This window comes from Humulus lupulus, chromosome 8, assembly GCF_963169125.1.
Source record: "Humulus lupulus chromosome 8, drHumLupu1.1, whole genome shotgun sequence".
Lineage (NCBI taxonomy): Eukaryota > Viridiplantae > Streptophyta > Magnoliopsida > Rosales > Cannabaceae > Humulus > Humulus lupulus.
Genome location: NC_084800.1, coordinates 58817886 through 58889974, shown reverse-complemented (window position 1 = coordinate 58889974; position 72089 = coordinate 58817886). Strand labels below are relative to the sequence as shown.

The following is a 72089-nucleotide window of genomic DNA, read 5'->3' as shown; positions in this document are numbered from 1 at the left end:
ATTTGCTCTTTAGTTTACCATAATAAACATTCATTGTTACCATTGAATTGAAAAAGATTTTCATTTAACTTTTCAAAAAAAATATATAAATATACAATTCATATCATGTGGATACGTACGGACATGATCGATTTACTTTAGTGTGTTATTATTATGTCATTTTTTAATTAGGCAGATAACCCAAAATCTACTCACTTATCATTTGCGCTATTTACGAAAATTAAATATATCACCAAAATTTATTTATTTCACATTATTCTCGGATCATAAATATATATATTTTTTGAATTCATTACATGTAACACTTAAATTAATACATTATAGGTCAATATATGTTAGTGAATGATTCTATTTTTATTTATAAGAACAATCCCCAATCCAACACAGTTTAATAAAGAAATACTTGACGACTGCACAACCTACTTATAAATTTGATTTTTAATCTCCAAAAGTTGACAACACATCCTTGGTATAACATGAGGAAGAAGTGTCGAAACCTCTTCACACAGAAACAACTACAATAACTATCACTAACTCGGGGACCAAAGAATACCACTTGCGAGTACAAATGCAAATATATATACCTAAAACTCACTCAATATTTGTTCATTTTAGCCCTAAAATTTAAAAATAAATCAATTTTAAGTATATTTATATGATTTAAAGCGTTAATATGCAAGAAAATGAAGAAAAAAAACAAAGAAAAATGGTGAAAATGGAACTTACCCGTGGCTAGGAATGAAGGCAGAGTCGTTCTCTTCTTCTCGATTGTGTGCCAAATGGAAAATGAGAGGAAGTTAGAGTCTCGGGTTTGTTTTGCAGGGGAGAAAGACTTTTCTCCGCAGTTTTTGCTAAATAGCCGCGGAGAAAAGTCGTAAACTTTTCAAACTTTACACTGCGTTTTTTTTTAAACCGTAATAAAATAGGGTGTGGGTATTAAATTTGATATTTTAGACTCATTCAAACATTTTCTCAGCGTTTTTTCTTTAAGGTTGAAAAAAAAGTACAGAGAAAACCTATATTTATAGTAGTGTATATATAAATATGTACAAACATAGATGGAGCCACATAGTGGCAAGTGGGGGCTGAAAGCCCCACTTAGTTTCTTATTTTTTTTAATAATTTATATGTATATATTTATTTTTATTATAAAAAAGTTTTAAAATATAAAAAAATCTTAAATTTAAGAAAAATTACATTTAAAACCTCTTAAATTACTAAAAATTTCCTCAAAATTTAAAAATATATTACATTTAAGCTCCAAATTTTTAAAAAATTACATTTAAATCCCTTAAAATTAAAAAAAAAAATCTCTCTAAATTTAAAACAAAAGAACATTTAACCCCTTTAAAATTATTTAAAAAAAAATAGCCCTCACTCACCAAAAAGTTTGGCTCCATCCCTATCAAATAGTTATTTAAGGGGATTTGATCCCATCCTTGGCTTAAGACCCAAAATCCTCACCACCTCACCTAAAGGTGGTAGGCTATTTTGGAATCATATAAAATCTGAGGGTTGTTATTTAATATTTTAAAGTGTCTAATATAACATAAAGTGATACTTTATAATTGGTTAGTGATATGTCATAATACTTGTTAAATTTAAATATGTGGGACTCAATATTAAATTGCATCAATAACAGTATGTCACATCCTTATAGTGTTGGAGATGGGTAATGCCCTTGATATTTCTCTTAAATCAAAAATATCATATTTAAAGTTAGTTAAAAAGAATCATGTCTAAGACATACAACATTATACCATACTAACTATAAATAAAATAGCCATGATGAAGCCACAACGATTGTAACATTACCATTTTTAGAGAACCATGTACATTCATCCCACGAGATGACAATGGCATAATTCTCTAGCTAAGAATATATAATTTGCTACTTTTATTTATATTATTATTTTTGATTGGGTTAAATTTGCTCTTCCAAATATGGAGGAATATATCTATCATCACAAACTTTTTTATGTTTTCATGTCCTTTAACACACTCCAAAGACCTTCAGAAGTTAATCATAAGGGCTAGCTAGGCATGCAGTAACTTTTCTTTTTTCTTATGACGTTGACCCATTTTCATTGTGTGTATACAGATGAGACTTACATATACGACTAAATATCTTTCATCAGTTTATGAAAATTTGAGGATGCATATGTAGAGTTTTAGTCGACTCAGATTTTATTTTTATTTTTATTTTTTCTTACCTTATCTAAAAGAGAAAGGAGGCTTGCCCTAGCTTTGGGGCTGTGGTTAAAGGGATGCCATAGAATTCATGAGAGAAAATAAAGGCCATGCAAAGTTCGGATAAGGTGATTGGTTGCCTTAGTTTTTTCCATCGAAGTTTTGGGTTCTGGTGCTCACAAAATTGGGGTCTAATTATTGGAGTTGAATTTGTCTTCTTTGCAATCTTTTCTTTGGATACATAATCATGAAAATATATCTTTCTGTATCTTCATATGTGAAGCCGTTATCGAACACACACACACAAGCAATATTATATATATGAACAAATAGTTTTTCGGATTAAGAAAAATTGACTGAATATACAGAAGGAATTGCACATGTTAAGTGGCCTATTTTCCCAGAAAACAAAACATGAGCCAGAAAATGGAGAGGAAAGAAAGAAAATCGCCTTATAGGACAGCTTACATGCTTGTAAAGCAGGTGACAGTACTAGTATTCTGATAGTAACCCCATGAAAATGATTACACATTAGCTAGTTTTGGCTCTCTAGAAGGGCTGTCTTTGTTAGTAGAAAACTGGATGTTTTTCTTAATTATTATCATTATTTTCTAAAGTGCCATTATCTTCAGGTTACTTGTTCAAATACATCACTTAAAAATTCCAATAATTAGGCCATCTTCTTCAGATAAGGACACAAAATTCACATTTTATAATAATGCTCTACAAAACTGACTGATCAATCATTATATATAGCAATTTGTGCAAGAAATAACAGGTTTTGTTGTGGAGCTTTTGTATTTTAATTGAATAAAGCCACGAGTGCCTTTTATACTCTTCTTAAACCATCGCAGTATATAAATTCTTATAGTCACAACTCACAAGTATGTAAATTGTTTTTCTTGGGACTGTTTTACAAATATTATAATTTGTATGGACGAAATTTAATTAATAAATATACTTTGTATCTAGGATTCAGTCCCATCATGTACTCTCAGTGAAGACAAAATTTCTTTTCCGACACAATTAATGCAAAACATGCCCACAGCTAGTGGTATAGGCCCAACCAAAATAAAATTAAATTCATTATTTTTTTTTCTCAATAATTTTTAAAAAAATCAACTTTATATGTATAAATCTAGTTAGGTACATCATATACATGTAACTCAAAACTTTAGAGCGTAATTGATTCATAACTACAATATTTTCAATAACCTACATTTCTTTTAAAAATCAATGCTTTATGTAGCCTATTGTGTTTCCAAGTATAAAAATCAAAACTTTACTAAATACAAGGTACTTGATTAAAAATCCTGGCACACCCATGTGCAGTGGAATTCAGAGGATTCTGAACCTAGCAGTAGTAGGAAATTAAATTTAAGATTATGGAAAATAAATTGTTTTTGGGCTGAAGATGTGGGAAATAGAGAAGACCTTTTTATGAGAGGCATATGACACAATCCATAGGAGGACTTTCCAAAGCTTTTTCTTTCTCTTCATTTCTGTACAAGAGAAAGAAAGAGAGAGAGAAAGTCCCCACAACCCTCTGTCTCCACTGAGGGACAAAACTGCCACCGCCAATAATGCTTGGGTCCTTGTAAACCAGACAACTCTAGCTTTCCTTTCTTCTCTCTCTTTCTCACCAAACTCTCTCTTTCTCTTGGTTTTCTCTTCTCAATATTGCATATTGTATCATATCTTTTAAAAAAAAAATCATTTTGAGTATAAAATCACTTATTTTCCATATTCAAGGCATTGCTGTTTAACTCCTCATCTTTGCTGAGAGTGAGACCTCCTGTCCTTTCTATCTCTTTCTTCTTCGTGGTTCTTCAAAGCTTAGCATTTATTACATTCTATTTAAGACCATATCTATCATCAAACACAAAGGAATATATTGCGGTTTAAGATATGGGGTCTCTCGCTCTGCCTCTAGGGGATTACATTTATGACTATTGTTCTGTGAGCATTAAAATAGAATGTTGGTAATCGAGAGGAGTGAGAAAGAAAGATATATTTAGAGAAGAGAGAGAGAGAGAGAGAGAAAGAGAGTGAGAGACTGTGAGAAAGGAGGAGGAATTTAAGTAAGGCACACTTCCACAACTACTTACTCTGCTGTAATGGAGAGGCTCCAAGGACCCGTCAACCCCTGTGTATGTTGCTTTGCTTAATTTGTACCTCTTCTTTTGTTTTCTCTTTCCTTTTCCTTCAATCCCATTTCCTAGTATCAAGAAATGGATTGATTTTACTTCTTTAAATGCTTGCATTCAATGCTATGTGTTGTTTTTACTTGAAACACTCATACCTGCTGCACTGTTTCTCCTCTTTAAACATTCTATTCTCATTCCATTTTTATGTTTCTTTCTGTTCATACTGAACCCACCCTCGTTCCCCACCCAGTCCATGACAGTTTTCTTTATTACTTCCACTTCAATAAAATAAAGAATAATTTAAGTGTACACTTTTGTTTTTTTTTTTCTTCTCTTTCTTTACACCTCTTCTTCATCATCTAATTTTGTTGTTTTTTCTTTCTCAGTTTTTTAGCGAGCACATGGATATGGAGTGCCTAGAACAAGGACTAACCACTAGCTCGGGTAGCTTGAGATTCGAGGAAGAAGAAGCTTGTGTGTTTACACAGGGCTTGGAGGAGAGAATGCCATTTCTTCAAATGTTACAAAGCGTGGACTCCTCATCTTTCTTGCCCTTGAAAGATCCCAGCTTTCAAACCCTTTTGAGACTTCAACACATGAAGAAGCCATGGGAAGCAGATATCGATGTCAGCTACCACCACAGCGTGCCTCAATTGGACACACAACAACTTCAGGGGTTAGAGTTCGAGAGCTGTGTCACGAATGAAATTGTTGAGTTGCATTCACCTATTAAATCCGAAACCAAAGATGTTCAATACCAGCATTCGACTACTTCAGGTCCTGAACAAGCTGGTGCGAGCTCAGAATGCAACCAAGAACGACAACCCAATAACGTAGAACAACAGTGTGTCAACAATCCACAAACGACATTCAAACAGACCCAAAACTCCAAATTCCCTCCAGTGGGCCGGGAAAGGAGAAAGCGCAAGAGAACAAGGCCAGCCAAGAACAAGGAAGAGGTAGAAAGCCAGAGAATGACTCATATTGCAGTTGAACGTAACCGGAGACGCCAAATGAATGACCACCTCAATGTCCTCAGGTCCCTCATGCCAACCTCCTACATTCAAAGGGTAACATTAACCATCATATATATTCGTAGCTTTTAGCACATTTAATTAGCCAATTCTTTTGAGCTTAATTTGTATTATCACAAGTTTAAACAAGTATTTCTTTCTTGAAAAAAAATAATGAAGGGTGACCAAGCGTCCATAGTAGGAGGTGCAATAGACTTTGTCAAAGAACTGGAGCAACTCTTCCAATCCCTTGAAGCCCAAAAGAGGATGAGAAAAGCAGAAGGTCAACGTAGTACTGCTAGTAACGCCGTTGAAAACTCCGTTAGTTCGTCCTCATCTTCCTCCTCCAGTGCCGTGGCAATGCCGTCACATGGGCTGTATATGTCGCTTTCCCAGTTCAGAATTGGGCCTGATCAAGAAGAGAATATCATCAGTCTGGGAGACGAAGTCCGAGCTGAGAACAAGTCCGAGGCTGCGGACATAGTGGTCACCGTCATCCAAACCCATGTCAACTTAAAGATCCAGTGCCCGAGAAGGCCTGGTCAGTTGCTGAAAGCCATTGTCGCTCTTGAGGAACTTAGGCTAGCAATTCTGCATCTCAACATAACCTCCTCACAAGCCACAGTTTTTTACTCCTTCAATCTCAAGGTATATATTATATTCGTTTTTCTTCTCTTTCTTTCTTTATGTATATATATATGTGCGTGTGTAAGTGTACGTGTAAGTACATGTAATATATTTTTGCATTTATATATATACAGATAGAAGACGAATGTAAGTTAGGATCAGCAGATGAGATTGCTGGAGCAGTTCATCAGATTTTCAGATTCATTGATGCCACCTAATCCCAATGAAAGCTAGTTTAGAAGAGTGTTTAGTGAAAGAAAAGAAGAAGAAGAAGAAGAAGAAGAAGAAAATTTGTAATGATTTTGATAACGAGGGGGGACATGAGAAAATATGGGAAAAATGTCTTTACCATCCCCATAAGCTGTGACTAGAAATATGATGCTGTATTTGGCTGCATAACATCAAGAGAAAAAGGCAAAAAAAGAAAGAAAAAAAATCAAAGTGGTTTCTTTCTCTTCTGATTTTCTTAATTAACAAGTTTTTATTTTATCAATATTTTGCTTTTTTTGAGATGGTGTGGTTAGGGGCCCAACGTGTGGCTGCCTGGGTTAGAGTTTAGAGTTAGAGATGGTGAGGTTGAATATATGAGAGATTCTTTCTCATCATTACGTATTGTAAAGGATATTGCTTCTCTTTCTAAATTTGACTTTTTGGCAAAATTCCGTATACCATAAAAGATATTTCATCATTGTAGATGCTTTGTGCATGTCCTGTCCTTCTACACAGCACTTTTTTTTTCTTTTATCTCTTCTTCAAACCAAAACTAAAAAAAGACAAAGATACATAGTGTCTACGCCATTATTAATTTTTCCTGTATAGACTAGCTGTTGGGATTTCGATTCGGTGCACCTCATCAACACCACTAGAGATTGATTGTACGTACTTTGCTGCAGATTTTAAGGGGTTATTTGGAAATATGGGATTATAATTATAGTTTTCAGATATTCAGTAATGTGAACACTTCAAATTTTTTTTAGGTAATCATTTATTTTATTTTTGAAACTTGCAATATAAAAATATAAATTAAACTATAAAATAATAAATAATATTTATTTATTTAGAGTAATTAATATATAAAACTTTTATATCATTACTAATTATAAATATGAAATATTATTAAAAATATTTTTTAAAATTATATTTGATTCTAGTATTTAATAATTGTATTTTTTTAATTTTCTTAAATTATAATCTAAGAAAAAAATTGATATTTTTTTTAAAATATCATTTGTTAAAACTTGACAGATTCTTATATACAACCAAACACATAAAATGATATTATCATAAATCATATATAAGATTTGTGCATAACAAAAAACAATAATATAAGTTTTTAGATTATTAAATTACTCTTTTTAACTTTCTCAATAATATTAAAATTGTGAACTACTTATACCCAACGACCCTTAGACTCCAAAAAAATTTGATTCACACCTTGTATAATCTTAATATTAACATGACATAAATGATGTAAAAAGAGGTATAAAGTTCTAATATATATATTTTTTATTTTAAAAAATGTCAATGGTGGTGAGCAACCCCAATTTTAAACTTTTGAGTGTAATTTGTTTTAACTGCAATTTTTTTTAAAACAAATCTATAATAAATTGCTCTAAAATATCATATTCTTTTTTAGAATAAATTTAATGTGTAAATTCGTATAATTCAAATATTGTAGCACTATAAATAGAATTATATTTAAAAGGAATTTTTTAAAAAGTTATTTAAAACTGGACTAGATATATTAAAAAAAAAGAATATATCATTGTGTTTTCATTAAAGCTAAAGTAAAAAGCATGATTAGAGAAGAAGATCACAAAAAAAATACAGCTAAAGTAAAAGGCATGATTAGATAAATACTCTTGGATATATGCTCTTAGTAACTTTTTAGAACTATTTTTTCAAAGCTAGTTTCAAGTACCACAATTAATGCCCTAGCAACTACTTTATGCTCAAGAATTAAGCTAGACAAATAGACCTATAATTTACTTAAATTTAATCAGGTTTAAATATGTTACGTATTTTTAAAATAAAAAGCGAAGTTACCAAAGAATTTTTTTATTCTTCAAATAATCATATAAGAAGTATTAAATAATACAAAATGTACATTTTTATAAATATAGGAGCATAGGCTCAAACAACAAGACAAATAGATTTGCACAGTAAAAATTAAAATTTACATAGTTTAGCGACCAAGATTCGCTTTTTTTGTTTTTTAAATGAAAATTCTAAGAATTTATTTAAGATAGAAAATGGAGACAACATGCTAAACTTGCTATTACAAATTGAGAGGGAATATTAGAGCAGTGTTTTGGGTGGGACTATTATTCTAATACTAATTGCTTGCTTAATCTTCAAATAATGCAATAAAGAGAATAGTTTTTACTTCAAACCCAGGAAAGTTCTAGTGGTGCTTCTACTTTCTAATTATCTTATTTTCCCCATCTATCGGTTTTGGACAGAAGCTCTATCATGTGTACGTTAAACTTTTGTTAACAGGACATGAAAGAGAGTATGGACTACAGAACTCGAAATGTGAACCTAAGTTGGCAGTATCTCAAGCTCAATCTTGGCTTTTTAACTTGCCACGCATAAACTAATTGGTCTGAATATAAAATAAAACTTTGTACAGTTTTAACACTCAAAATTTTCGGATTTTTTCTATGGCTTTTTTTGTTTTTATTTTATTATTTTTTGGTTATTACTGGATATTTCTAGAAAGGAAATTTGTGTATTTATGCATAATGTAGGTGCATATATAAAAAAATATCATTTTTTAATATTATTATAAAATAATACTACTATTTGTTCGGTTTCCAAAAATACACTTATCATTTTCTTAGCATCCATCTCTCTTCTCTCCCTCCACTCCCTCTCTCTCGGGCGACCTTTATTTTTTGAGTTATGGCAGTCATCATCAAATTTCTTTGAGAAAATGTCTGCAACTTTGACATCTTCCTCTATTTTTTTCTTCTCTCTTTCTTTTTCTTATTTCTTAAAGTATCCATGGAGACTAAAATAAAATGCCTCATGATAGTTTTTGATGATATAAAACTTAAACCTACTAAAAGTTCAATTAAAACACTAATTTATGCATTTCGAATAGATCTATGTATGATTTTTTTTGTTTTTTTTGCAATTTTTTTCACAATTTTTTAGATCTCAAACGTAAAAATTTACAAAAAACTCGATATACCACGATGCCCAACTCAATGGGCCGTTAAAAATCATGATTTTCATAAAAAAAAAAAAAAAAAACCACTTGGCTTGATAGGCCTTGACATGCCTCGATGCAAATCAATGCAATTAATAGAAAGTGCATAATTTTTCACTCGGATGTCCGTTTGATGTGATTTTTTTTAATTTTGGTATTTTCTTGAGATCTACACATCTGGGATGTGTATACACACATTTGGGAAGTTGAAAGTTTGAAAACATACCCAACTTTGAAAATATAAGGGTATTGTTTTGAACTTTGGTGTGTTTTCAAGCTTTAACCTTCCCAAATGTGTGTGTACACATCTTAGATGTAGATCTCATGAAAATACCAAAATTCAAAAAACAAATCATCTCAAACGGACACTTGAATGAAAAATTATGCACTTTTATGAATTGCATTGCATCGAGGTGTGTCGAGACCTATTAAGGTGGCATCAAGGTGTGTCAAGGCATATGTTTTTTTTACATGGAAATCATGATTTTTAAGATATACCTCAATAGATCTCGATGTACCTCGATGCCCAGTTTGATAGACCCCTAAAAATCATGATTTTCATGAAAATAACCACTTGCCTTGATAGGTCTCGATGCAAATCAATGAAATTAATAGAAATTGCATAACTTTTCACTCGGGTGTCTATTTGAGGTGATTTTTTTTTTTTGAATTTGGATATTTTCTTGAGATCTACACATTTGGGAAGTTCAAAGCTTGAAAACACACCAAAGTTCAAACACAATACCCTTATATTTTTAAAGTTGGGCATGTTTTCAAACTTTCAACTTCCCAAATATGTGTGTACACATCCTAGATGTGTAGATCTCAAGAAAATACCCAAATTAAAAAAAAAATCACCTCAAACGGACAACCGAGTGAAAAATTATGCACTTTCTATTGATTTGCATCGAGGCATGTCGAGGCCTATCGAGGCAAGTGGTTTTTTAAATGAAAATCATGATTTTTAAGGGCCCATCGAGCTGGGCATCGAGGTACATCGAGTTTTATGCAAATTTTTACGTTTCAGATCTACAAAATTGTGAAAAAATTGCAAAAAAAAAAATCATGCACAGATTTATTCGAAAATCATGATTTTTAAGGGCCCATCAAGGTATATCGAGTTTTCTTCAAATTTTTATGTTTCAGATCTAAAAAATTGTGAAAAAATTGAAAAAAAAAAACATAAAAAATCATGCACAGATCTATTCGAAATGCATAAATTAGTGTCTTAATTGAACTTTTAGTAGGTTTAAGTTTTATGTCATCAAAAACTATCATGGGACATTTTATTTTAGTCTCCATGGACACTTTAAGAGAAAAGAAGAAAGAGAGAAGAAAAAAATAAAGGAGAATGCCAAAGTTGTAGATATTTTTGTTGGGGTTTTATGCCCTAATTAAAACTCAAATTCTTTGTAATCTCATTTTATTATCAATAAAAGAATATAAATCAGTTTTTGACTTGGTCAATCACTTTGCTCACATGTTTTATTTTCATGATTATTTGTTTAATATAAACTTCTATTAAATCCCGAGCATATAGTTAATCTTATTTATAGTGACGTAATCACAGTGGAATATAAATATGATTATATGTTCAAAATAAGTTAGTCCTAAGTTTAGTCAGTGCACTGGATTTACACTGACTTGTCAATCTACGATATGATCTACTTACACATTACAGTGTTATGTTCTTTCCAGAACATTAGCAAAGTAGATAAGATCGGATGTATTTGTTACATCGGACATGACCGATATTGACAGTTGATAAGATAAGTAAACATACCGTTATTATCTATTCTAGTCATATCATATAGTTGACCATAGGTCAATTCAATCTCAATTCTGAGTGGTTAGTATTCTAACTGATTGTATTATTTGAGTTCTTTGACTTGTTCGTTACCAGCTTACCCTACGGACTAGCCCATACTTACATCTTGGGAACTCGATAGTATAATTGAGTGGGAGTGTTAATCATAGATATGAACATTTATAGCTTCTAATGAAGAAGTGAAACGATGGTTTCCTTTTAGTTTGGTTCAAGGTGATAAATGATAGAGATCTCATTTCAGTAATTAAATTAGTTTACTGAAATATCATTCACAAGGAACTAAGTGTTTTAAGGATAAAATACAATGATGGGTAAAACGGTATTTTAGTCCTATCTCATTGTAGACCGTCTATAGAGGATTGAGTGACAATTATGGTTGTAACAATGGATAATTAATAGCGTATCTATATTTGTTATAGAGCGTTCTATGAATTCAAGAATGCAATTCCAAGTCTATAGTGGAGTCACGAGGAATTAATAAGTTAGTAAATTTATTTGTTAGATTTATGATAACTTATTGGAGCTTGATTTCATAGGCCCATGGTCCCCATTGTACCTTGGATAAAATCATCTAGATAGTCTCAATTAATTGATTTAATCATCAATTAGAATTATCAAAGTTGACCAGGTCAATTTTGGATAGTTTCACAGAGTTGTGTAATTTTGAGAAGAAAAGAGAAATTATGGCAGATTTATTAGTTAAGATAAATTGGTATCTAAATTAATAAATAAGTTTAAATCAATGTCCAAATTATAAATAATTAATTTGATAAATAATTTAAATAATTATTTAATTAATTAAATCAATAGAAAATAATACAGACCTTGATTTTAAGTTCAATTGGCTTATAATCAAATGGGAAATTTCACGGGCCTATAGCCCATGATAATTTCGACCTAGGGCTTCAAAATGACTATTATTTTATTGATTTTTTAATTAAATTAAATGGCCTAATTGAGTCTATAAAAGGAGTGCTTAGAGAGAAGTCAAAATATAAGATTTCTAATAAGAAGTTTGATAAGTCACACGTCAGATTTTCTGATAGTTTTAGATTCTCTCTAAACACAAGTCATTTTCTAACCTCTTTGTTATTTTCTCTTATTCTCTCTATATCTATCTCATGTGTTGAGAATTGCCCACACTAGTCTAGGTGGTACTAAGGATACATTGGAAGATCGTGAAGAAAATAGAAGATCGGTTCAGTTTCTTGATAATACTCTGCGACAGAGAGGATAAAAGAGTTAGAGAAACTGAAGGAAGGACTCTTAATTCCGCTGCGTATACTGTAAGTATGATATTATTTGTTTCTCTTTGAATTCAATTTTAGAAACATGTTTTATGCTATCTCGTATTAATTTGTTTAATATTAGATATACATGAAAATAAATAAAGATCATGTATAAGCTTTTTCTAACAGTTTTTTCAAAGAAATTTGGTGGTGATGATGGTTTGGTGGTGGCTGCCATAACTCCAAAGAATAAAGGTGACCCGAGAGAGAGAAGAGAGATGAATGCTAAAAAATGATAAAGGTGTTTTTGAAAACCAAACAAATAGTAGCATTATTTTAGAATGATGTTAAATAATGATATTTTTTTTATATATATACACCTACATTGTGCATAATTACCCAAATTTTCCTTATGTAATTAAATAATTTATAATTATGCCATGAGATTATGAACTTCAACTAATGATGCTCATTAAGAGGCGGTTTACTAAATATCTCTTCTATATAATAAGTGTGTAGATAACAAATTTTTTTAGTTTTAACGATTTTGTATTTTTTTAATGTCAATTTTAACGGAATATACTTATATTTAACAGAATATTATTATATTTAACGATAGTTTGTAAACACTTAAACTTAAATAAAATAAAATTAAAAATATATATATATGATATTTTTGAGATAATTTACAATGATCATTATTTAAAAATAATAAAATCATATGTTTTGTAACTTAAATTAAATTTAATTAAACTTAAACTCACTTATTAAAATAATATCATATTAAACATATAATATAATCTACTATGAACTAGCAACAAATTGCTTTTTTTTAAAAATTAGCAAGAATCTTAAATTTAAAATCCACGTATAATATTTAATATTACATTTAAAATATAATATATAATCTCTTGTTGTCACTCCCAAATTTAAAAACATGAACAAGCATAAACTTAAACAAAAATAAATAAATTATTTGATTAAAATAAGATATTTATTTAAAATTTATATGACATTAATATAAATTTAATAAATAAAACTAAGCAAATCTATATATTGCACGTTAATTCTATCTAGTATCAATATATAGATATGAATCAACCTTTACACATTATAGGAAGAAAATAAAAGGCAAACGAAATAAATACATAAAATAAAGTGCTCAAATAATTTTTTTTCTTTTTCCTTTTTTCCTCAGTAAAAGAAATACAAAAATTTGCTACTTGAAAAATTATTAAGCCTAAGTTTTTGTGGGTAATCAATTGGCACTACAACAAATTTGATATACAATGACTCCCTACAATGTCTTACACCATTGGTGTAAGACATTAAAACTTATCAGGGGTTTTAAATGTCTAATGGTATAAGACATTGAAAGTGCATATTAATGGCTACAATTGGAAGACATTAAAAATGGTGGAAGACGTTGGAAATAGGTTGGGGTAGTGTTTATGGGTACATCCAACGTCTCCCACTGGGAGACGTGGGACACGTGGCACGTCTCCCAGTGGGAGACGTTGGATGTAGTCCCATGCACATCCAACGTCTCCCACTGAGAGACGTGCCACGTGTCCCACGTCTCCCAATGGGAGACGTTGGATGTCTCCACTTATAAAACAAACATATCATGCCTTCTTCTTCCTCACACGAACCCGAGAGCAAACCAGAGAAGAATTGGGCGATTTGGGGCTGCGTTTTTAGGGTTCTAAGGTAGGTTTTTTTCTTTTCTTGATTTTTTTTAATTATTTTGCAAATAAATCATAGGTTTTGCATTAGGATGAGTAATATACATGATTTTGTGTTAATTTTATATTTTTATGCATTTTTTCATATACATTGTAGTATTTTGTGGTTTTTCCATGGAAGTTTTTAGGGATTTATGATTTTTTAGTTTTTTTTTAATTTAACCTATCACATTGTATAGATTTCATTAGAGTATATATGTTCATGATTTTTTGATATTTTTATCATTTTTTATTTCGAAATTTAGATATATTTTTGTATATATTTGAATTTTTTTTAAAATTGTAATTATTTTGTTATATATATATAGTTATGTTAAAATAAATTTATTAAATAATTTATAAAATATAAATATATGAAAATTTTTATGTTTTTGTTTATTATTAAGTTTTTAGGTTATGAAATTTTATATTGATTTTTTGTTGAGGTTATAATTAGCAGCACATTGGGATTTTTTTTATTTGTTTACCAATATCATTTACTATTATTAGATATTTAGTGATATTTGTTTAGTAATGTTGAACATATTAATTAATTTAATTTCATAGGTTGTGATTTTTGTGGTGAGATTTTAGAGAGTATTTTGCATCAAAATTCCTATATCAATCACACATTTGAGGTAATTAAGTTTCTAAAATAACAATAATACGTTATATATTGCTAGATATTTAGTGATGTTTTATTTATTATTTATTAATTAAATTTTATTGGTTTGTGGATTTAATAGCGAATTTGATTACTAAGTGAAGTAATTTTGCTAGCTTTTGGATTAAAGATTGCAAGAGGTACATATATATTCTCTTACTTCTACTTTTAATATTATTAAACAAATGTTAGAGGAGTTTGAATATCTTAAATATTCATCCATAGTGAAGTAGGTTCTGAGTTTAAAATTGTGTGCTGCGGTGATAACGGAAGGTTGAGAACTTGTGTGTATTAGTGAAGTAGGTTCTGAGAAATTTGACTGTGTGCTGTGGAGCTATAAGGAAGAAACTTATTGTATGTTGTTTGAATTATTTGTTTTGCTATTCACATGCAGATGGTTAGGTCACTATTATATGAGAAATGTTGTCCGATTTTATCTAGGATAATAAACAATTAGTTTTATATAGACATTCTATAAGGAAGAAACTTATTGTATGTTGTTTGAATTGTTTGTTTTGATATTCACATGCAGATGGTTAGCTCACTATTATAGGGGAAATGCTGCCCGATTTTATCTAGGATAATAAAAAATTAGTTTTATATAGACATACAAATTTATCACGTGCTTATTTAGTGTTGTTTCTTTTCTTTTCCATAGACATAGGAGAATATATGGATAAACAGTGGATGTCAGCGAATAGGTTATCTGCGGAATATAGGAACGGGGTCGATTTGTTCTTAAGGTTTTGTTCGGAAAATGTGAAAGACCCAAATTTTACTTATTGTCCATGTCTTAAGTGTGGAAATGTTAAAAAGATGGATCTTAAAAAGATTAAAGAACACTTATATTTCAATGGGATCGACAAGAGTTACAGAATTTGGTATTACCATGGGGAGATAGCTCCGATTGCTCCAACTCTGCCAAGTAGACCAAAAGGAGTGAGGAGGAATATAGTGGAGGAGAACTGGGATCCATTAGATGAAATGATTGACGACGCACATTATGGATCAGGAGTAGACCCAAATAAGTTTGAGACACTCCTTAATGATGCCGAGAAACCAATTTACCCTGGTTGTACAAGATTTACAAAATTATCTGCGCTTCTTAGGTTGTACAATCTAAAATCTAAACATGGCTGGAGTGATAAAATCATTACTGAGTTATTTGGTTTCTTGAAGGAGTTATTGCCTGAAGTTAATTAAATTCCAATTTCATTTTATGAGGCAAAGAAGACGTTATGCTCATTAGGCATGCAGTACGAAAAAATTCATGCATGTCCTAATGATTGCATATTATATCGAAATAGTTTTGCAGACGCAAAATCGTGTCCTACTTGTGGTGAGTCACGATGGCAAAAGAAAAGAAATGGTGACGATGTCAAGGAAGGAGTACCTGCCAAAGTTTTGTGGTACCTTCCGCCAATTCCTCGTTTCATCCGATTGTTTAGAAATGCCGAACATGCTAAAAGTTTGTCGTGGCATGCTAATGAAAGAATAAAGGATGGTAAATTAAGACATCCAGCTGACACCCTTGCTTGGAAGAGAGTTGATTTGAAGTGGCCTTCTTTTGGAAATGAATCTCGTAATATTCGTCTAGGTCTTTCGACTGACGGGTTTAATCCACACGCATCCCTTAGCAGTAAGTATAGTTGTTGGCCTGTTATGCTTGTTATTTACAATCTACCCCCATGGTTGTGTATGAAGAGAAAGTTTACGATTTTGACCTTGTTGATATCAGGACCTAAACAACCTGGTAATGATATTGACGTCTATCTAGCTCCTCTTATAGATGACTTGAAAACTTTGTGGGATGAAGGGGTTAAGGTTTATGATGCGTATAGGCAGGAAGAATTTAATCTTAGAGCGGTCTTATTGTGGACAATTAATGACCTTCCTGCTTATGGAAATTTATCTGGGTTTAGTGTGAAATGATATAAAGCTTGCCCCGTTTGTCAAGAAAAAACATGTTCTGAATACTTGAAACACTCTCGGAAAATATGTTATATGGGACATAGGAAGTTCTTGCCTAATACGCATAAACTTCGAACTTGGAAGAAGGCATTCAATGGTAAACAAGAGTTTGAAGAGGCTCCTAAGCCATTGAATGGGATCCAAGCACTTGAGAAGATGTCTAAAATTGTGTTCAAGTTAGGGAAGCCCAAAGTTTGTACACCTACAAAGATGAAACGTAGTCGCAAGGCTAAGGTTGTGGAGGAGCCAAAAGGGTGTTATAAAAAGAAATCTGTTTTCTTCGAACTTGAATATTGGCCTTTCTTACTTATACGTCATAATTTAGATGTTATGCACATAGAGAAAAATGTATGTGATAGTTTGATTGGCACTTTGTTGAATATTCCTGGGAAAACTAAGGATGGAATTAAGGCTAGACAAGACTTGGTTGCAATGGGTATAAGGGATGAATTGACTCCAAAACCAGATAAGAGACGAACATATTTACCTCCTGCAGCTTACACTCTTACAAAAGAGGAAAGAATGGAAATTTACAGATGTTTGTTTAATATAAAAGTTCCAGACGGATATTCCTCAAATATAAGGTAATTGGTGGACATGAAAAGTTGTATTCTGACTGGCATGAAATCTCACGATTGTCATATTCTAATGCAACATTTGCTACCAGTGGCCATTCGATCTGTGTTGCCTAGGAGAGTTCGAGATGTAATCACAAGGTTATGCTTGTTTTTCAAGTCACTGTGTTGTAAGGTGATTGATCCGCTAAAGTTACCTAAGTTAAGAGATGAAATTGTTGAGGTATTGTGTGAGTTGGAGAAATATTTCCCGCCGACATTTTTTGATATAATGATCAATTTGACAGTTCACTTGGTTAGAGAACTAAGATATTGTGGTCCAGTTTATTTAAGATGGATGTATCCATTTGAGCGATATATGAAGATTCTTAAGGGGTATGTTAGGAATAGAAGTCGGCCGGAAGGATGCATCGTCGAATGCTATATTGCAGAAGAGGCAGTTGAATTTTGTTCTGAATACATGACTGGTGTATAGAAAATTGGGTTAAATGATGTTGAAAATGTTGAGATTCAGAGTCGTCGTGGTAGCGTTGTATGCACAGTAAGTCAAGATCTTCTAGATGAAGCGCATCGTCTTGTGTTGCAGAATATAAATGAAATTCAACCTTATATCGAGTGAGTTATATTCATATAATACATTAAGTTCAAGTTGTATAATTTCGTATCTTCAATTGTTTAACAGCATATTTATAATTGAAGGGAACATTTTAATTGGATAAAGACCAAATTTCCATCCAAGTCAAGGAACTCAAAATGGTTACAAGACGAACATTATCGAACTTTTAGTAGTTGGATTGAACAAAATGTAAATTGTGTTGATTATTGAAAGTTGTCATTAATTAGTACTTAATTACAAGATGACATTTTTGGTTGTTTTTGGTATGTTGATTTGATAGGTTGTGTCAGAATTACAAAACACATCAAATAAGGTTTCAGACATTGTTAAGTGGATTTCTCGAGGACCTTCAGTTAATGTCATCAAGTTTTCATCATACATGATTAACGGTACTCTATTTAACACTAAGGAGCGCGATAACAACAGAAACACACAAAACAGTGGTGTTAGCCTTGTTGCTAAAACTGTGCAAGTCTCTAGTGCAAAAGATAAAAATCCAGTTGAATGTGATATGACTTTTTATGGAGTAGTTAATGAAATTTGGGAGTTAGATTATATCACAACTCGAGTACCTATTTTCTTTTGTGATTGGGTGAAAAGTGACAGCGGCATAATATATGAAGATTTTGGTTTCACATTAGTTAATCTAAATCGAATTGGGCACAAATCTGATTGATTTATATTAGCTTCACAAGCGAAACAAGTATTTTATGTGAATGATCCTTCAGACAACCAATGGTCAATTGTTCTTCCAACACAAACAATAGAATGGAACATTAAAGATGGTGATTTACATGATATACCTCTCGAAGAAGAACTTGTCACATTCACCGTAATAGAAGATAATGACGAAGTTGATGATGATTGTATTTGTTTCCGTGAAAATGGTGAAGGATTGTGGGTTGATGATAATGGGTCTTGAGGTACCATTTAAGAGGTTTCATATGTTTATGATATGTGAAATTCTTAGTTGTTATCACAATGTGTTTCATCTTTTGATTATGAGTGTCTAAAATTGTTATAATAATGATATTTATGTTTCACAGATAGAGGCTGATCCTTTTGGTGGTAGTTCTGATGAGGGAGAGCAACGCCCTCATTCTCAGTCAATGGAGCAAGAAAATAAATCTGTGAGAGGACGTACATGGATGTCTAGAAACACCAAAAAAAGGAGTGAAGGACATCTTACTCCTGTTGAATACAATGAGTATGGTCAACTAGTGGGTGGATCTAGAAGTAATGTTTCATCACAGCTTGGATCAGTTGTTCGAGCAACTGTGTCCATCAACATTAACAGTTGGAAAGATGTTAGTGTGGTGGATAAAAATAAAATATGGGACACAATGAAGGTATATTTTTATTAATTATATTTCATTTAATGTTTTCAAAATATATATTATTTTGATAATATGCTTCTTATTACTTTCAAACTTGCAAAAAACTTATGATTTGGACCCCAAACAAAAGCAACAGATGTTGAAGGATGCGGGAAAGTACTTCCGAAATTGGAAGACTAATCTTACTAGGGTACACGTTTACGACGCTTTGAAAAAATACCCAAATGAGTTCCTGCCAGCTTTGCCATTTGGATTTGAGAATGTCATAACTCCGGATGAATGGTTAACGTTTGTGAACTCAAGATTAACTCACGAGTGGCAAAGAAAGAGAGAGGAGATGCAAAATTATCGAGCACTGAATAAATACAATCACAACCTCTCTAGAGGAGGCTATGTGCGTATTTGAGAGATGTTAATGGAACAAAGTGGGAAAAGTCTGACTGAACTTGATAGGGCAGACTTATGGAGCATGGGTCGTCGGAATGCAAAAGGAGAGCTCATTGGAGAGGCCTCTGAGATTCAAAAAAATATTGTAAGTGCTCATATTTAATAATGTTGATATGTCAAATTATTAGCTTATATATATAACTTTCTGTGAATATTGTTTCACAGGATCATTACCGGCAACTCCAAGTTGAGGGTAAATGGGCACCTGATGGCCCTGATGATGTGCTGACGAGGGCGTTGGGCACTCCTGAGCCTCGAGGACGTGTTAGGGCTGGAGGACACGGTGTGTCCCGCTCAGTATACTGGAATACTCCAACACTTACCCCAACGAAAAATAAATCAAAAGCCTCTTCTTTGAATGACGACATTAGAAAGGAATTTGAAGAAAGATTTCGAAAACAAGAAGAAGAGCATCATCAACAAGCACAACGCCTAGAAGAGCGCCTTGAGCAACAAGATGAGCTCTTGAGAAAATTATTGGCCCAACAGAGCGGGTCAGGATCTAACGTTGGAGTCCCACCAGTGCCATCATCATACTATGTGCCCGACCCACCAATACCACCAGCGCAGGCGTCCTACTATACTCCAGACCCAGTAGTGCCTCAAGCAGAACACCACATTGTTACACTACAACCACTTTTGCAAGAGGTAATTAAACTTTCTTGAATATTCTGAAACCAAATAAATTTCTTTACTGCTTCAACATGATTATTTGTATATAATATGTTTCTTACGCGGGGCCGAGCATGCCAATTAGCAATTGGTTCGGTTTCAAACATTGTTGCATCAGGTACACTCATTGAAAGAGAGGCAGGCAACAACTTCCAAGTTATGATTACGAGTGTTCTTAAGCCAACCTGTCCTCTCCCTTTTGCATATCCTGATTTGGACATGTACATAGTTGCTCAGGCCATTGGGACGCCAATAGCGTGGCCTAAGGATTTTGTCATTATATCTGAAGATGTAACTCATGAGGTGATGCCATGTTTTTACATAATTATCTTTACAATTCTATATTTGTTTGTAATTTTTTTTAATTGTTGATATAATTGTATACAGACTCCCTCTACAAGTAGGACCAAATCACAACGACCAAGAGCTCCATCAACACAACAACCTCGAGAAAGAAGACGACAACAAACTCCTCCAACACAATTGGCCCACACTCCATTGGAACGATTACAGAATATCGTATCTCATTGGGATGATGGCGAGTGTGTCAATCTAGGCATAGAGTCTGAAGTTTTTGATCAGGATATGTCTCACTGTTATATATTTAAGGATGACATACTTCAGTTTGCTCGAAAGGAGAAGATTAGGCAAGCAGTACTCGTCAGCTACATGAGGTATATATCTCACAAATAAGTTTGTTCATTTAATTTTCTAATTTGATTTATTCATTCATATAACAATTTTTCATATTTTTGTATTAGGTTTGTTAACCGAGATTTCGGCAACTATATTAATGAATGATATTTACTAGTAATAATAATGAAAATGGAAGATCGACACGAGGTTTTTACGTGGTTGGGGCGTTAACTAGCCTTAGTCCACGAGTCCATATATTAGAGCTAGAAGAAGCTTTTACAATGGAGTTTTCTAATTATATCTGAACAGAGTTTCTGCCTCCTCTCCCCTCTTTTCTCTCTCTTTTTACGTTGTTCTACAACTTATATTTATAAGCTGAGGGGGACATCGGGTCTGGGCCGAATCCGACCCGGGCCCATAAGAGGAATGTGCACAAGGGGCCTTTCTAGTGGGGGCCCAATATAAAAAGGTATACAATACACAAAATTCAAACCAGCCATGGCCCAATTAGTTGACCTGTGACACAAGCCTTCGCCCGACAAAACAGCGCTTTGGCTCTGGCCACTTCGAGTCACGAGGCTGATTCAGGAGACAAGACCGGTCAGGGTACTTGGCTGCGCAGTCCTGACACACCAGGGGGCAATCCCGAGGTGACCTTTTCTGCAGGCAAAAAGTGGGGGACAATGCCCACGCGAAATGAGGCGGTTTCAGGATTCTGGACGCCTGGCCCTTCAACTGGGGAGGAGGTGATCCAGGTCCGTTTACCATTGGCCCGCTCCATTTACCTCGGGCCTGGACCATACCAGGCTCCGGGATAGGGACGCATAGGCCGCGACAGTCCGGGCGCTCTGGACATCTCCGGGACCGTTCAAGGTGACGACGAACCCGGAGGTACGTCCCGGACCACTCCAGATGGGCCCGGTCTAGGGTCCCCGGTCCGTACCAATTCCCTTGGGTGATACTCAAACCAAGGGACCTTGGGCTAGGCCCATACGCCGAGTCGGACCTCTGACCGTGGGCCAGGGCGAAGGCCCAAAGCCCTTCCAGGAAATGGGGATAACAAGGTTCATTTACAGATATGTGGTACAACAAGGTCGCAAAAATAAGTTTTTATTTGTCAATCCTAATATCGTCGCCACTCAAGGGAGTTCATTCGACGATCGTGTTCAGAATCTGTTCAGACGCTGCAATGACGTAAAATCAAAAGAACAAGTTATGCTTGTCCTTTGGAACCATGGGTAAGTTTAAAAAGTTGTCATTTTTCCGACCCATATCAATAATTTCTTTGTTTAACATTTGAGCTATAATTTTTTTGTTTTTCTTATACAGTGAACATTGGATGTTGCTTATTTTGGCACCATATGCATATCATGTTTATTGTTATGATCCGGTGAATTCATAGCTAAATAACCGTAAGGAGATTGTATCAGTGATCGTCAGCGCTTTCAATCTTTTTTTCTCTATGAATCTTCCTGATGTCGAGATCCCTGATACTCTACGCATTAAGCAACCTCAGGTAAGTAACTTTAGCAGAAATTTTTGAACATTTATAATAATTAAGTAGAATAATATGTATGTATTTTTTAAAAAGTTTCAATTTAATAATAAATTACGCATATTTTTAAATAATTAGTGTCCACACCAACCGGACAATGTGGCATGTGGATACTACTTAATGAGGATGTTGAAGAATTTGATTGAACATGCGAGTCCTGGGCATTACTTGAGAACGGTATTATTAATTAAAATTTACAAATTATTTTTGAAACTATAAATGTAATAAAATAATTAATTAATATATTTTACTTTATATTTCTTTCAGCTAACAAGCACATCATATACAGAGGCACAAATTGATGAGTTGCGACAAGAATGAGCGACATATATGTTGCCGATAATCCAAAGTTACCGACCTCGTTGATAGGTTTTTTTTTTTTAATTTTTTAACTCTTTCTTCATACACAATGCAATATTTGTTCATTTTGAATATTTCTAACAAATATTGTATTTCTTGTATATATCTAACAAATATATTTTTTTCTTTCAATTTAATTGATTATTAAATTAATTTAAATTTAGATTAAAATAATTTCAATTTAAATTAAAATAATTTCAATTTAAATTAATATTATTTCAATTTAATTAATTATTAAATCAAATTAAAATAATATTAATTATAAATTTATTTAATTTATTTTTTTTAAATGTGGGAGACTTTCAATGTCTCCCATTGGGAGACGTGGGAAGTGACTCACCTCTCCCAATGGGAGACGTGGGATGTCTCCTAGGGACTTCCCACGTCTCCCATTGGGAGAGGTGAGTCACTTCCCACGTCTCCCAATGGGAGAGGTGGAAAGTCAACGTTTGACTTTCCACCTCTCCCAGTGGGAGACGTGGGAAGTGAGGCACGTCTCCCCATTGGAGACGTGGGATATATACCTACAATGACCCTAGCAACAACGTCTCACTAAGTGGGAGACATTGTAGACTTCCAATGTCTCCCAATTAAAGTCATAAAACCTCTATTTTGTTGTAGTGTGGTTAGGATATATTATGAATTCTAGCATATTCTTTGTTCTTGGTTTAATGTTTTCTTTAAAATCCTTCTGTTAAATTTATGGGAAATTTAACATCATCTACTGCTAACACAATTCAATAAAAAATCTCCTTTAGAAACATAATTTTTTCAATATTCTTTCCAATTTTTTTCCCAATAAAATCACATGATAAAATTTATATAATTTTGTCCATTCCAACCATACACTTCAAATGTGACCTTAAAGGATACAACTTTATAACTACCAAGACTAAAAATATGAAAGCGAGAATTAATAAAAGGGTTTATACTTTTTTGGACCCTGTATTTTTTCTCAGTACCTGTTTGGACCCTGTGTTTTGACAAAGTACTTTTTGGACCTTATGTTTTGTAAAATTGTTAAAATAGAACCCTAAACTCAATTTTGATGAAGAAAAAATTGAATATAACAACACAGTTTTTAAGCAGAATAATTTTATTTTTGTTCTGAATTGTTAGTTTGGTAAATTATTTGTGATTTTAATTGAGAAAACATTGACCAAAATCGGGTTTAGGGTTCTATTTTAACCATTTTACAAAACATAGGGTCCAAAAAGTAATTTGTCAAAACACAGGGTCCAAACAGGTAATGGGGAAAAACACAGGGTCCAAAAAGGTATAAACCCTTAATAAAATAATTTGTATAATGAGCTCTTTTTCTCTCTTGGTCTAGTACATCGGCCATAGTCTTCTTCAACGAGGTCGATGGCCATTTGCTATGCTCTTATCTCGACTGGAGTCACTATTGATGCCATGAAGTGTCTGGTGTGCTCTGACCTAGAGGGGAGGTTGTTTATGTAACGCCCCAACTCCAAGGACCGCTACAGTGCACATTGTAAACAGTGCTAAACTCGCTAATCGAGCCATTTGGCCATAAACGTGTAACTAAGTGTGATTAGCGGTTTTAAGGATTAAAAACTTCGATTGAGGTGTAACGTTTCACTAGAACGTTTACTGTATACATTGGGATCCCAAAAATATAATTTTATAGTCTACTACAAAAGAATATTTACAACAGGCCGTTCTAAGCGGCAAAACAGGGTTCAACCCTAGTTCCACTTTCAAACCTCGCCCAAGTATTGGTCGAGTAGCTGCATATGTACACGTCATCACCTAATCTCTCCAACTCAAGGATGGTTCAGCTTCCTTTTTCCTTTACCTGCACCACAAACCACCCGTGAGCCGAAGCCCAGCAAGAAAACTCACATGCTCATAAACAGTTATATCATGATTTCAAATCATATCTGGCATGCCTAGCAATCATAGGTCTATTCAGCATGCAAATGAATTCAAACATATGCTGGGGTATCCAGGAAAAGAAAACCTGGCCTTCTGATTGGAGGACTATCAAGTCAATCCTAATCAGATGAGTGTCGTAACACTAAAGGTTCTGATAAACCACGCTGAGTGACCGACAAGCGAATCACTAACTCAAGTGGAAGGGTGGCTGTTGGGTAAGCCTCTAACCTTCAATAGGTTCTGGTAAACCATACTGAGTGACTGACAAGCACGTCACTAATTCAAATGGAAGGCTGGCTGTTGGGTAAGCCTCTAACCTTCAACAGGTCCTGGTAAACCATACTGAGTGACCAACAAGCAAGTCACTGGGGCCTCAGTGCCCAAGCCATGCATATGATGATCAAAATGATCATGCAGAGCCCGTAGCTCTAATCAAATGAGTGAATATCACTTTGAGGTCCTGGTAAACCATACTGAGTGACTGACAACCAAGTCACTAGGGGCCCAGTGCCCATTTCCTGCAATGGCTCTACATGACTAGCCTTTGGCTAGATAAATGCTTGTTTATATTCATCGAACTTGAGGTCGGTCCTGCATTAATGCTTTTGGAGTCATTCAATGAAGAGGGTCGATTAGGTCCAATCGACATAGCTTGCACTACTCACTAGGGTTGTCATGACTAATGAGACAGCACAATGTGGCTAGTGCCCAGTACCACTGCCGAACCTGACTAATAAGTCACAGCTTCACAGTTGATACTAGCACCTTTGCCAAACCTGACTAATAAGTCAGTGCCATGCACAAGTAAGCAATGCTATCAATATGTATCATATGCCAATTATCCAAGAGTAGGGCACTCAGCATGCTTACTAAACAGTTGTTAGCATAATTATAATCATGCACAAACACAGAGACTCAAGCTCTGACCAATCTCATATTCATCATTCATGGCATGCCCTAATCACATGTTTCTCATGCATCACATTTAACCAACCAGCATGCCTCAATAATAATCATATGCAAATGGGCAAGATTTCCAAGCATTCATTATGCTATCAATGTTTACATTTCAACATCCAACATGCATCAAACATAACCATGCATGTCACAAATGAGGTGCAGTTTTCTTACCTTGAGTCCAAGCACAGGTTACCAACAAATGAGCTACAAGAACGATCCCGAATCCAAGCCTCTAGTGATAACCTAGTCACAACCATAATATAAAACCTCATCAAAATGAGTAAATAAATACTTCCAAACCCAACCCAAGCCTCCGAGACATCGAATCTCACTCAACTAAGTAGTAGGATCGATCTCAGGCCCTTAGAGCTAAGTTCCCATCACAAAAACCACCATTTAGTATTTTTTTCCCTTAAGGGCCGCGGCCCTACATGGCCATGCCGCGGCGCGCCCCCCTGGCAGAGCCTCCTCCATCTTCTTCAAGCTAGGGCCGCGGCCCAACCTCGCACCAGCCACTTTTCTTCGTTTTTTTCATTTTAAAACCTTCCAAAAACCCATCCAAATATTTCCCAATCATTAAATCAAAGTTCCCAAACTTCTCAATGGTCTAAAACCACCAAAACCTGAAGCTCAAACAAACTAAAAACTCAACAATTCACAAAATCCAATTCAAGCTTAAAAACTTTTAAAAACTTAAAACTTAAACTTGAATTACCTCCGATTGAGTTGTTTCCAATTAAATCCTCCGGCTAATAAGCTTCTAATTCTCCTTAGGATTGCTATGCCTCGATCCTTGCTTGATTCCGAGTCCTAGAACTCAAGATACCTTCGAAAATGCGATCGGGAAACGAAAAGGGAACTTTTAGGGAGAGAGAACGTACAGAACGTTCTTTTTATTTTCTTAAAAGGTTACTTCAAGCTTAAGTAGCTTCCAATAAAACCTAACGCTTGGGGTCCCAAAAACACCCCCGGGGACATTATAGTCAAAACTTCCAGAATTTCCCCCTGATCTTACTAACTCCCAATTTATCACCAAATATTAATTCCCATTACCCAATAACCCGGTAATGCTCTAAATACCCCTTGACTTACTCCGACTCAAGCTTAAATCCCGTTGTGACTTTCCCACTAGCTTACCTCCTAGGACCGTCTTGTGCTGGGTAGCCCTGGCATAACCAAATAATAACAAAGCACCACGCCCATTTCACATATATGCCAAAATTGCCCGAAATGGCCAAAATATGAAAATCACCCAATTAATCACAAATGGGTTCACATGCATATTTAATACACCTAAACATGCATATTATCATTAAATAGCATAATAAATCAATTATGGCCCTCCCGGCCTCCTAATCAAGGTCCTAAACCTTATTAGGAAATTTGGGGCATTACAGTTTATTTCTCTAGCTTTGTCTTTTTACCTCTTTTTTGGTGTGTTGGCTTGATGGAGGAACGAGCCATCTTTGTCGGTCTTCTTCTTAGACGGCGACGACTCTGAGGCTCGCGTGGTGGGGGTTTAGAGAGTTATGGGTAGGGGTGTTCGTGGTGTGGGTGGTACAACTTTTCTATAACTTTTTAGATCGCATCGCATATGCGGTATGAGTAATTTTCCAAACCGCAACCCGCACCGCATAGACTTCAAACCACATAAACTACACCGCAAAAATGCGGTGTGGTGCGGTGCGGTGCGGTGTGTGCGGTTTATATCTATCGCCAAATAATTTAACAATTAAACATTATAATTAATAAATATTCATAATAAATCTCATAACCATAATGTGCTTAATAAAATAATTAAATGTTAAACAAACTAATAAACTTTTAGCAAAACAATAAGAATATAACAAACTAATAACAAAGAAAAAATATAATATAGAAGTAAAGATTTTAGTTAACGAGGAATATATTTAGATTGAAGTAGAATATGTGTTAACATCCTATAAAACATTATATATTTTTTCTAGATATTGTGTATATTTTACTATATAAATATTTATGCGTTAATTTTAAATGTGGTAAAAAAGAAAAAAAATATATAAAAAACTCAATATATATAATAATGCGGTGCGGTGTGGTTTGAACTGCATTTATAAAATATAAAATCGCAAAGCACACTACACCGCACGGTTTGGCAAAAATAAAAACCGCAATCGCACCATGAAAGATTCTAAACCGTAAATTGCAATGTGGTGTGTGGTGCAGTGTGAGCGATTTTATGAACACCCCTAGTTATGGGGGTCAGGGGTTTTAGATACGGTGGACCTGCTAGGTCCTCAGATCTGGTGATTTGGTGGCGAGTCGAGCCTAACCTTTCATTGTTCAGATTTGGGGCTTAGAGTGAAAGAGGCGCTTAGGATAAGGGGGCGATGATGGTCGTTTTTGTTTGGGTCGGGGAAGGCTGGATCTATGTTAGGTTCGAAGGGTTTGATGGCGGGGGAGTCATTTTCAGCATTAGTAGGAGATAGGGCTTCAAAGGAAAGGGCGCACTTCTATGTTTAATTTTGTTATTTATTTTTTTATGCTGTTATTTGTTTTGTGTGTTTTGTTTGTGTCATTTTATCATCAAGAAACTTACTTGACGAGGCTCATGGCTTTCGTGACGGTTCTTTTCTGTTCGAGGCTCAGTCGTCTTTGGATTTGGATGAATAGAGTATATTGGTCCCTTGGTGCGTGATGTTTCGTCACTCCATATCAATCTATACGGATCTTGTGGATTGTTGTTTATTCTCTAATAATAAAGTCTTTAATCTTATGATTGATTTTAGGTTTTATCTCATTATTGGAGCTCATATGTCATATTTCTATTTGGAAAAGAAGAATGGTTTACTTCAAACTCGTTTGATGGTTAATTGTTGACATTTATTGGACCCGGTTGAAGATTTTGTATGAATTTTCTTTTCTTTGAAAATTGTAACTACTTATTACTGATATTGCTCCGATCTTGTAATAAGTTATGTCATATTGATTTTATTAAGGAAGATTACCTATTTGCTATTAAAAAAAGACTAAAAATATGAACTAATAAAAAGTAAAAATATGAAAGTGGAGCCGAACTTTCACTTGCTCTGAACTGTATTTACTTTTTAAGTAATGACATAATTAACATATGTTACTTTTTAATTCGTTTAACTCGTACAAAAATGAAAATTTGACTGAATCCAATTCAAACGTCAAAATAAGTTTTAATTAATTAAAATCCAAAATAGAAAGAATAAAGACTGCAAATTAATTTAAATTATAACAATTCAGTCATTCAATTTTAAGATTAAAAAAAGATATCCCCATTTAATAAAAATAAGTAAGGAAAAAAGAGTTATATAATTTTTTTTGATATAAATCTAAACATAATAAACAATGAATCACTAATAAATTTTTATATTTATGAGCTTAGTTTAGGTTTTTTGCTTAGAGTGTTTTCAGATATTTTACATTTTCGCTTACAAGGCGCACCTTTGGGCTAGTATGTGTGTTTTCATGTCATGTTTTTGAGTTTATCATGTTGTAATGTTGTAATGTTGTGCTTGACATCTGAGTTAGTGATTGTCCGCAACGACGTGTTATATCTGATCCCAGCCCATATTTTTCATGTTGTGCCGAATTATTTTGTCAAAAAGCACGATCTACATTAACGGCTTTAGTGATTAATTAAGTATGCTTACTTTTTTTTTTCTCAAAGATTCCACACTTTTTAGAAGTATCACTAAAAAAAATTGTGTTATCAATTGTTTGAAATCAACGCGTATTTTACTCATACGATCTTTCTGACTTTCTCATATGCATCACTTAAAATTTATTTTTTAACACAAATCCTCTTTCTCTCACGTACCTTCATTTTATTATATATATGCATGGAAGATAATTTGCCAAAAACACATATTTAGACAAAGGGAGAGATATCTTTTACGGTTCCTCATGATCAAAATGTTTGGCCCGAGAGATAATTATAAAAGCACAAAATTTATAAAACTGCGTGATTATAATTTGGATTAAAAATAGATCTTATAGATAACTAAATTAATTCTCATAACTATAAGCCACTTAAGTGCTCAATTAATGTCAGTTGCTGAATTTAAAACCAGGTTTAATAAGTAATATGTTTGGACAATCATGTGAATTACTAACTATAGAATACTATAGTATAGTACACTGTGTTGTAGGTAGCAACATACATATAACTGTGTAAAAGAAAGAAATATATAGTGTGGAGTGGTGTGGTGTGGGTGTGGTGGATAATAGATGTAATAAAGAACACTAGGTGAGGTGAGGTGTAGCTGTATATATAATTAAACAAGCACATATCCCCATGGGAAAGCCAACGTCCTAGTCAATTTGGGTATTTGCGTAGAGTTTTTCAGCTTCTTTTACAGCTTTTTGAGCATAAGCATGCACCTCCATTCCATCTCAAATTCCATCCATGATTGCCTTCTCTTTCTTCTCGACCTATAATATAATCTCTTCTCTTCTCTTCTCTTCTCTATCTATTCATTTCATCTATCATGCACCACAGATTCAGATGCCCTTTCTGCAACTGCAACCGCAAACCCCACCACTTTGCCCTTCTTTTTTTTCCTCTCTCAAAAGTCAAATCTCTAACCCACATATACTTGTCTTTCTTTCCTCTTCAAAATCTACTCTTATTATTTCCTAGCTTGCCCCACTTCATTATCTTATCACCAACTTATTATTAGACCACTAATGTCACTGTTGATTTTAGTACACCACGTGTTAAAATAAGCCCCTCTTGTTCATAATATGAAGTACTAAATATATATTGCATAGCTCTTCAATTAATTAATGTACATCCATAAAAGAAGGGTCTTTGGCGAAAATCAACTATTTTTTAAAGTGATTTTGCTTTATAATTTAGTTTTAATAATTCTTTGCAAAATGATTCCTCATAATTTAGACAGCTAGTTGAAAATTTTGACAAGTAGTTGAAAAATTCAAATAACCGATCGAAAATTTTAGACAGCTGGTCGAAAAATTTAGACAACTGATCGAATTTTAGACATAAATCATTTTGTAAAAAACTATCAAAAATAGGCAAAATCACTTTAAAAAGAGACAATTTTCACCAATTTCTCGTAAAAGAATGAGTGTCCAACAACTTCTAATTTAGAGTTTGAACTTCAACTCCTGACCTTGGTTACCAATCCCAAATCAAAAGCCCCATTTTAGTTCTTAAACTAATACTATTAAATTAAATTAAATTTTATTAATTAATTATTGTAAAGCAATGTAGTGCATGTGCATGTTACATAATATTGAAAGTGTAGCTCAATGTGGAAACAGTGGCGGAGAACTATATACTATTCAGAATCTGATGGTCTCTTCTCTTCTTGTAGTCTTGTACATTATGGATCACAAAAATTAAAGAGAAAACGCCGTCAGCTGCATTATTTAGGTGCATGGCTAAGTTTGTTTGTCCTTTTATATTATCAATATCATACAGTAACAGTTATATCTATTTATATTATATTATACACCTCCCAAAAAGAAATGCACCCATGCCATTGCTTTTATCGAAGGGTTGATGGCAACTGATGATGAATACTCCTCTACATTTTCCCCTCCACTTTATTTCTATGTTATTACTTGAATGCATGCATGCATGCATGCCTCAACTGTGATCATGTAGAGTTAATATATAGACTCCTAACTTCAAATTCCTCTATGGCATACCTACCTATATAATATATATATATATACATAATATTGCTTTGCCTAAAAATATTCCCAGAACAATCCAGTTTTACAATTTCAATGACATATATACATATAACAAAAAAAACACACACACAGATGTTTTTCATTGGTAATATAATTTTTTTTTTCTGATATGGTCAAAGTTTTTTTCATAACTCACCAAAAATCCTTCAATTTCCAATGAAGACCATATTTTCAGTTCTTCGACTTCAAATTCCAAAGAGAACCTCATTGTCTATAAATGTGACTAAATATCTTTACCCTTTATTATCCCAATGTGCAAAATTAAACAAAACAAACACCCTTCTAATCAAAATCAAATGACTAGACCAAACCAAACAATGACATTTCCTCACCCTCTAGACCTGTCTTTAGAAGGAAAAAAAGAAAAAATTACTGTAGAGAGGTGAGTCTTAGCATATGGGGAAACAAGGCTGACATCTCTACTCTTAACGGTAAAAAAATTTTTTTAGTAACTTAGTGGGTTACTGGGGTCTGGTTTGGTCTGGTGGGTGTGGATGGCGTGGGGTCAGATACAGCAGACAGGGTCAGAGATTCCCAATGGTAGACATCAGATATATATGAGCAGCCAGCCAAAACGATCTTGACAGATTATCTATTTGTTTTCATTTTTTTTTTAATTTTCACATGCAAATAATTAAAAAAAAGTCAGAGACCTCTTTTCTTCGAGATTTCAAGGACCCATTCTTACCTCCCAATCACACCGTACAAATTACAATCAATCTGATCAGAGACCCCCACACCACACCACACCACACTCCCCAAAACAAGCCCCATTCCCAAATTCAACAATAGCTAAGCCCAAGCAGAGTATTTTCATATGCTTTGACTTGGCATGGCAATCAAACACCAGTTGAGCTGACCAAATCACCTGCGCCCCTGCCCACGTACGGTCTCACTCTCTCCTTTCGTTTTTTATTTTCTTTTCTTTTCCTTTCTTAAAAATAATTCTGTGTTGTTATAATTAGTCACCAAAAAAGAGTCAAAGTTTTTCCTTTTGTTTAGTCAATCACGCCTGGGAGTTCCAGTACCCGTTTCCTGTGCTCAGCCGACACGCACACATTAGTTAATTGGTCCAGTTTCTGGGCGTGATGATCACTTTTTAGATATTTCTTTTCTTCTCAATAATTTATGTAGTTTCTTTTTTTTTTTTTTACTATAGCAGAAGAATTTATATTGGTCAATAGTCAACTATACTCTTTCTAGTAAATAACCATTAAATGATTATTTATACTAAAAAAATGAGGTATGTTAGTTACCTTTCGTTGTCTATGATGTTGTGGATCGTCTTTGTTCTCCATGCGACACTGGATTCTATTGTATCTATTTAATTAAACTTAAATATTATATGATGTGACAATCTGAACCTCAGTGAGAAACTCACTCCAAGTTAGTCTAGACTCACCAATTATTATTTTTATTTGAGTAGAATAACATGTGATCAATATCATTTATTAAAAATATGAAAATTACTTCAGATAAAAAAGAAGAGAGAAAATACCATGTTACTTAAAACCAGTACATGAGTAGGAGAACTCAATCCCGATGAAGTTGTCAAAGTAGTGCAAGTTAGGAAGTTTAAGGTAGTAATAATACAAAGGCCTTTTTTTTGCTTTTCAGTAATGTTCGATTAGAAAGTGGAAAAAGATTGAAGTAAAAAACAATTAGTGGGAATTGAGCCTTTTGAGGCAAATGGTGTAAAACCAAAAGGAAATCTTGGGATCGTTTTAAGCCAACAGCATCGAAATGATGACACGTATTTTATGTATGTGATTGTGAATGAAGATACATTAACTAGGGTGAAGTTAAGTAACAAGACAAATTCACCTCTTGTGTGGGGACATGCAGCCTTTCTCTGTCATATTCATACGTCTGGGACTAGGCCTAACACCGATTTTTGTTTTGGGTTTCGATCCAAACAAACATTTAATTTTTTTTAATCTCTCTCTTTAATTATTGAAAAAAAAGTATAATAATGTTCACTTCGAAAAGGGTCTCATTCATATGCTTTAACTTTAGTTTTTCTTTTCACCTTGGGGTGAAAACAGGTGGTCGAATTCCAATGATATGATGATTATTTTTCTTATAAAGTTGAGGCCAGATAAACCAAATCCAAATGTAAAGGCTAAAGATGGTTGAAGACTGTTGAGGCATCGTATCGTATCACAAGTGTAGGTGGTTGGGTGAGAGGCTGCAGAGTGGACATGAACTGGGCCATTTGTAGGCTGACAGAGGTGGGCCTTATTCCACCTACATCAAAGTCAACCCCCAACCTTACACAAGTGGGGGCTCTGGCCATGTTTTAGGACAGTTTCAAGGCCCAATTCTCAATTCTCAATTCTCAAACTTTTGAGCCATGGGCCTTTCAAAATTTTTGTTATGTTTGATTGATTGAGTCCAACAATAAAGTAACTTGGGCCTCCTAGCCAAATAGCCCAATTTTGGGATCCTCATCCTACTATGTTTAACACACTTTCGAGAAAATTACATTTTTGGTAGTAGATACACACAAGAATATTTGTATGCATTTAACACAAGAATTTATACATTTAATTTGTGTCTAAATAACCTATTTATATTGAACACTTGTATCTCATTAACCTATTTAACACACTTTTTTATTTGAGAAATTATAACAAATTATAATCTATTTTTTAGTATGATAATTAATAAATGTTTCTTATTTTTAAGTTAGAGAAAAATATTTTTTTTTTCAAAATTTTAATTTTATTATATTTTTTATTTTTCTAATTTACTATTTTTTATCATTTTTTTTATTTAGAAACATATGACTTTAATATCGTAGTATGTGTATATTAGTTTTGTTCAATTAGTTTTTATTTTAAAGGTATGTAGTTATTCTTTGGGAAATTTCACTTTTAATACTTAATGATGCCTAATATTACCAAAAAATCCCAACACTAATAATATTTTCAATTTGATGCTAAACATTCCTCTCATACCCAAAATACCCATCCCATTATATAAAAAAATCATAAAACCTTCTCTTCCCCTCTCTTCCCTCTCTCTCTCTCATTCTCACGAAATCATCCATAAAACCTACAGATTTGTATAATTTTCTTGTCAAAATCATTGTTAGTCATCTCCATTGTCTCTGTGAAGTCCTTAATATCAAATGCAACATCTATTTTGAGAGTTTTTGGAGGAGAAAAACCATGGGTAATAAGATTGTACATTTTATGTGTTGGGTATTATTTGTTTACATTTTTTTTGGCTATTTTGAACAGATCTGAGCCTATATTGGTGTATTTTTTGGGATTTTTAGAGAGATTCCGCGATCTGTATTTTTTTTGGGTTTTCTGCAACTTTTTTGCTCGATAGGAGCTCGGTAACGGTTCGATATGAGCTCGATGGTATGTAGAAGAAGGTCTTGTATGAGCTCGATGTGAGCTCGATTATAGCTTGATAGGTTTAGGTTTTAGTGCTCGATGGAAACTCGATAAGGGTTCGATTGGACCCTACAATATTTGAGCTTGATAGGTTTAGGTTTTCTCGATATGTGCTCAATAGGAGCTCGATAGGGTTTGATGGAGGTTTTGGTTAGATTTTATGTTCGGTTTAAGAAATGGTAGCTCGATACTAACTCGATAAGAGCTCGATGCTAACTCGATAAAGCTCGATGATAGCTCGATAATGTTCTTTTTTCATGAATTTCTGAAAAAATGACAGTTTTCCTAACAATGTTAATGTTTTTTTTTTCCAACACAGGCTCTATTGTCTACGCTTTTGTATCCTACAATGGTGTTTGGGAATTACAAGGGAATAAGTGGATTTTCAAGGACCCTCAATGCATGGTGATACCGGTGGAGGATACTGTAACGTACTTGCAACTTCTTGACATATTGCACAAGGAACTTAAAGTTGATAAACAGATGTATGAGTTAAAATTGGAGGTTCCTTACACTTGAGGCGACCAACCGTTTACACCTGTTCATGTTGAAAGTGATCTTGGTGTCCGTGCATTCTTAGGAGTAACATCTAAAGAAAGATTGGCCTTGTGTGTCACTCCTGTTAAAAAGATTGTCATTACAGACCCATATTCCACTCCCGGACCTGAGGGAGCAGCCAGTACTTTAGGATTTCCTATTGGTGACCTGAGGGATAACCAATATGAGTACAACCCCTATGTGAATGACGATCCAGTAGCTGAACACAATGAGGACTTAGGATACAATTCAGTGGATGATGATCTAGTAGCTGAACATTTGCAAGTAGAACAAGCACAAGAACAACCAATACGTCATATTGCATGGGCGAACCCACCAAGTCAAGGACGTCGAACACCTGACACTAGCTCTAGTCGTCCTGGTGGAACAGAATATAACTATACAGGGAACATTTCAATATGTTCAATAGAAGATCACAGAAAATGGAGTGCTCCCATGTTTACAAAAGAAGATATCATGGCTTGTAGTCGTTCTGAATCACCCTCATCTGGTGTAGCGTTGGGGGAAATACATCTTGGGAAGACATTTGAGAACAAGATAGAATTGAAAACCAAAGCGGCTCTCTTCGCAATGAAGAATAATTTTGAGTTTATGGTTAAGAAGTTTGGTACTGATGTGTTGTATATCACCTGCAAGGATCTTGATTGTGGTTGGAGAATAAGAGGGAAAAAAGTAGCACGATCGGAGATGTTTGAGATCACTGTTTATAATAGTGTACATACTTGCTCACTAGAATTGCGACAAAAAGACCACCGTCAAGTAGCACCTTCTGTCATTGAGCACTTTATCAAGAACAAATATGTTACTAATGGCACTAGCTATCCACCAAACAGCATAAAGGAGGATATGAAGAATAATTTTGGGATCGATATGAGTTATATGAAGGCTTGGAGATACAGAGAGAAGGAACTCGGTTATGTCAGGGGGACACATGAAAAATCGTACTCCAAGTTACCTTCTTATCTGTACATGCTGCAGCAAAAGAGGATGATTGGGAAGTTCCCAAGAACATAGAGAAAATGCAAGTTGGGGTTCCCGTTGAAAAACAACTAGTTGGTCGACCGAAGAAGAATAAGGTGGGAAGAAGGAAGACAAACTGCACTCCATCAAATGGCGAAATCATTCGCAAAGAGCGCAAGTGTAGCATGTGTGGTGGTCTTGGCCACAACAGGGCTACATGCAAAGCTAGGATTTAAACTATTTTTTCCCATTTGAACTTGTTGTATTAATAAACTCTTTTTATTTGATATTTCTTAAAATTTATGTTAATGGTTCGATATGAAAATGATATTGCTCAATAAAAATTCGATAACAGTTCGATATAACTTGATATTAGCTCGATAACAACCCATGAAAGTTATAAAAAAATGATAACAGTTCGAAATTGTACATGTAAAGACCTCGTATACAAGATTATCATGAAGGTAACAAATTTTGATAATTCGATAACAGTTCGATATAGCTTGATATTAGCTCGATAACAGCCCATGAAAGTTATAAAAAAATGATAACAGTTCGAAACTGTACATGTAAAGGCCCCGTATACAAGATTATCATGAAGGTAACAAATTTTGATAATTCGATAACAGTTCGATATAACTTGATATTAGCTCGATAACATCCCATGAAAGTTATAAAAAAATGTGAACAAGAAACTGTACATGTAAAGACCCTGTATATATACAATCATCAAGGTAACAAATTTTGATACCATAAGTCTGTGGTCCACTTGTTCCTGAACACCTCCATATTTTCATCGTGGATAGTTTCCAATGGAAGACCGACCATTAGATGCTTAATATGCTTGACAGCATACACACCACAATCCCCACTGTAAAAAAAAAAAGTAAACATTAAGTGCACATTACTATAATTTTAGTTAGAAACAAAATTAGTATGAAGATGATGTTTGTTACCTTCTCTTTGACTGAGTGAGCTCGTGTTTCTGTTTACGACGCCATGTGAACTGATGCGGCCTCTTTCCTACTGATGGAATTTTCAACATCAAGCTATCAATAAACAGTTTACTCTGCATTAATAGAGAAGGAAGCAAAGAGCACCATGGACTCATAATTTCCTCAAGCTTTGCGTCACTAATCACCGAGTTGTCCGAATCGTAAACAATCAGATTCCAACTAGAAATGGAAGCCTCAATGGCAAACCAATGTTGTTGTCCATAGTTCTGGCACCAATATACATCCTCAACTCCTCCCCAAGATGCCAGAAACTGATGCTCGATGCTGGTCAACATGGACATAAAATCAGAATCCCAAGTATACTTTGTTTTGTCGCCTGATTTCTTGTACTGATCATATCGGGCAGGTATCACTTTTGAGAAATAACTATTCATCACAATTGCATTTTGTCGATATATATTGGGAAAATACTTGCGATGCATACAAAGCATGTGTTATGCCGCATCAATATGCTACAAAGAGAGTACGATAAATTTTTTTAGCAAAGACCATCATAAATTGCTGCCGTCGAGCTCACATCAAACTACTATCGAGCTCCATCGAGCTAATCTCAAACAGTAAACAACAACCCTATTTTACCTCCACTATCGAGCTCCATCGAGCTAATCTCAAATACTAAACAACAACCCTATTTTAACTCCCATATCGAACTACTATCGAGCTCCATCGAGCTCACATCGAGCCAATCTGAAACAGTAAAGAACAACCCTATTTTAACATCCCTATCGAACTCCTATCGAGCTCCATCGAGCTCACATCGAGCCAATCTGAAACAGTAAAGAACAACCCTATTTTAACATCCCTATCAAACTTCTATCGAGCTCCATCGAGCTCACATCGATCCTGTAAACTCCCATCAAACTCCTATCGAACTCATATCTAGCTATCATCGAGCTCATATCGAGTCAGTAAAAACAAAACATGAAAAATTGAAAATAGTCCATAATTTCTACCATTATCGAGTCATTAGGTATAAATGGCTTACCCCATCATTGAGCCACGACTGGGGTGTCTTCCATGTCAACAACCACGCTGGATCGTGATTCCCAGTCTTTACATCCCTCAGGGTCTTGTTGGGCATGTCTCCAAGTAGCCACTTGCACATTGTCAAATTACCAAGATTGTAGCACTCAAGAGGGTTCTGTTTAATCTTCTTCTCCGACCAAGACTCATGCATTTCCTCCTACCAATAAAAAGAATATGGTGGTTGATCTATTACAAGAATTATTGCTAGTAAATTTAATAAAAATGCTTATATAAATCCTGACCTAATACATTAGATCATCTCTAAATGAGAGATACAAATATTGTATTATATTTTGCACAAAAAGTTAGTAAGTGACATATTTGATACAACTTTTTACAATTGTGCTTCAATACACAATTGTAAAAGTTAATGCAAAAATAAATAATTCATTAATGCTCATTTAATATTTATTTAAAATATGAAGAAAAAAATAATTTTCTTTCTTATTTATTATTATCCCACTAAAGAAATAAAAAAAAGGGAAATTTTAAAAAATATGGCTTTTATACCATCAATGTGCAAATATATGAGAATTATACTTTTTTTAATTTGTATGAGAAATTTTATTAAAGAAAAAGTTAAACTATGGGAAACACAATTAGTAGCTAATTAAAATATGGGAATGCCACATTTTTTTTATCATAATTATGTTTTCTTTGATTTTGAAGGTAATTTTTTTTTTTTAATTTTCAATTTTTTCCTTCATTTTTTTATTATTTTTTTAGTTATTTTATCTCTTTTTTCCTTACTTATTTTTTCTTCTATTTTTCTTTTTTTCTCTACTAATTTTTTCCTTCATCCTTTTTTCTTTCAATTTTTCCATTATTATTATTCTTCTTCTTCTTTTCATTTATCTAATTTTTTCTTTCATTTGTATTGTTTTGTTTTTTTTTGTTCATATTTTTTCATTCTATTTTTTCTTCATTTTTGTATTTATTATTTTCTCCTTCAATTTTTTTCTTTTTTCACACATATGAGCTTTTTTTCTTCTTTAATTTTTTTTTCTTTTTTTTTCTACCAATTTTTTCATTCATATTTTTTCTTTTCATTTTTCTATTATTTTTCTTCTTCTTTTCATTTTTATTTATTCATCTATTTTTTTTTTCATTCATCATTTTTTTTGTTTTATTTTTCATATATATATATATATATATTTTATTTTTGTACTTATTCTTTTCTCATTCCATTTTTTTTACACATATATTTTAACATTACATAATTATTGTGACAGTCAGAATCCCGTGATCCGTAAGGGGAAAGACCGAGTAATCTGTGCAATCCCACATCACCTAGGGAATTTTAAGTGTGATTATTCTAAGACTGTGTAGGTATGAGACTACACAGTTGAAGATGATTTAAATGGATTGATGAGTACTACCTATATCTACAAGATGCATCTTCTTTTCGATAGTCCATCACTTGAGAACTCCAAAGTTAAGCGTGCTTGACCTGGAGTAGTCTCAAGATGGGTGACCTCCTGGGAAGTTTTCACAGGAAGCGTGCGAGTGAGGACAAAACATACTGGAAAGACTCGTGTTGGTTTGTAGGGTCAGTCATCATTCCAGGAAGCAATCATAGTGATGTGGGGCGTTACAATTATTTTACTATTTTTTTTATTTATTATCTTTTATTAGTGTAATTTTTTTATAGTTTTTTCTATTATATGTAAAAAAAATTCAAATCAATTTTTTCAGCATTTTATTTTTACTATAACACTTATAGGAATACCAAAATTTGGAAAGAAAACTAATAAAAATATGAAAACGTGAATGGGTAACTGGTTACCCTCACGTTCTTTGTGTATATATTTATGAGGGTAACTGGTTACCTTCACGTTCTGGTGTGTGTATATTTATGATTTCTTTATAGTAACTGGTTACCTATGTTACTAAAATCATATGGTTACTTCTTCTTCCTTTTTTAATAAAGTGTTCTTCCACTTTTTCCTTCAAATTTGATGTTTCTTTTCATATTTAATATGAGTAACTCGTCACCCCTCTTAGGTAACTGGTGAAACGCCCCAAACTCCAGGAACCGTTACGGTGTGCCTTGTAAACAGTGCTAAACTCGATAATCGAGTCATTTGGCCAAAAACGTGTAACTAAGTATGATTAGCGATTTATGGATTAAACATTTTGGTTATGGTGTAACGTCTCACTAGAATGTTTAATATATACGTTGGGATCCCGAAAATATAGTTTCAGAGTCTATTACAGAAAATATTTACAACAGGCCATTCTAAGCGGCAAAACAGGGTTCAACCCTAGTTCCACTTTAAACCTCGGCCGTGGAGGACGAGCAGCTGCATATGTACACATCATCACCTAAGCTCTTCAACTCAAGGATGGTCCAGCTTCCTCTTGCCTTTACCTGCACCACGTAGCACCCGTGAGCCAAAGCCCAGCAAGAAAACACAATAAAGCATGATATATGTAACGACCCAAATTTGCTAATAAGGCTTAAGGGCCTTGATTAGTGTGCCTGGAGGGCATAATGGGAAGTATGTGTGAATTTAATGATTAAGATGCATGATTAAGATTTAAAGCATGTTATATGACTATTTGAGTATTTGAGATGTGTGACTATGTGTATTATGTTATGTAATTTGTACCACGTGGGTGTGGTGATGTCGATGTGATGCACGTGCCGAGACGGTCCTAGAGAGCTAGATAACTCGAAAGTCACAACGGGATTTTATACCCGACTCGGGAGGAGTCTAGGGGTATTTTGGGGATTTTGTAATTTAGCTCTTGTGAGATAATGGTAACTGGTAATTTGGTAACCTGTGTAACTGTTAGTAACCATAGAGAGTAACAGGTTTAGATGGAGAAATGGTAGAATTGTAAGGAAGTAGGAATGACAAAAAGGGCCTTGAGGTTTAGTTGGAATGGGAAATAGATGGAAGGGTAAAAGGGTCATTAGGCAAGGATTAGGATTACTTCAGTTGAAGGAGAAGGGAATACGTACTACACTTGATCACATTTTGGTTTATGCTGAATTTGGAAGAAAGAGCTTGAAAGAAAGGGGAAATGAAGAAGGGGTTGAACTTGTGACCTAGTAGGAGATTCAAAGGAGTTTGAGGCAACCAAAACCAGATTTAAGCTAGGATTTCTCAAAGGTAAGAATTGTGCTCTGTTTAAAGTTGAATTTAAGTCTGAATTTTCAGAGATTGAGTGAGAAAACTTAAAGGGAATATGGCTGGTTTTATTTGGAAATTCAATTAGGATAATCAAGAGGAAAAATGTTGGGAGCTAGAATTGGGAGGAGTTCAAGCTGAGTTTGATTGAGGTAAGAATCTTTAGCATGGTTAATTTTTGTAATTGGTGTGGTTTAAGACTTTTGAAGCATGATTTATAGTTTTGGAAGCCATGGTTAAGGTTTTAGGAATTTGAAACTCAAGATAGGATCTTGGGGTGTGCTTGTGTGATTGGGGTTGTTTATGACGTTTATGGGTTGTTAGAGGGTTCATTTGGGGTTCTGAATTGATTTTTGGGCTTAGGTATTTGTTTGGAATGAGTTGGAATGATTTAGGCTCGGGAAAAACGCAAGGAAAAACCCAGATTTCTGGGCTTGCGAAGGAGCGCCGCGACGCGAGGCTGTTTCTGGGCAGAGAAAGCTCTCTGACTTGCTGGGCGCCGCGGCGCTATGCCAATTTCAGAACATGGGATTTTGCAATTTTGAGCCTTTGCTCCGGGGGTTCGGGGGATGTCTTCGGTGCATTGTTTTAGAGATTTGGGGGTTCCGAGAGTGTGGGATTGGTTCCGGAAGTAGTTTTGGATTGGTTAATGATAAAGGATGTTTCATTTGTGTTGTGACTAGGTCTTTGGTGAGGCTCGGGATAGAGGACCGTGCTCGCGGCTTTGGGGCATCGGAAGCTCAGGATACAGGTAAGAAAGCTGCACCTGATTATGTGGGTAGGTTGGGACTAAGTGTTCCCTATGTTTGTATGCACTGTTATGTGAATGTGATTAACCATGTGGACACGATGGGACTAAGAGCTCCCTACATTTGTATATCATGTCATGAGATGGTATTATTATGCCATGGGACATGCGATAACCGGCCTAAGAGTGTCGGAATCAATATTTGTGCACAGGGCGCGACTCGGCCACTGGTAGCTGAGGCAGCTTATTTATCACTGAGCTCGGTTAAGCTGGCCGGAGTTAGTGAGTATTGCGCTGGGGGCGGCCCAAGAGAGCCAAAGACAGTGTATTAAATAGAGGGTGCGACTAAGGGCGCTGACCCTGAGTATCAATTAATGATGTGATAAACTATTGATTGTGAGCGTGAATATTGTGTTGTGAACGTGATTTGTTGGCTGTTTGGACGACAAACTGTTATTCTGTTATGAGTTATTACTGATTGGATAAATGTTATGAAATGTTGAATTCCTGGTTGAGCATTGTGAAATATTTGATAAGTGTTGTTGATCTTGCTATGTTATCATGCTTTCTTGCTGGGCATCGGCTCACCGGTGCTACGTGGTGCAGGTAAAGGCAATGGTAGGCTGAATCAACCATGAGTTGGAGAGCTCTGGGGGCGAGGTGTACATTGTCAGCTGCTCGGCCGCCACGGTCAAGAAATTGTACAGGGACGGAAACCTAAAATGTATATTTTGCCATTAGAGTGGCTTGAAATACTTATAACTCTTGGAATTTGTTGTAACTAAGACGTCTAAATCCTGTTTTGAGTTTCCATGTATTAAACCATCATTTTTAATGAAAATAGCCTGTTTGTGACCAAAATCTTTTATTCATACTCTGATGATGGTATGGAGTTCACACTTTGTTTAAATGACTTGATTAGCAAGTCTTGCACTATTTTAAACACACAGTGTAACGGTCTTGGTTATCCAGGGCGTTACAATATAATATCAACAACGATCATAATAACCATTTAGGACTATCAGTCCAAGCAAATAGGTGACAATAGCCAAAAGTCACAATAATGAGCATAGCTCCCTCTAGCCATGTGACGATAGGGTCACCAGGGCTTAACTGATAAGTGATTCTTTCATAAGTTTGATCAGGACAGGTGCATGGTGAATGGTCACTAACATAACCTTCGTCCCGACTCTAGAGTCGTGCTATGGACAGCGTCCCCTAGCCATGTGACAAACAGTCACCGGGGTCATATACCTTGGCTATAAACATCTGGTCATAGACCAGGCAAGAGCTTATAAATTCTTCGACCTTAGGGTCGGTCCCGCATTAATGCCATGGAGCTATTCAATGTGTGATCATCGACCTTAGGGTCGGTCTAGCATTAATGCCATAGAGCCATTCAATGCATGATTCTCGACTTTAGGGTCGGTCCCTGACTAATCAGTGCCATACACAAGTAAGTCATGCCACCAATTATATATCACATGCCCAATACTCGTAAACAAGGTGTTCAGCATGCTTACTAAACATATACTAGTACAATTATGACCATGCACAACCACAGAGGCTCAAGCTCTGAACGATATCATACTCAGTATACAAGCATGTCCTAATCACATGTTTCTCATGCATCATATGCATATATCCAACAATCCAACATGCACCAATATTAGCCATGCATGTCACGTTCAATAGTCAACCATCATGCATCAAGAATAGCCATGCATGTCACACTTAATAATCAACCGACATGCATCAAGAATAGGCATGCATGTCATACGTAATAATCGACCAACATGCATCAATAATAGCCATGCATTTCATACTCAATAATCAACCAACATGCATCAATAATAGCCATGCATGTCTCATATACACAGGGTGCAGTTTTCTTACCTCAAAGTCGAGTTAGAACGATTAAAAGAACGACCCTTGAGAACGATCAACTTTTAGTCCTTTAGCGGTCACCTAGTCATAACCAAATATAAGATACCATCAATAAAAATGGTCAACATAAATTCCCAAATCAATATCTAGCCTCCGGGACATCAATCCCCACTTAACCGGGTACTAGGTACAACCCCGAGGCCTAAGGCTTGAATCCCCAAGTTAAAAACACCATTTTGGTCAAAAAGGTCACTAAGGGCCGCGACCCGTCCTAGCTGTGCCGCGGCGCGCCTCTCAGACAGAGACTACCCTCCCTGCTAGACGCCTTGAGCCGCGGCGCACCACAGCCATGCTGCGGCTCAATACCCAGTTTTGCCCAAAAACTCAGCACGCAACACCAGATTTTCCCCTGCGTTTTCCCTTGAAACCAGCCCCTCAAACCTGTCTCAAATCACAACTTAACACCTAATTCAACCACCAAACATCCTCTACCACTCTCCCTCATCAAAGCCCAAAGAAAACATCACCCAAACTTCTATCAATCCAAGCTTTCCACAAGAAATTCACAAGCTGAAAACTAAAGCTTAAAAACAGAGCACACCATTAAAGTCATAACTGGAACTCACCTCAAACACGGTTTTGAATCCCCTTTAATGGTTGTGACAAGTTCCCTAGCTCCCCCCTTCGATCTCCAAGCTTAACTCCTCAAGGTGGCTCTCAAAATTCAAAGAAAAGGATGAAGGAAGACTTGTACGGGAGAGAAAGAGAAGAGATGAGGATGGGGCTCTCTATTTCTGTTCTGTTTCCACAGCCTTCTAAAACTCCTTAAGGCTGATATAAATCCTTAAGGTCAAAAGACCATAATGCCCCTAGGCCAAATAAATCCCTCTAAAGGCTTCCGAGGGTAAAACCGTCATTTCCCGTCTATCTCGTTAATTATAATTAACGCTCTCCAATTCCCGCTATTCTCAATATTCCCAAATACCAATAAATCATATCCCATTACCCTTTTATTCTCGGTAATGTTCTAGTCATCAAAATGACCCCGAGACTCACCCCGAGCCCCGAACTTAAACCCGTCATGACTAGACCGAACACTTACATCTCATGGTCGTCTCATGCCGAATAGCTCGAACCAACCCACCTTATAATGTGGCTATATTAATTAATCACAACCATGCACCCAAAATATACAATTACGCCCACAGTGGCCAAATTACCAAGATACCTTTATAATTAACATATGAACCCATATGCATGCATTCACCATCATATAATAATATAATTCACGTAAACATGCATACATTCATTAAATACTATAATAAATCAATTATGGCTCTCCCGGCCTCCTAATCAAGGTCCTACACCTTATTAGGAAATTTGGGACATTACAACTGGTTACCCCTCTTATGGCAGAAATTTACTCATTTCAGGATAACTGGTTACCCCTCCTGGTGCATGTTATTTGTTGAACCTAAAAGAGGGTGTTGATCCCAAAAGATGGTGTTTTAATAATTAAACTCGCAAGTGCACGAATCGTTTCGGAATATAACATTCATGTAAGTACGAGGTCGAACCCATGGGAGTTGACTAACATCAAAAGAAACTATTTCAAACAAAGCAAGAATATTCTAACATAGTTCCAAATATTTGATGAGATTTTGTTTTAGAAAAATAAAAGATAAGTAATAAAAATATTAATGATAAAAATGGTTTTCAAATGAGATATGTAAAATAAGATTATTAAGATTTTAGAATCCACAAAATGCAAGTTCAATAGTATTTATAAGTATATTGATTCCCAAGTATTGATATAGTTGAAATAAATCACACTATATATTTTTTCAAAATATATTTTCTATTCAAGCACAAGTTACTCTTTCAAAAATGTAGGATTTTTCTTCACTTATATAAGATATAATTTCTAAGCATTAGTTATGTTACAACCTAATGAAACTACAAAAAATCAAAGAGATTATGTTTAGGCAAAATATGATACTTATGCTCTAAGAATTAGATGTGAACAATTTAATGAAAAACATTTAATCAAAGAATATCATATATTTGCATAATGAAGAACTAAGTGTAATATGCTTTAACACTCAATAATAGATGAAAAATGCATATCTTTGATAGAAAAATCCATAAATAATGTTGTACAAATGGGAAATCAACATACAACAAAAAATACTATCTAGTTACATTTTGCTTCATTATCATCTTAATAACCTTTGAAAAAGATTAGAAGCTCATAACTAGATAAAAATTACAAAATAACATACTTGACATGCTCTTCAAAAGATGAAAATGGTAGATAGAAAATAGTGAAAAGAAGAGAGAACTATGGAGTGTAGAAGAGGTTGAAAAAAAGATGAAGAAGAAGAGCCCCCCAAATGGTCTTACAAGACTCTATTTATAGGCAAAATATGGAGATTAAATTAATCAAATTAAAATAAATAAATTGATTAATTTAATTGTGTTGGGAAGTAGTAGGATAAATAGAGTAAGTGTAAGAGTATTGGAAAGATGAAATGTTTGGTTGGGTAAAAGATTAGTGAAAAGCTATGGTAAAAAAATGAATTAGGAATGTTTATTTAGGTAAGAAAAATAGGGAAGAGTAAATTGATATGTGAGTGAAAAATATTGGGAATGAAAATGTGATTTTTGGGGTCTTTTTGTGGCTGTTTGACAGCTTGGTTGACTGGCCATTTGGGCTATTGAAGCTGACTTGGGCCAAGTAGATTGGGAACTTGCTGCTGGACAGAGAGAAATGGTGATGGCTGGCCGAATGGATTTATGCTTGGAGGCATGTGGCTGCTTGTTGGGCTGGGCTGGCGCAGACCCAAAGGCAGGGAGAAGGAGATTGCATCCGGGTGAGGTGGCGTGACAGCTGGCGAATTGAGATGCTTGAGAAGTTTGGAGGCGTGGGCATGAAGAGGCAGGCGTGGGAGAGCTTCTGACTTGGGGGGTTTGGCTCTCAGCTGGGCCGAAGGGGTTGGGCTGCTGTTCAGGAGGCGGGCTTGGGCTGGTGAGGAGCGGTACTGTAGCAGCGGGCCTGGGCTGGTGGCAGGCGTGGGCCTAGCTTGGGCCTGGGCATATGTTGACAAATATCACTTTTCATGCTATTTTCTTTTAAATTTGTCATTCTTTCTTTTCTTTTCAAAGCAAAAAAAATACAACTTACTCCCTACAAAATAAGTAAATAATAAATTAGAATCAAATATTTTTAATTATAAAATAACTCAAATTAAGTCCAAGAAAATACTAATTGAAATTTAATTTACTTTGGGAATTAAGTTCAATAAAATCACATTTTTTAACTTATAATCTATCAACACAAATTTCAAATAATTAAACTACAACATATTATAATAAAATATCTATAAAACATATAAAAATCTAGAAAACAACAATAAGGCTAACAAATTAAAAATTACATAAAAACTTAATAAGTTAATTAAAAACTTAAGAACTAAGCAACAATTAGCATATAAAAAGTGGTAAAATAACTCTATTTTGTAGAGTTATCAGAGGGCGTTTTAATATTTATACTCACAAGTGCACGAATCGTTTCAGAATATAATGTTCATGTAAGTACAAGGTCGAACCCATGGGAGTTGACTAATATCAAAAGAAACTATTTTAAACAAAGCAAGAAAATTCTAACCTAGTTCCAAATATTTGATGAGATTTTGTTTTAGAAAAATAAAAGACAAGTAATAAAAAGATTTAAGATTAGATAGAAAAATAGTTTTCAAATGAGATAAGTAAAATAAGATTATTAAGATATTAGAATCCACAAAATGCAAGTTCAATAGTATTTATAAGTATATTGATTCCCAAGTTTAGATATAGTTGAAATAAATTACACTATATTTTTTTCAAAATACATTTTCTATTCAAGCATAAGTTACTTTAAAAAAGGTAGGATTTTTCTTCACTTATATAAGATATAATTTCTAAGCATTAGTTGTGTTACAACCTAATGAAACTACAAAAAATCAAAGAGATTATATTTAGGCAAAATATGATACTTATGCTCTAAGAATTAGATGTGAACAATTTAATGAAAAACATTTAATCAAAGAATATCATATTTTTGCATAATGAAGAGCTAAGTGTAATATGCTTTAACAATCAATAATAGATGAAAAATGCATATCTTTGATAGAAAAATCCATAAACATTGTTGCACAAATGGGAAATCAACATACAAAAATACTATCTAGTTACATTTTGCTTCATCATCATCATCTTAATAATCTTGAAAAAGATTAGAAGCTCATAACTAGATTGAAATAAAAATTACAAAATAACATACTTGACATGCTCTTCAAAAGATGAAAATGGTAGAGAGAAAATAGTGAAAAGAAGGGAGAAAAATATGGAGTGTAGAAGAGGTTGAAAAGATGAAGAAGAGCTCCCCAAATAGTCTTACAAGACTCTATTTATAGGCAAAATATGGAGATTAAATTAATCAAATTAAAATAAATAAATTGATTAATTTAATTGTGTTGGGGAATGGTTGGATAAATAGAGTAAGTGTAAGACTATTGAAAAGATGAAATGTTTGGTTGGATGGACGATTAGTGAAAAACTAGGGTAAAAAAATGAATTAGAAATGTTTATTTAGGTAAGAAAAAATAAGGAAGAGTGAATTGATATTTGAGTGAAAAAAAAAACATTGGGAAGAAACATATGATTTTTGGCACTTTGGTGGCTGTGTTGGCAGCTTGGTCTAGGCAGGCGTTTGGGCCGAATGGCTGCTGAAGGGTGAAGTGCGCCAGAGCTAGAGCTTCAGCTGGCGGGCCCATTGGCTGTGGTTCTGAGCTAGGCGTTGAGAGGAGTTTCGGAGTTAGGTCGTGTGGTTGGCGCAGGCCCACGGTGGGCTTGATCTTAGGCTGGGCAAAATTGGGCTTGGGGCTGCTTTGTGTTGGTAGCTGGAGCTTCAGGCGTGAGGTGCTGAAGGAAAATTGGTGAGAGCAGAGAGAAGGCTGGAGGCGACAGCTGGTGTTGGGAGGAGTGGCTGGAGTTGTCTTGTGAAGTGCTGAACGGTGAATCAAGGACAGCTGATGGGCGGATTGGTCCTGGCAGATGGGCCTTCGGACCTAGCTTTTCAGAAATGCCACTTTTTCCTTATCTTCTCAGTTTTAATTCTTTTCATTTATCTTCTTTTCAAGCTCAAAAAATGCAACATATTACCTACACAAAATAATATAAATTAAGTCATGATAAAATATTTTCAATTATAAAATAAACCATATTAATTCTTTGAAAATATTAATTACAACTTAATTTAATTTAACATTTAATTTCAATAAAACATACATTTTTTTTACTTCCCTAACACAACAACTTAAATAATTCACTACAACATTTTTCAACAAAATAACTATAAAAATACACAAAAATAAATAAAATCAAAATAAGCCCAATAAATTCAAAATTACTTTAAAACTTAATAATTTAATTAAAAACTTAAGAACTAAATCATTTTTAGCTTAAAAAATGTGGTAAAATAACTCTAATTTCTAGAGTTATCATTATTTAACCTAACTGTAAAAAATTAATCAAGTAACTTGTTACCTTACTCAGGATTTGAAAAAAAAAACGTACAGTCTAAAAAAAACATGTTTATAATAAATAAAAAATAATTTTAAAAACAATTCATATTACAAAAAAAAAAAAAATTGCAAAACAACCAAAGAAAAAATTAATATAAAATTAGTAATATAAAAACAATATAGAAAAATAAATAAGCTAAAAAAATAATAATCAAATTACAAACATACCATTCCAAATTAATAAAATTTGATTAAGAGTAAAACTATGGCATAAACCAACTTTTATACAAAAATATGGGAAAATAAACCCATAAAAGTGAAAATTCTTAAAAAAACCATAGACTAACTTTTTCCAAAAAAACCATATTTTTGCACACTCTATTAAAAATCCCATATAAAATGTAATTTCCCCATAAAAAAGTAAAAAATCTACATTTACATTTAATTAAGAGGTTTTTTCTAAAATATATTTTTTGTTGTTTTTTTTTTACTTTTTTACGGTCCCTGATTTATTTTTTCAAAAATACTACCTTAAGTTTTGAAAAATACTATTTTTAAAATTTTATATTTACAAAAATACAGTATCAATAAAAAAAACTAAAATACAACAATTTGACAACAACTAAATATTAACCCACTGCATACTAACACATTTAGAAACAACTTCAAAACAACAATTGGACAACAATTAGACATTAACCCATTGCATACTAACATATTTTTTTTTAACACAAAATCAAAATATATCTTGAACAAGTAAACATCAATTAGACATCAACACAACAACAGAACAACTATATATAAACTTAGAGAATTAAAAAAATAATGTGACAACAACTATACATAAATCTCAATAACTAAAAAAACAACGTGAAAACAACTATATATAAATCTAAACAACTAAAAAAATAACATGAAAACAACTAAAAAACAACCTAATATATATTAAATATAAACTAAAATTATATGTGTACTTAAAAAACTTAAATTAAATTAATATAAAATATACTAAAAACTAAAACAACAAAAAAAAGTTGATAATATGTATATATAAGCGGAGAAAATCACATAGCTTATTAATCAACGTGACCTATATAAATATAAATAAATAAATATACTCATTATATATAAATAAATATATATGTGTCAGTGCCTTTTTTTTTTAAATGGTGTCAGTACTTATTTTTTACCACACCTCACTGTGTCTTAGAAAATGACACATAACCATATGTTGGACTGTGAAAACAGTGAACATGTGATATGTTTGGCCTCAGTACAATGTGGCTTCATGTAATTGGCCTGTGAGGTAAGCCATTTTCAAAGTCTTGGTCTTCACTTCAACCTGAAACGCACCAGCAACAATTTTTGCTTTCTTCGAGCTTTTGCCGACTAAACACATTCTCATGGTAATCGGTGCGATTCTATTGTTGTTCGACCCCTCGCAGTAGTGACTCCACCAACACCTGAGCCGACCAATCCTTTGCGCAAGCCCAGATCCATTACCTCTTTCAGCAAATGGCTTATTCTCCGGCAAAAGAAAGAAGTAGTATAACAGAAAAAGAAAAAAAAGTTTGAATAGTAAAAAAGAAAAAAACTCCACGTAGCATAAAAAACGTAGAAATTTCTTAACTTTTAGTGATATATGTAAATTTTCCTTTAATTAATGCTGACACTAAAAATACTAAAATTGATATAAAAGTAAATAAAAAAATTAATTAATTAATGATGATCCAAATATACTTCATGTTATATTGTGAATCAAATTTGGTACAATTGGAACAATTATTTGTAAATGTACTATATTTTAACACTATAACACCAATTTAACCATGATGCTCTTAATTAATAGTGGTGTTAAAATTCTTAAACTTCTCATAAGTGAAAGATCAAAGATGTATTTACAAGGCTTAGACTATAGATGGATGATGCGAAACTAGACAAGCATCCCAACTACCACATTGCCACCTCAATAATTGTGACTTAAAGGTTTTTTTGATTTTTTATAGAAATGTAGTGAGTTGTGCTTTATAGGTTAAGTGATCATAATCTTCTTACAAAATATAATGCTCAAGGAGATTTTTTTTATTTAAAAATAAATAATTTTATAAATCTAACAAAATTATTATAAAGTTTAGAACCTTCTATGGTGAAATGTAAAAAAAATGTACATTTAAGGGGCTGTCCCCACTACTAGTACTCTCCTAAAAAAGATGCAGGCAAGAGAGGAAGACAAGATATTTGGTCTCTTTAATGAGGAAGATAACACAGCTAAGTGATTTTGGCAGAAGAAGGGTCCAACCTGAAAACTCCAAACCAATCAAAAACCATGAAATGCCTATCCTACATTCCATGTCATCACACTATCCATATGAATGAGAAATGAGTGGTTGTGCACCCCCATACTTGGAAGAACAAGAATCCTCACTTACATTGCAACCCAAAAAATTATCAGATCATCCAAAAACTAATAATCCCTTTACAAACAAAAATAAGGAAAACCACATAAATAGATTTATACAACTTTATCATATCATATCAAATACTCAATTTTCTCATCCTGGTGTGCCTTGGAATCTTTCACAGGAACAACTCAAACACCCTGTAGAGTGATCAATTGATCCAGTGCCATGGCTTCAAGTTCCTCCTCAGCTCTTACCATCTCTTCCTCATCCACCTTTGTAGACACTAAGGCTCCCCGCCAATCTGCCGGGGCATCGCCGCAATGTGTGTCTCTCCCTACGCTTCCACCGCCGCCAGTGCAGACTCAGAAGCGCCCATGGAAGAGCACTGTTTACTGTGAGAACACCCCTTTATTTTGTTATGATCACTAACATTCTCAATCTAAAGGACGACTGTTTTTAAGGTTTGGTTTTTGCTTACCAGGCCGTAAGCTTGCTAGAAATGTCATTGCCATGGCCACTGGTGAAGCCCCAGCTGAAGTTGCAACAGCTGAGACACCAGAGATTATCCAGACCGTTCAAGAAGCCGTATGTCTTCTTGACTCTTTCTCATCAATCCATTTTACTTTCATTGTTTTCTTTCAAGAAAATCTAAGTATTTTAACAACCACATCGTTCTGTCTCTTTTCTGACTTTGGCCGCACAGTGGGAAAAAGTTGAAGACAAGTATGCAGTTTCTTCACTTGCGGTGGCTGGTATTGTTGCACTTTGGGGCTCCACTGGGATGATTTCGGTGACCATTTTCTCCCTATAAACTTTCATTTTATTCCTTTTCTTGAACATATTTAGTATTAAAATTGTGTGAAGTTTAAATAAGTGAATATGGATTTTGAGACATTAGCATGATTTTGTAACAGGCAATTGACAGGCTTCCATTAATTCCTGGGGTTCTTGAGTTGGTAGGAATTGGCTATACTGGGGTAAGTTTGATAGTTCTTTTAGCTGGTTTATTTACATAAAACTAATTACAGATGAGTTTATATAAGCATATCTTATTCGACATTAATGACATTCGTGGATCAAATGTCTAATCTATTCTCCACTTTGCTCATCTTTCTTTGCAGTGGTTTGCATACAAGAACCTGGTTTTCAAGCCAGACAGGTCAGTATTTCTAATTTAGATTCATGTTATTGTTAGAAATATGTAAATTGACTCCATGTAAATTGTAAAATAACCCTCCAAACTATAAGAAAAATAGTACCAATAAACAAAGATCAATTAAATAAGAATACAACTCTATGATTGAAAATTACAAATAGAATAAGAAAGTGAAATTTGTTATTACAAATTTGTGAATTACAAATTTATTACTGAAATTGTAACTCTCAAATATGTATATGTTACACATTTGCACTATCCAAATATTGTGAATTATAATTTGCTCACTTTCTAATAATGGGCAATATTTGTAAATTACAAATTTGTTAATGAAATTGTAACTCTCAAATATGTATATGTTACACATTTTGCACTATCTAAATATTGTACCTTTCATTTGTATATTTATGTATGTTAAACATGTGAAACTATTTATCACATTTATTTAATCTAAAACATTATATTATAAAGTAATACAACAGTTATTGGTATTCAGATGATCCTTTTACAAAAACAATTTCTTAACACAGTTTTCATTATTACTCGTGGTGGATGAAAATTGCAGGGAAGTCTTGTTACAGAAAGTAAAAGACACATACAAGGAGATTATTGGGAGCAGCTAGAAGAACCTCACCAAATTGTTGCTGAGATGAGTTGAAATTCCGGCTTTTGAAGAAAAATATCTCAGCATTGTCCGTAAATATGTGGCCATTCTCTGGTTTTTTTTTCTCTCTACAAGCTTCTGACTAGTGCAATGTACTTCTCTTGGAGATACATGTAACTATTATCTTTCCTTTCCCTTTAAAGCACCATGTAGTTCGGATATAACATGTTTTATATACTTGGAAGGGAAAGTAGTCTAAAATTAGTAATAAGTCAATAATTTGACGATGAAGTACAAGAAGAAATATATTTATTTTACTCTCTGGAGTTTATTCAGTTTGCTAGTACATCTACTAAAGAAAGAAAATAAAATTTGAACATATGCAACAACAGTGAATACACCTTCATAGTTTATAAGAAACTAAAATACTAATCTACTTGTAGAACTCCATGATCATAAAGTTGCAAACAAAACATTCAAATCTTATTCCGCCGAATCCCGCAGCAGTTGCCAAGGCTAAGAACTCTTTTTGGCTGCGCTCTTTCCCTCCTGGATTTTGAGTCATCATAAGCACATCCATTTGGGAGATGCATCTATCAGCAGAACTAGTCTCTGGCACAGTTGGAAGAATGGCCTCCATAACTATAACCTTTCCATTGTCTGGAATAGCTTTGTAACAATTCTTCAAAAGTTTCAAGCAGTGTTCATCACTCCAGTCATGAAGTATCCACTAAATTATAAACATTAATATACATTAGTTAAAGTACTATCAAGAAACAGTGCCTGCAAATCAATTGGAATAATTTCAAAACCGACCTTCATAAAAATGGCATCCCCATTTGGAACACTTTCAAACATATCTCCACCCACATGTTCAACCCCTGCAACACAGCATTGATGAGTCGTTCACTTTTAGTCTGCAACTAATGCTTAGTAAAATATATGACATGACTTTCATAAATCAAAAACCATATGTACCTGGATGTGAGGGAGCATGTTCTACAACATGAGGCAAGTCAAAATTGATACCCTTAACATGAGGGTATTTGGAAGTGATCTGGTTTAGGGTCACTCCTAAACCACCCCCAACATCTACTACTTTCCCAAGATTCTCAAAACCCTTGTAAACCTCTAGGATCTTCTTGATAACCAAAGTAGTTTGGTTGTACATTGCTTTGTTAAAGACCTGATTGAATTTTTGGTCCAAGCTTGGATACTCAAAAGCATGCATTCCATGGACCCTGTTAAAGGGTATTCCTCCTTCAAGAATTGCATCTTTCAGCTGGGACCTGCAATTATTCAGTGTAGCTCACGAGTCAAATTAAGCCTTTTACAAGTTAAAAATCGACCACTTTGATTATTTGTAAATCAACTCTAACTCTTCTCCATTTTCCAGAAAAATCCATCCATTTTAACCTACAAGTCTTCGATTAATCAAATACTTGAAATTTGAACCAAGAAAAACACTACCTTACTAAGAAGATCCATAGCAATATACCCAATTAATGTTCTTAATTATAAAAATTAATTAAATAAAAATAAAAGAAGAGATAAAGACTGACCAGCTATCCAAGAAGACCTTATCTTGCAACAAAGACATCAAGGGACCCAATGAAACACCATCTTCATTAGTGACAAAGTACTTGGACACATCATTGAGACTGTAGACCCTTAGATCATCGGTCTCCAGAGAGCATGTAAGGACAGAGTGGCTAGCCAGCATTCTGAGGATGCGGTCTAGCATTCTAGGCGCATCAGTGTTGCTGGTCGGCATCTGCGCCACGATCTCCGGCGCAGAGAGCTTAGCTGCATCGCCAGCTTTGGCTATGATATCGAAAACTCCAAGCTCAATGGCGGATTGCAAGGACATGGAGAGCACAGTTGAGTTCACAAGCTGTGCTGCGTATGCGAAGTTCTCTTCTTCTTGATTCTTTTCATCATTAACAGCTCGTGGAGTGTTTCCCAATTCTTGTGACGGAGGCGCCATTGGAGTGTTTTCTTTTGGTGCTTGAGATTAATGGTGCGTTGTGACAATGCTAAATAATTGAGTGGCTTTTGGTTTATAGTCTCCGTCCGAATGATCGAGTCAAACCTAACAGTGCATCGTGATATGCTTTAGTTTGTGTCAACCTTGTCACCTAAAGAAGAATAATCTTTCTGCTACACCACATATTAAAAAAAATAGAAATCCTCACCAAATGTAGAAAAACAACACACCATGTATAAATTCTTGTTCACCAACCCTAGATGAGATTATAAAGTCACTGACGGACTCGTTCATTTTTTTTTTCCATAAAGATTACACTAAATATATATAATGTACGTATAATTTTTTTAGTTCTAGAAGGCCAATATAAATTTATACACACATTTATATTGGTTTAATTAAAAAATTAAGGGGCATGACCACCATAGTCCCCTGGGTCCGCATGGGATAAAGTAGACACATTATATATAATAATTATATATGATATTCATTTGTGGCTGTACAGCCTATCTTCCATTACGCATGAAACATATGCGAATTTTTATATATATAAATACATGATAATTTGTTTTTTTTAAAGAAAAAAAAAAGAAGAAGCAAAGGTTGAGTGTGGATAATTACTTTTCAGCCAAATAATTAAAGCTTGGGAGTAAACAACACTGCATGGGGTATCCGGTTGTGCTTTTTTGACTATTTTGAATTAGTAAAGCCATAAATAGGTAGTATATAATTTATATCCGTATAATATAGTTTTAATTACTTGTTTTAGTTTAGTGAAAACAAAGTAGAGCAAGTCGTTATGAGTTGGTATATTTCAATATCAAATTGAACGATATGAGACATTCAAGTACGGAAACGCGTGGGAAGATATGGGTCATATTCTATATTGCAACGATGACTTAAAAGAAAAGTAGCCATTTTCAAAGTTATTTGATTAATAATTCGCAGTGGCCCCATCTCCCTTGCTTGATTCGAAGGAGAGCAACAGCTTTCCACTCTTACTAACAACACAATCATCAATAAAGGAGAAGAAAGATTCCATTTTTCCAGCTAACTTTTAACAACTTTGATATATAATAATCATCTCCGTCATATTCAAAGTGGGAAGGATTTTATTAATATCAAATTGCTACTGATTAAGTTATTTTTGTAAATCTGACAAAAAACAAGAAGTTACTTTTGTAAATGCAACATAATTTGTTGTGAGATTTTTATAAATTACATTTATATAGAACTTGTTCCTTTGTAGAACTCTATTAGTTATGAAGAAGAAGAAGAAGATTTAAAGTGTAGTGATATCTGTCTTTTTCACCATAATTTCAGCCTCTCTCTCTTAACATTTCTGTCTTAACTTCTTCTGTGGCAGGCAGTAGCATATTTAGGGAAATTTACACTTGTTAATACAAAAAATATTTTTATCACACTTCTTTTAAAGGATGCCTTTTTTTTTTATTTTTTTTATCACATTTATATAGTAATTTTAAAGGAAGATTTACACTCACACACATTATATTGTAATTAATTACTAATTTGATATGCATATTTTTGTATACCCATATTATATTATAATATTTATGAACTTAAATAACAAACATTCAAGTTTTAATTACTTCTTTATTATACCCACTATTTTTTTAATACAATTATATATATATATATATTGCTTATCATTTTGATACATTCATTGTATTTCTTTAATTAATTGCTTTACTTGTAAGTTATTTTTTCTACTAATTGGTATCCAAAAACATAAATTGATTTTTTCGTCCATTTTTCTACTATTAGTTTGTGTTTACATGTTTTTGGATTGGATACTATATTTAGTATTTTTTTAATGAGTCTTTTTCTACTAATTAGTTTCTAAGGCATATACTATTCTCTTTTCAATTAATCTATTGTCTACTATTTTGGTATTTCTCAAAATTTTAGGTACTTTTTGGTGTTTTAGTTTTATTATGAGTTTATTTTTGGTATACCAAATAGTATTTAAAACATATTATTGCACTACTAAAAATAAGAGGTTCATCGTTGATTATGCACTGACGCTTTTTCCAATTGAGTTGGTTTGGAAACTAATGTTGTTGAAGGCGACACAATTGAGATGATCAGAAGCGTTGGTCTATAACCGACGCTGTTAGGCAGATGCGTCAGTCTGTAGCCGACGTTTCTGACTGGAAAATGCATCGGTCTGTAACTGACGCTTCTGATGTGCAAATGCGTCGGTTACAGACCGATGACAACATTTGTGTCGGTGAAGAACCGACGCTGGTGAGTTTAAAAATTGTGTTATGCCATTTTCCCCTACAGCAAAACAGAAGTAGAAAGGCAGAAATAGAAGCATAAACACGTATATATATAAAACTATATATACAATGGTCGAGATATATGATTCAAAAAGTAATATTCATATACTCGAGGGAAAACAATGACTAAGTTTCTAATCAAAATCTACTAACTTAACCATTGTTTAGAGATAAAAAATAAGTTAGACTAAACTAAGTCCATTGTTTAGAGACAAAAAATAAGATAGCTAGTAAGCTAATAACAATGAAGTATGTTCTCTTTGCAAATCATGCAAGCATCACCTTGGAGCCTAAACGCTCGCTTCAAAATGTCAATTGTCATTTTGTCCTTCCTTCGTGGAGATACCATCTTCGCTATCAAATCTAATGTCGTCTTTCGAAGAGGTGGAGTTGGCGTCAATGTCTCTTTCCCAGAACGCTGGGGGTGTATAGGGGGTTGAGTTGAAGGTGCAACAGGATCTCTAGGAGTCTCAGGCTTCTTAAATCACAAAATAAAAACAAGTAAGATTTTTTGGTTATTATGAAATCAAATGACTTGGAATAAAAATAAAAATTAGGTTAAAATGTACCTAAAGAGGTTGACCACTGATGAGGACTAGCCTCTTTGGCCAGGCTACATAATAACCGATCGCTTGACCCACCAGGTCGTAACCTTCATGCTTGATTGAGCATGGCAGAATCACACTCCCTTTAAGGGATACCTCAGCTATGACATGACAATAGTTGTTGCCATATTCCTTTCCATGCACCTTAAGCTTCTTGGCCCATGTCTCCTTAACGTGGTTTGTTGCCATGATATTGTTGGACGAGTCAATGCACAACTTGCATGGAATTGCCTACATTTGAAAACCAAACAAATTATTATTAAATTTATTATAATCATTAGGGTTAACCAATTAATTAATAAATAAAATATTATTACCTTATCCACATCAGGAGGTGGAGCGGGAGCTCCTGGTTGTGGTAAAGATGGAGGCCGAGTGAGAGATGCTGCCTGTGATGGTGGTGGAGGCCAAGCAAGAACTCCTGTCTGTGGTGGTTGTGGTGGTGGTTAATCGGGAGCTACTTTCTGTCATGGTGGTGGTGATCGAGTGAGAGCTCCTGTCTGTGGTGGTAGTGGTGGTGGTCGAGCGGGAACTCCTACATGTGGTGGTGGCGGCGGATGAGCAACAACTGTTGGTTCGTTCGAGGCTCCTCCAACCCTCGAACCAGTTCCTGTAGAAGATCCAAAAATGTAGCTATATCTAGGTCTAAGTTGCTGGAGAAGCTCATCTAACTTGTCCTCCTGCTGGCGAGCCTTATCCTCAGACTTTCGGAGTCGCTCCTCCAGTTCATTGATGCGTCTAGTCTCATCTCAATTATCAATTTGAATTCCAATTATAAAAACTAACCTAAATTTATTAAAAACAAATTTAATTTTTCAATTCTCATAATTATATCAACTTCAAAAACTCAAATTCTAAATTCTTATAACTATAATTTAACCTATTTATCAAATTCTCAATTTCACAATTATACAATTCTCAAATTTAACTCAAATTCTTAAAATTAACCTAACTATAAAACTAAAAAAAATTGCAAAAACCACAACCTCACCTTTGTGGAGGTTGCGAGGGGTAGAGGCTCTCGAAGTTGTGGAGGGCGTGAGGGGCGGAGGCACTCAGAGATGTGGAGGCGGTGAGGGACGGAGGCTCTTGAAGCTATAGAGGTTCTCAGTGCTATGGAGGTCGTGAGGGGCAATGAGAGAGGGTTGGGTCAGCTTGTAGGGTCGGAATGGGGCTGGGTTCGATGGGAGAGGGACTGGGTTCGAAGGGCGAGGGGCTGGGTTCGAGGGGCGTCACCATCTCTGGTTCGCCTATCAGTTTAGAGAGAGAGAGGAGGGAATGAGCGAAAGGTCGAGGAATGATTCTTATTATTTGGGCTTAGTGTTGGCGCATAATCGACGCCTTTGCCAATAAAGCGACATTGTGTCCAATAAAATCAAAACATGCGTTTTGATTAAAACTCTTTAAAATCAGCGTGAGTACAAACGACGGGCAGAAAACCATCATATTTGATATATAGTAGCATTGGTAATGAATCGACGCCACTATCCCCCATATAGAAGCAACGTCGTAGCCCTCTTTTGGCGTAGTGTTGATTGATTTATTTTTATTTTCTACTATCTTATGTTTTTTAGTATTTTTTTGTATAATGAGTTCTTGTTATTCCTCTAATTGATTTCCATTTTATATATACTCTTTTGGTTTATTGATCTACTAATTGGTATCCAAAAATTGAACTAGAGAAAATGAAAAAAAAAACACCATAAACATCATCAACTACATACATATTAGTATCTAATGAAACAATCGTGCTAACTACCGATGAGTATCTAAACAATTGCGTCGACTACCAATTAGTATCACTACTATAAAATTAGGCTCAGACACTCAACTTTGTTGACTGTCATAATTGTTTAGTGCCACTCTACGCCGACAATTAAAAATTGTAGGCATAGGGATCAACACCGACAATTTATAATTGTCGCAATTGTTTTTAACAGTTAAAAATTGTTGCTATTGATCCCAACGCCTACAGTTAATTTGAGATCAATAATGACAGTTAAAAACTGTCACTATTGACCTCAATACTGATAGTTTGTATAAGGCCAATACCGACGATTATTAACGTCGCTATTGACCCCAACGCCAACAATAATACCGACACTTATAAGTTGTTGCCAAAATCCAAAACAAAAAAACCTAAAAAAATATAATTTAAAAAATAAACTAAATTACGTAAATATATTTATAAAATATGTATTAATTAATAATTTTTATATTTAAATTTAAATTATGATATAAAGAATAATAGTTAATTTTTTTAGCATATCTATATAAAATTATTATTAATTAAAATTAATGGATTATTTTATTAATTTGGTTGATTAAACATTGTAAAATATTAAGTTGTAATTTTTTATTATATTGTATTTTAAAATTATATATATATATTTTTTAAATTAATTGGCCAAAAAAGTTATATTAAGTTCACAAAATGTTATAAAAAATGTTAAATGTGTGTAATATAACAATCAAAGGTAAAATTATAAATAAAATGTAAAAAGTATCGCCACATGTAGTTTTTCCAAGATCAATACATTGATATTTTCAAATTTAAATATTTGTTATTTACTTATGTTTTTGTTATTAATTTTTAAAAATACTTAATAAATATATAAAAGGGTAAGTTATAAAAAAAATGATATTATTATCTATAATATTGTTACACCCAGATTTTGAGCCTTAAGAATTGTGATCTTGAAAGCTGGATTCGTTAGGAATGGGCTCGTAATGTCTGGAACACGTGTCCGCAACCTAGGCACCGGACCTACAAGCAGCGGGCAACCTCGAAGATGGTAGCCTCGAAACCATTACAAGCTCGAAAGACAGAAATCAAAGCACTTATGTTCTCGGATGGCCTCGGATCAGGGGCTCCGAGCCTGACATAAGTATGAGCTCGAAGTCACATGATCTCGGGGAAATGCCATAGCTCGAAAGTCAGTAAGAGACCTGAGTGGGAACAACATTGATAATGTAGATTGATAACTTTGAATATCCTAGTGAGTCATTTGGGAGAGACGCAGTCTACATTGATTGTTGTAAATCCCCTATAATAAAGGGGTATTTATTATTCAGTGATACGCCCCCTGATCTTCAGGGGACGTTTCCTTGTATATAGGATTACAGGCTTTTAATGCCATTAAATTTATTTGCACATACAGAATAACTTCCCGAAATGTGTGGGATAGTATTCTGAAATATTCTCTATAAATAGAGAAGTCATGCACCATTGTAGAGGACCGAACTTTTGTAATCTTGAGAGAAAACTCTGGAGAATTCATTCTTGAAGAATTTCCAGAGATCATCTAAAGTTTTAATAATAAAGACTCGTGGACTAGGCAGAGTTAACTGCTGAACCACGTAAAAAAACCCATTTGTTTTATCGTATTTTCCTGGCCATAACTAATTATTGTTTTCGTGCTCTTATTTCACTGTTGACGAAAAACGGCGTCAACAGTTTGGTGATTTCATTGAGAGCCTTAAGCATTCAATCCCTGAACAAGTTATGGCCGCTAACAATCAGAACATTCCTGAAGAAAATTATCCGAGACGCCCTGGAAAACAGCCAATGGTAAACCGAGATGCTGAAGAGAGAAGCGAATCCTCCGATTCTCGGGGACCACCCGCACCACCAAGGGATGAGGATATGTATTACAATCCTGAGCGGTACGTTCCCATTATGGAACTTGAAAACCGGCAGTTGAAACAGCAGTTGGCAGAAGCCAACAAGCAGAATGATGAGTTATCAAGGATAGCCGCAAAGGCGCAGGCAGCTCAGCCTCCACCTCCGCGTCAAAACCAGGCTCCCCCTCCGAGGGACGTGCATGTTCCTCCCTGCAGACCTCGTGGGCGTCCACAGAAGAATGCTGCCACAAGAAGGCCGGAACAACCTTCGGCACCAGCAGAGCCATCCGCTCCCTCGAGACCCCAGAGAAGTACCCGAGCCAGGGCCCCGGTTAATCCATCTGCGGGGGGTACCTACGGGAACTGAGAACAACCGAGCCCCTGCAGAGGCTCGGACTCAAGTCCCTAGGAACACACAAAATGCAACCAACCCATCTCGGGTGAACTTCGGACCGTCCAGACCACGAAATGGGTGGCAGCCACCGTCACCCATACGATTCCCTCCATCGCCTATAAGATATCCTTCACCTCCTCGCAGGAATGCTCAACCAGTTCGAGATGAGGACAAAAGACGTGCGGGGAGGAGACAAGGGAACAAGGAGGCTTTCCGGGAGCGGAGAGGCGCCCTATCTGAAAAAAGTCAAACGTCCCGATCTCGCACTGCAGAAATGAGGCGGCACGAAAAAGACCCATCTCAAAATAATCACGCGACAAGTTTTACTAATGACGACTCTGGATATACCAGATTGTTCAGCATACATGATCGAGGTCGAAAGAATACTGGGAGCCGCAGGAATCGCTCCGACCTACGGGAACACTTAAATCAAAGTCAGGGTAATGTTAACCCGACGAACCCGGACCTGAGGGATCGCTTAAATAGGTGTAAAGACCCCCTGCGGAGGCGCGAACCTGGAATTGTGATCGACGACAACCAATTCCAGACAAGACCCCTCGCAGACCCAGTCCAGAAAATAATTGATCAATTAGAAAAGGCCTTCAGACTTTTGAAAAATGAGCAAGGTCCAGATCGATATGAAGATTCTGATGAGGAGCTTGAGCCGTTTGCTCCCCATATTTCCAACACTCCATTTCCCCAAGGATTTCGAATCCCTCACGTCCCAACGTTTGAGGGAAAGTCCGACCCGTACAACCATTTGAGTACATTCAATACCATAATGAGAGCAAGTAATGGGGGTACGAGCTCAGATGCATGTTATTTCCAGCATCACTAACAGGGCCAGCCAAAAGCTGGTTCGAAAAATATAGAAGACACTCAATAACTTCTTGGGATCAGCTGTCTAAAGACTTCAAGAAGCAGTTCAAAGCCATGATGGGGGGTTGACCTGAGGTGTCAACCCTGACTAACGTTCGGCAGCAACCAGGTGAGACATTGAAAAGTTACCTTACAAGGTTTAACTTGGAAGTTGCCCGAGCTCGGAATGTGGATGACAACGGTCACCTAATGGCTGTCCAAGCTGGAGTTATGCCAGGAAGTGCTCTCTGGGACGACATGCAGAGAAAACTGGTGAGGTCCCTAACCGAGTTTAACAAACGGGCACAGAGGTTTGTCAATGTAGAGGAAGCGAGGTCGACGCTTAATATGACTTCCCAGCCCGTAACTACAACGATAAATGTAAACTCTACCTCAACCTCGGCGAACCCACCAGCTTCAAAGCCTGCTGCGGAAAACCCTTCCAAGAGAAAAAAGAACGAAGGGAGTAACCCCGAGGCCGAAGGAGGAAAGAAAAAGAAGGGGGAGAGATATTTCTCCGTGTACAGAGTGTACACCGAGCTCAACGAGTCTCAGGAGAACATATACCTGGCTAATGAAAACCAGGTCCCCTTCAGGCGTCCAGACCCAATGAGAAATCAGAAGTCCAAGAGGGACTCCAGCAAATATTGTCGGTTTCACAGAGACACTGGGCATACTACTGATGAATGTCGACAGTTGAAAGACAAGATCGAAGGGTTGATCTCGAGAGGTTATTTCAGGCAATATGTCAAGAACCAGAGTACTAATCAAGCGACCGCGAGCCAGAGAGCAGATGCGCCACAGCCCACACAAAACAATAATTCCCGAGCTAGGGAAGAAGATAGGCCCCCGCCGATAGATGGAGAAGAAGTGATAACCATCTCGGGAGGGCCTCATCCTGCAGGCATGGGCAAAAATGCCCAAAAGAGATACGTTAACGAGCTAAAGACTGGGGGCGGGTCTCCCTATGAACCCGAACCTAGAGCTCCAAAAACTCAAAAGATTGAATCCCAACCAATAACCTTCACTGAGGAAGACGCATCCCATGTTCAGTTTCCTCACCATGATCCACTGGTCATCACTCTCCAGTTGGCAAATAAAGGGTCCACCGAGTTCTCATAGACAATGGGAGCTCAGTTAACATTCTCTATAAAGCAGCCCTTGAAAAGATGGGACTCTCCCTTCGCGACCTGAAAGCATGTGCGACTACGCTATACGACTTTTCAGGAGAAGGAACCGCCTGCATGGGGTCCATCGAACTCCCCGTGCCCTTGGGAGACTACCCAGTCTCAACAACCAAGATGATGGAGTTCGTGATAGTAGACCCGCCTTCGGCCTACAACGTGCTGCTTGGGAGACCCGCCCTGTTTGGGCTGGGGGCAGTCTCGTCCATAAGGCATCTGGCCATTAAGTTCCCGACCCCTAGTGGCGTCGGGACGTTGAAGGGAGATCAGTTAGCTGGAAGGGAATGCTATAGCATTTCCTTAAGAGGAAAGAAACAGACGAGCGCACAAGCACTCGTCATTGTTCAGAGTAAAGACGGGACAATCTTGGAGATTGATGAAGAAATTGATCCAAGGGTTGAGGAGAAAGCTGACCTCGAACCCTTAGAAGAGCTCGAAGAGATTCAGCTCGAAGAGTCCGATCCCTCGAAAAAGGTAAAGGTTGGAAAACACCTCCAGGAAGAGACCAAATAGCAACTAATTTTCTTTTTGAAGAGAAATCAGGACGTCTTCGCATGGTCACATTCGGACATGGTAGGAATAAGTCCGAACATAGCAAGCCACGCGCTAAATATTGATAAAAGCTTCCCTCTGAAGCAATAAAAGCGAAGACAGCTGACTGACGACAGAAAGAAGGCACTGAAGGAGGAGGTCGACAGGTTAAAAGCAAACCGATTCATTAGGGATGCTTTTTACCTTGACTGGGTAGCCAATCCGGTGTTGGTCCCAAAACCTAATGGGACGTGGCGAACCTGTATTGACTATTCGGACCTCAACAAAGCTTGCCCGAAGGACTGTTTTCCCTTACCAAGGATTGACCAGCTCGTGGATGCCACGGCGGGGCATGGACTGATGTCGTTCATGGATGCCTATTCTGGATATAACCAGATTCCCATGCATGCCCCCGACCAGGAACATACGAGCTTCATAACGGATAAGGGGCTATACTGCTATAATGTCATGCCATTCGGGCTCAAAAATGCTGGGGCCACATACCAGCGGTTCGTGAATATGATGTTTTCAGAACAAATAGGGAACAACATTGAAGTTTATGTTGACGACATGCTTGTCAAGTCTCAACTTAACAATAACCATGTTGATGACCTCGAAGAGTGCTTTGGCGTGCTCTGGAAGTATAACATGAAACTAAATCCTCAGAAGTGCACCTTCGGGGTATCTTCAGGAAAATTCCTGGGCTTTGTCGTGAACGCTCATGGAATATAAGCCAACCCTGACAAGATCCAGGCTCTGATCGACATGCCCTCACCTCGAAGACACAAGGATGTCCAAAGTTTGATCGGCAGGATTGTAATGCCCCAGATTCCCTAATATGGTTTAATGGCTGGATTAGTGGGCCGGGAGGGCCATAACTGCTTAATTATGCCATTAAATGTATTTATGCATGTTTATGAGAATTATATTATAATATGATGTTAAATGCATGCATGTGAGTCCACATTTTGTTTACAGGGGTGTGTTGGTAATTTGGCCCGTTGAGGGCATAATTGTGTATTTGTTTGCATGTCAATGATATGTTGTGAGGCCACATTATTATGTGGATTGGTTCGAGTATCTCGGCATGAGACGATCTTTAAGTATGATTTATCGGTTTGGTCATAACGGGCTTAAGCTCGGGGCTCGGGGTGAGTCTCGGGGTGTTTTTAATGACTAGAGCGTTACCGGGAATAATAGGGTAACAGGATATGAATTATTGGAGTTTGAGATTATTGAGATTAGCGGGAATTGGGAAGCATTAATTATGATTAACGAGATAAGTAGAAAGTACCAATTTTACCCTTGAAATGGTTTTAGAAGCCTTAAGTGACTTAAGGGCATTTTAGTCATTTGGATGGATTTACATAACCCTTTAGTTGGCTGTAGAAGCATATAGAATAAACAGAGCCAAAACAGGGTCTTTCTTCTCCAACCCGTACACCATCCTTCACCATTTCTCCTTTGGAGTTTTTGAGCTCAAAGTGGGGTTTCAAGCTAGGAAATCAAGGGGCTGGGTTTGTGGACTTGGTTCAGCCATTGAGGGAGGTTCAATCACAAATTTGAGGCGAGTTCAGCCATGAGTTTCTGGTTTGTACTCTGTTTTCCTTTAGTTTTTCAGTTTATGAATTCTTGTTGATAGTTTGGATTTATGGAGGTTTTGATTGAAGTTTAGCTTGGGTTTTGATGAGGGTGAGTTATAGGTGATGTTTAGAGGTTGAATTGGGTGTTTGGAGGAGGTTTGGAACTGGTTTGAAGGTTTGGTTCCAAGGGAAAACGCAGGGGAAAATTCAGCCGGTGCTTGCTGTTTTGCGAAATGAGCCGCGGCCTGGCTATGGTGTGCCGCGGCCTAAGTTGGCTTTTGGGGTAAAAATGCCTCTGTCAGGGAGGTGAGCCGCGGCATGGCTGTGGTGAGCCGCGAGCCATCAGGGCATTTTTGGCCAGAATTGTGTTTTTAGCTTGGGGATTCAAGCCTTAGGCCTCAGGGTTGAACCTAGTACCCGGTTGAGTAGTGTTTGATGTCTCGGAGGCTAGGTTTTGGTTTGGGAACCCTCTGTTATCATTTTTATTGATGAATCCTATATTTTGGTTATGACCAGGTGATCGTCAAGGAATTTAAAGGTTGATCGTTCTCAGGGGTCGTTCTTATAATAACTTTCACTCAAACCAGAGGTAAGAAAACAGTGTATGAATACAGTTGCACCCTGTATAGGTATATGACATGCATGGTTTGTTATTGAAGCATGTTGGTTGATATATGTGGACATGGATTGCATATTAAATGCTAGTGAATATTGATTACTTGTTTATGGCACTGACTAGTCAGGGACCGACCCTAAAGTCGATGAACACGCATTGAATGGCTCTATAGCATTAATGCTAGACCGACCCTAAAGTCGAAGAACTTATAATCGCTTGTCTGGTCTAAGACCAGATGTTTATATCCAGGGCATATGGCCCCGATGACTGTTTGTCACATGGCTAGGGGACGCTGTCCTTAGTTACGACTCTAGAGTCGGGAGGAAGGTTATGTTGGTGACCAATCACCATGCACCTATCCTGATCAAACTTATGAAAGAACCACTTATCAATTAAGCCCAGGTGACCCTATCGCCACATGGCTAGAGGGAGCTGTATCCACTTTTGTGACTTTTGGCTATTGTCACCTATCTGTTTTGGACTGTTGATCCTGAATGATTATTATGATCATTGTTGATATTATATCATGCTTTACTGTGTTTTCTTGCTGGGCCTTAGCTCATGGGTGCTATGTGGTGTAGGTAAAGGGAAAGAGAAGCTCACCCAACCTTGAGTGGAGAGCTTGGGCGATGTTGTGTACATATCGGGCCGCTTGACCACCACGGCCAAGGAGTTCTCAGAGGAACTAGGGGTTAACCCTATTTTTTGCCGCTTAGGTCGGCGGGGATTGTAAATTTGAAACAGTAGCGACCATTTTGTATTATAAACATCTTGTAAACGTTTTTTGCCGCTTAGGCCGGAGGAGGAAGACGTGTGTATGATTGAATCTGAGCCTACCTGGATGACCCGGATAGTCGACTATCTCGAGACCAGAATCCTTCCAAAAGATCGGAACCAGGCTCGAAAGCTAATGTATCAACTTCCCCGTTACACCATTTTAGACGGAAAACTGTATAGAAGGGGATATTCCATGCCATTAATTCGGTGCGTGACTCCACCCGAAGCTAAAAAGATCCTTGAAGAAATTCATGAAGGGTTCTGTGGAGACCATACTGGGGAGCATAGCCTGTCCAAGAAAATCATACGCCAAGGTTATTTCTGGCCCACCATTAAATCAGATTCTTTCGAGTACGTAAAGAAATGCGATAAATGCCAAAGATTCGCCACGATTCCTCGAGCTCCACCATCCGAGCTGACCATGTTGACTTCCCCATGGCCATTTGCGGTATGGGAAATCGACCTCATAGGCTCTCTCCCAACTGGCAAGGGCGGTGTGAAGTATGCTGTAGTTGCCGTAGATTACTTCACAAAGTGGACGGAGGCTGAACCGTTGGCAACAATAACTTCCAAAAAAGTCCTTGACTTCGTGGTAAAAAACATCGTATGCCGATATGGGATGCCGGGGAAAATTGTATCCGACAACGAAACCTAGTTCGATAGCGACTTGTTCACCAACTTTTGCGAAAAGAATGGAATAATAAAGAGTTTTTCATCAGTAGCTCATCCCCAGGCGAATGGCCAGGTCGAAGCTGTAAACAAAACTCTCAAGAGTTCGCTAAAGAAAAAGCTGGAGGAAGCAAATGGACGATGGCCTGAAGAGTTTCCCCAAGTCCTATGGGGATATAGGACAACAGCTCGAACATCAACGGGACATACCCCATTCTCTCTAGCATACGGTTGTGAAGCTATGTTGCCTATTGAGGTCGAAATCCCAACAATACGAACTCACATTTATGACCAAAGCTCGAACCACACTCAGCTCGAAGAAACCGTAGACTTGATCGAAGAAAGAAGAAACGAAGCTCAGTTGAGGAACGCTGCCTACCAGCAACGAGCTACCAGGTACTTCAACAAGAGGGTTTGAGATCGAAAGTTCAGTGTGGGAGATCTGGTGCTAAGGCGTGCATTTTTGGCAACACGAGATCCAGCAGCTGGCGTGCTCGGGCCAAATTGGGAAGGACCATACCAGGTAGAATCAGTCATCCGGTCCAGTGTTTACAAGCTAGCGAGATTGGACGGGAGCCTAGTGCTGCGAGCATGGAATGGCGAACACCTAAAACCTTACTACCAATAGTATAGGAAGGATGTTGCCTGTAACCATGTTTGTTTATTTGTACTGATTTGTCTACTTTTGGATTTCATCAAATAAAGATCTATTTCGTTCAATATGTTATGTTTTTCTTTATTTTTGCAAACTCTCTTAATTTAATAACCTATGCACACTCATAGGATATTAAGGGGGCATCATTGGTATATATACCATCAACTTGAGAAATAAAATAACATACACGAAATACATGCAAGCGTTTGGAGATAACCAAATGCGCCAGTTGGGACGGTTTGGATATAACCAAGCTGCCAAAAACGTACAAGTGTTTGGATGTAACCAAATGCGCGAGCTAGAATAATTTGGATATAACCAAATTATTAAAATCATATAAGTGTATGGATTGCAAACCAATCACAACCTTAAAAGGTTTGGAGCAAACCAAGTAGAACTAATCGACGATAAGTTGGAACCTAAACCTACTTCGAGATAAGTCGAGATCGAGGCTGGAGTATCTTATAAAAAAATAGTTTCGAACTCATAACCTCGGAGAAATAACCGAGGACGAGAAAAAGTAACTAAACAATAAGATATAACTAAACCATTTGCATTACACACCATACAAGTACTTTTGGGTTCATGGTTAAAGTAATATCCGACCTTGATAAATAACGAGATCGGAAGCGGATAATTTGAGCAAACGGTGCATGAATGCATTAAGTCTCGAGCCTAAATCCAAACTATGTTTGTACGAATAAATAAACATATACGATTCTTTAATATAAAATGTGCAAAATATTTCAAACCAAGAAATGTAAAGCATATGTATTAAAATAAAGAGAAATTGTATCAGCCCTACGGGCATAAATTAAAGTAATTACAAAAATAAAGGGACGCAGCCCCGAGGTGAGGTTCAGGAAAGAGTAGTTCCCTTGGCCTTCTCAGCATCAGCGGCACTAGACCCCTCAGGACGAATAGCATGACTATCCTTCTGAGCAGCCTCCCGAGCAGCCTCATCCGCCTCAAGTCGGGCATTCCACCGCTCTACATACTTCACCTCAAGAGGACCTAGGAAGCTGGTGTCGAGGTCGGCATTATCGACCCAGATTTTGTACATGGCTTGGTCGACTGCTTTTTCCTTCTACTCTTTGAACTCGTCAAGGAGGCGGGCCTTCTCGTTTTCCATTATCTCGAAAGTGGTAGCTTTCTCCTCCTCGAGTTTGGCATTAGCCTTCTCCAGCTCCGCAAGACGAGTCTTCACTTGTTCAAGCTCGGCCTTCACCTTCTCAAGCTCGGCCTTCGAGCCCTTGAGTTCATCAGCCATTTTAAGTTGGAGATCCCTCGACTCTTGGGCCAGAGACATGATCGCATGCACCTCGTTGGTCAGCTTATAATTAAGATGTGCCGAAACGACAAGGGCCTGAAACACAAAGGATGAATTAGAGCACAAGCCAAGACATAAGAAATTAAAGGAGAGTTGCGAAAATTACCGCGGCAGTAAGTTCAATACTCTTATCATAAAGAGTATTACAATCTGGGGCCTTATGCACAAGATCCCAGTGGTCAGCGCCGAATCCTGAAAAACTCTGGCCCACTCGAGAAAGGACGTCCGAGCTAAGTACAGCTCCCTGGGTCCCAGCAGTACCATCAGGCACGAACTCTTCAACATGAGGTCGGGCCGACGACAGGAGTGCCTTGGAAATTGAGGGTTTCTTCGGAGGTCGGCCGATTGTTAGCTGAGTTGCGGCTGGAGGAAGCGTAGTAGGCACGATCGAAGCAGATGCATCGACCTGGGCATTCGGCTCCTGAACTGTGCTCGCAGCAGTTTGAGCCGTTGGGGTCTTCTCTGTAACACCCTCACTTATTTTAGTTAAAACCATATTTGAGGTGTTACGTTTTAAAACTATATCATAATTTATTTCTGCGGAAGTCTGGACATTTTTTTTTTTTTTTTTTTTTTTAAACTTGAAAACTTATTTCACATTATTTACATTAAACATAAAGTGTGTCTCAAACATATTATACATAAGTATTAAATAACCCAATTTATTTTCAAAACATAACTTCACACTTTATTACAAACATCTCACTGATAACTGAAATAACCCACAAAAAGGTCGATGTGTTCATATGTACAAATCAGGGTCAGGACCATGCTTCAGTTCTCCTCATATCATTCACATATTTCTTTCTCTACCTGCAACACAAGACAACTGTGAGCCTAAAGCTCAGTAAGCAAAGTAATGCATGCAATGCTAATGATTACCCAATATCAATGGTCATACACAACTTCTTTTTAAATTTTGGGCCCCTTAATATTGTGCACACTGTTTGAATTGGTCAATGCCTGCAGGGCTTGTTACACATACAATATAAAATCCCATGGGTTCTCCTCCGGCTATCCATCACCACAGTAGGGCACATTAAAAACCTTATTCCATCGTTGTCCCGTCAGGCTCAAGAGTTAAGGCGGCCACACACTGTGGTGTCAATAC

At 35.6% G+C, this 72089-nt stretch overlaps 3 protein-coding genes and 1 long non-coding RNA gene across 4 annotated transcripts in view; 2 read left to right on the top strand and 2 right to left on the bottom strand.

The window, feature by feature from the left end:
* The first annotated feature begins 3698 nt into the window (after window positions 1-3698).
* LOC133797407 (transcription factor bHLH67-like) lies at window positions 3699-6670 on the top strand. Its single transcript, XM_062235295.1, has 4 exons — window positions 3699-4340; window positions 4724-5407; window positions 5531-5998; window positions 6112-6670. The coding sequence occupies exons 1-4, from the start codon at window positions 4308-4310 to the stop codon at window positions 6193-6195; spliced, it is 1269 nt and encodes a 422-aa protein (XP_062091279.1). The 5' UTR covers window positions 3699-4307; the 3' UTR covers window positions 6196-6670.
* A 45437-nt stretch (window positions 6671-52107) lies between these two features.
* LOC133797406 (protein CURVATURE THYLAKOID 1B, chloroplastic) lies at window positions 52108-54197 on the top strand. Its single transcript, XM_062235294.1, has 6 exons — window positions 52108-52496; window positions 52584-52687; window positions 52806-52892; window positions 53017-53079; window positions 53224-53261; window positions 53824-54197. Exons 1-6 carry the CDS (start codon window positions 52328-52330, stop codon window positions 53879-53881), a joined length of 519 nt encoding a protein of 172 aa, XP_062091278.1. The 5' UTR covers window positions 52108-52327; the 3' UTR covers window positions 53882-54197.
* Window positions 54155-56072, bottom strand: LOC133797405 (cathecol O-methyltransferase 1-like). Its single transcript, XM_062235293.1, has 4 exons — window positions 55425-56072; window positions 54841-55151; window positions 54679-54743; window positions 54155-54592 (listed from the first exon to the last, which is right to left on the bottom strand). The coding sequence occupies exons 1-4, from the start codon at window positions 55847-55849 to the stop codon at window positions 54296-54298; spliced, it is 1098 nt and encodes a 365-aa protein (XP_062091277.1). The 5' UTR covers window positions 55850-56072; the 3' UTR covers window positions 54155-54295.
* A 15452-nt stretch (window positions 56073-71524) lies between these two features.
* The window catches only part of LOC133793820 (uncharacterized), a 2060-nt gene continuing 1495 nt past the window's right edge, over window positions 71525-72089 (bottom strand). The window contains exon 4 of the long non-coding RNA XR_009874967.1: window positions 71525-71791. This is a non-coding gene — a long non-coding RNA (uncharacterized LOC133793820). The remainder of the gene's footprint in view (window positions 71792-72089) is intronic.

Coding starts and splice junctions, on each gene's coding strand:
- LOC133797407 (XM_062235295.1), top strand. CDS start 4,308: ATGGAGAGGCTCCAAGGACCCGTCAACCCCTGT. Junction 5,408..5,530: donor CAACCTCCTACATTCAAAGG/GTAACATTAACC, acceptor AAAATAATGAAG/GGTGACCAAGCGTCCATAGT. Junction 5,999..6,111: donor TTTACTCCTTCAATCTCAAG/GTATATATTATA, acceptor ATATATATACAG/ATAGAAGACGAATGTAAGTT.
- LOC133797406 (XM_062235294.1), top strand. CDS start 52,328: ATGGCTTCAAGTTCCTCCTCAGCTCTTACCATCTCTTCCTCATCCACC. Junction 52,688..52,805: donor TCCAGACCGTTCAAGAAGCC/GTATGTCTTCTT, acceptor TTGGCCGCACAG/TGGGAAAAAGTTGAAGACAA. Junction 52,893..53,016: donor GCTCCACTGGGATGATTTCG/GTGACCATTTTC, acceptor ATTTTGTAACAG/GCAATTGACAGGCTTCCATT.
- LOC133797405 (XM_062235293.1), bottom strand. CDS start 55,849: ATGGCGCCTCCGTCACAAGAATTGGGAAACACTCCACGAGCTGTTAAT. Junction 55,152..55,424: donor AAGGTCTTCTTGGATAGCTG/GTCAGTCTTTAT, acceptor GAATAATTGCAG/GTCCCAGCTGAAAGATGCAA. Junction 54,744..54,840: donor ACATGCTCCCTCACATCCAG/GTACATATGGTT, acceptor GCTGTGTTGCAG/GGGTTGAACATGTGGGTGGA.